Below are 59,972 nucleotides of genomic sequence, written 5' to 3' on the forward strand. Positions count from 1 at the left end.
GGCCAACGTGGTGAAACCCTGTTTCTACTAAAATACAAAAATTAGCCAGGCGTGGTGGCTGGCGCCTGTAATCCCAGCTACTTGGGAGGCTGTGGCAGGAGAATCGCTTGAACCCGGGAAGCGGAGGTTGCAGTGAGCCTAGATGGCGCCACTGCACTCCAGCCTGGGCGACAGAAGGAGACTCCCTCTCAAAAAAAAAAAAAAAAAAAAAAAAAAAAAAAAAAAAAATTGTGAAGGGTAAACTGGAGGGAGGCACAGTGCATGCAATCAGTGCTGTGATCTCAGACAAGAGAATCTGTAAAAAGACAAACAGGAGAGTTTATTTAAGATTCGAGATTTGGGAAGCTGAACACAGGAAGAAAGGAGATGGTGCAACACACTTCTAAGCCTTGCTCGGGACTTGAAATCCAGAGTGCCTTCAGTTAAAAACTCAAAAACACTGACCCTCAAGGTTGGACCCTTTTTGGCTTGAGAAACCACACATTTTTCAGAGATGGGTAACAGGCCCTAGAGAGGAAGGGAAGATTTGTTCAAGGTCACACAGGTAGCTGACAATAGGGCTCGACGCCCGGGTCCGGCTCCGCGTAGGGCATGGCGCTGCCTTGCAAAGCAGCCACACCCGCCAGCGACATTCACAACCCACCCCCCAACCCTAGAGGACAGCGGGGAAATCCCACTTTAAGAACCGAGAAACTTTTTACAGCCTTGGAACACGGTAACTTTGGGAGCAGAGGCCACACCAGGTCTGTTTCCCCGCGCGCCCCTTCTCTCATTCCCTATTGGCTCTCTCTACCAGGGGTACCGTCTGGGGACCCTCTGGTCACCTTGTCCTCCGCGCGCTCTATGGCGAAAGGGACCTGCGCAGGCGCGTGAAAGGCGCCTTCAGGGCCCGCGCTTTACGACACTTGTGCGGCAGCGGCGGCGGCCACCGGGCGCTCCTTCGCGACGGTTCGGCCGGGTGCCGCTGGCGGCCGTTGCCAGGGTAGGGGTCGCTTTGCGGCATGGCGATGGCGGAGGGCGAGCGGACTGACTGTGCTGAGCCCCCCCGGGACGAACCCCCGGCTGACGGCGCTCTGAAGCGGGCAGAGGAGCTCAAGACTCAGGCCAATGACTACTTCAAAGGTGCGCCCGCCTGGCAGGGAGGGTGGACAGTGGCCCAGGCCGAGGGGCGCCGGGCCCGCGCGGAACCATGGCAACGCGGAGCTGCAGCCTGGGCGCGGGGCAGACACTACCAAGTGACCGGGCGTAGGGAGGCCCAGCATGGCGCTGCCAAGGGGCGACATAGGGGGCTTCGGAGAGCGATACCTAGGAGTGGCGTGCGGAGCGGATGCTACTCGGTGGAGAGACTGAGGAGGGCGCCAATTGCGGGGCGAGAGGGGGACTGGAATGAGGGCGCTACCAAACGTGAGGCCTGTAGAGGGCGCTACCAGGCAGTGACATGTGGTGGGGGAGTGAGTGATGGCGCTAACAAATGGGGAGTCCTGGGGTGGGTGCCGCCAAGTGGAGGGTAGAGGAGGGACACTCCCAATAGAGAAGGCAATCGTAGGAGTGGGGAACGGATCATTAGATGGGGGGAACAAGGAAGTAGGAGATTTGGGCTGACCCGAGGAAAAGGAATGTGATGGTGGGGGCCTTGAGAGTAGGGGTGGGGATTCCCAAGAATAGTATCACTTAGAATATTGAGAGTCAAGTGTGGGTCAGCCATTCATTCATTAACTCAACAAATATTTATTGAGTACCTGTTATGTGCCAAGGACTGTGCTTGACTCTGGGGATATAGCAGTGAATGAGACAGATGTGGCCCTGTCCTTAGCTTGTAATTTTGCAGGTGAACCAGACATGGAAAAAAAAAACAACAACATGTAAGTAAGTAAAATACTTAAATTGTGATGCGTGCTTTGAAAGCAAACCAGCAGAGTGATGAAGTAGAGAATAAGGGTTGAAGGCTACTTTAGATAGGGTAGTGGGGGAAGGCCTTACTGAGCAGGAGGCATTTAAGCTGAAACTCACAGAGGGAGAACTAGAGAGGAGTGTTCCAGGGAGGTAAAGCAGCCTGTGCAAAGGCCCTGGGGTGGGGAATGAAAGGACACTGGCATGGCTGGGGCTTTGGCTACTTAGGGGGAGACCAATAACCAGATGAGATTAGGACAGAGGCCAGATCATGCAGGGTCTCCCTGAGTCATTGCAAAGACCAGTTTGGAATTTTTTTTTTTTTTTTTTTTTTTGAGATGGGAGTTTTGCTCTTGTTGCCCAGGCTGGAGTGCAATGGCTCAATCTTGGCTCACTGCAACATCTGCCTCCCTGGTTCAAGCGATTCTCCTGCCTCAGCCTCCCGAGTAGCTGGGATTATAGATGCCCACCACCATGCCCAGCTAATTTTTGTATTCTTAGTAGAGACGGGGTTTCGCCATGTTGGCCAGCCTGGTCTTGAACCTCTGACCACAGGTGATCCGCCCACCTCGGCCTCTCAAAGTGCTAGGATTACAGGCATGAGCCACCATGCCCAGCCCTACAAGAAGACACATTGAGTAAGTAAATGGGCCAGTCTGGACTGGAGAAGAATTTGGGCATGATCAAACTATGGTTGGGAATGGAGGAGATCATCTAGTAAGAGGGTCTAGAGAGGGGACTTAGGACAGAACCCAAGTGGAAGAGGGGGAGACTAAGGAGGAGCGCTTAGTGAGGTGGAAAGGAAGCCAGGAAAGATGTCGGGAAGGCTGAGAGAAAAGGGTGCTTCTAGAACAAGGAGGTGGTGCCTTTAGTCCAATGCTGCCAAGGCGAGCCCTGGCCATTGGCTTTGGCTCCATGGATGCTGGTGGTGATGTTGACAGGAGCAGTTGTTGGGGAGTGATGGGGGTGATGCAGCCAGGAGGTGCTGAAGAGTGAATGGGAGGGGAGGAAGTGGAGACAGCAAATGTTAAGTGTTAGGAGTATTGGTTCTGAAGGGGAGTGGAGAAATGGGGAAGGGTGGTAAGAAGAGAACATGCACAAGAGTTCGAGACCAGCCTGGTCAACATGGTGAAACATCGTCTCTACTAAAAAAATTAGTCGGGTGTGGTGGCACACAGCTACTCGGGAGGCTGAGGCAGGAGAATCGCTTGAACCTGGGAGGCAGAGGCTGCAGTGAGGCAAGATCACACCACTGCATTCCAGCCTGGGCAACAGACGCCATCTCAAAAAAAAAAAAAAAGGAGAGAACATGCAGTGTCAGGGAAAGATGGGTTTTTTGTAAGGATGGAAGAGAGTAGAGTCCAGTAGAGATGCAGAATTGATTCTGCACGAGAGAGGGGAGACTTGCAGCAGCAAAACCCTGGAGAATGTGGAAGTGGGAAGGATCTGGAGCCCTGGAAGAGAGTTGGCCTCCAGCGGGAGCAGAAGCAAAGTGTGGAGAAGTTTGATCCGGTGGGAGCCGTGAGAGGGAGATAGGACCTTGGAAGTCAGATTGGGGAATATGGGTGTCATCCTGAGGGTGGTCGATGCCATGGGAGGTTTCAAGAGCAGGGTGCCGTAGTTCAGTTAGCATTCAGAAAAGATCCCTGGCTTCCATGCAGAGACTGGACTCCAGGGTAAGACAGGAAGGAGTCTAGATTAGTGGACAGGTGAGGGGTTGTGATCGCCAGCCAGGCTGGAGGGACAGAAATAGATTCAAGAAGTGTTTCAGGGAGGAAGTGAGAGCGGCTGCCTGGAGAGAGGGTGGACGGTACTCCACGCAGGGAAAAAAAAAAGAAAAACAGGTGGCAAAGGCCCAAAGGTGAGCAGAGCCTGGCATGGAGGCCGTGAGTGGGGCCACAGTGTAGGAGGCTGGAGGAGGTTGTGATGAGGTTGCAGGGAGCAGATTGCGCAGGGCTGTAGGAAGGAGCCAGGGCATTCTGGGGTGGGGTGGTGGTAGGGGGTGGGGCTCTGGGGAGCCCTGGGAGGTTCTGAGTAGGGAAAGGACAGGGTCAGGTTTGTGCTTTAGGAACACCCCTCTGGAGGGGCAGGACAAGAGGCTGCGAGGCCAGGTGGAGGCTGAGCCAGGAACCTGGGCAGGAGAGGCCAGACCAGGGCTGGGTGGGGCTAGAGGGTGAGAAGGGAGTGGCTGGATCTGAGAGATGTTCAGGAGGCTGACTTGGCAGAAGAAGTGAAGTGACTGCTGGGCTTTGGGGGCTGAGGGGTGGAGAGGAGTCCAGGATGAGGCTGTCTCAGCTGGGTGATGGGGTGGAAGGTGGACTTCCCTGGAATGGGAGCAGCCTGCATGGGGGTTGCTGCTGAGGCCACATCAGAATGCAGGAGCAGCCATTGCGAGGAGCCCGTTGCCCCCCAGGACCTGGGATCCAGGCTCTCAGGAGTCCTGGGGCTGGGCAAGCAGCCAGAGGGGCCTGGCACTGAGCTGGCACGGAGGAGAACAGGAGAACGGCCCTGCTGGCCCAGGCCCCTCGCTGTCTGGCAGGCAGTAGCAGGCACAGAGCCCCAGGCTCCAGGGCTGTGGGAATAACAATAAAAAGAATAATGACAGCTCACCTTAATTGAGCCTTGTGGTGGCGTGGGGTTTAATCCTCCCCAGGGGCTGGGAGATGGCTAGGAGTGGCCCTGTTTGTTTTATAAAGGAAGCAAGGCTCAGAGAAGTGAAACCACTCGCCCAAGGTCAGAGTGTGTGAGCAGCAGGGCCCGGATATCCCCTTCCTCGCCACGTGCTTGGCTCCCACGTTCAGGTCCCTCCCAGAGCTGTACTGGTCCTGTTGAGGAGAAGAGGGGCCCCAGCAGGGAGAAGAGAGGTCCCAGGGCTCAGAGGACTGTCCCCTCAGCTGTGGCTGGTTGTTCTGTAAGTTCAGGCCTATTCCAGAAATCCTGGGGGCAAAGCCTCGTTCCCCATCTCATGTCTGAGTCCAAGGGAAGTGTCTCAACTGTCTTCCCCTCTCTGTGGGCCTCAGTGCCCCGCTTCTGTAAAATGGGGGGTGGGGGCTTATGCTTAACCCCTAAGGAGGCTCCAGGTCTAAGAGCTTGTGGGGAGGAAGCAGGCCATGGTTGAGAGCTCGGGCTGCCTGGGTTCAAACCCTGTGTCTTCCTCTACCTGCTTGATGACGCCTGGACAAATGACTTAACCTCTCTGGGCCTCTATTTCCTCGCATCTAAAATGGGGAATGTCTTGAGGCTTAAATATGGTCCTGTTTGTAAAGCGCATAGAACAGGGCCAGGATATGGCATGTGGGTCGACCCATGGAGTACAGCCTCCTCCCATTTCCTCTTGTTCCCTTCACTTCCTCCCTTCATTTAGTCATTCATGCATTCACTTCTTTTGCCTGCTTCTTTTGCTGCAGCCAGTTTTCTTACACAAGTTCATAAAACCCTCACGGCCACCCAGTGAGGCAGAGCTCAGAAAGAGGAGGCTGTTTGCCTGCAGCCTCGAGTTAGAGATCTGCAGAGCCAGGTGGCAGGCCCTGAGACTCCAGGCTCCCCTCCCTGTGCCACTGGAGTAACAGCTGCCCTATCAGGAGCACGGGCCAGACGGCCTCTGGACCACAGCCAGGAGGCCTGAAGGAGTCCTCGAAGGTGCTGGCATTCCAGGGAGGGTCGGTCAGATCTGGGCTGCCTGGTTCTGCCCTTGCTTGTTTTTGGGAAGTCCCGGGCCCTGCCCTCCTGGGGCTTACAGCTCTGGAGGGACACACTCATTACCTAACAGTGACAATGAGAGTGGACAGGGCTGGCACAGGAGAGCCCAGGGGCTGGGGCAGCCCAGTCGGGGGCCTGACCCAGCCTGGGAGTAAAGGAGGGCTTCCCGGAGGAGGGGACGTGAGCATTTGAAAGATTGCCAGGAGTTAGCCTGGCAAAGAGGATTGTTGTTAGATTGTTGCTGGCCACATCCCCAGGACCCGGCTTCTCCCTTCTGTAATGTCAGTCCCCATTTCTCGGCATCCCTCCTTCCTTTCCCTCTGGAGCCACTCTTGGAGCCTGGGACTCTCTTCTTCCATCTCTTCACCCAACTGACTCCCATCCTCCAGGTCTCAGCCCCAGTGTCCCCTCTGAGCTGCCCCAACCCTAAACACTGGGCACCACTGTCTAGGGATGGATCTGTCTCCTCCACTGGATGGTAAGCCCTGGGAGGGCTGGGCTGTGGGTAGAAGGACTCTCAGAGTGCTCTTGAGAACATTAAAATGGGAGTGAGGGTGGGGACTCTGTTCAGGGCTGCTGGTAGAAGGACTCTAGGAAACCCTAGTCCACAGGGGGTTCCTCAGTAGCCCAGGGATACCCAGGTAGTAAGAGGCAGAGTTAGGGACTGGGCCCAGGCCACCTACTCCTGCCTCTGTGCTTACCCCTGTGCCACGCTCCTGCCCAGAGGTCACCATGGCATGGGGCGTGAGAATGGGAGCCTTTTGGTCTTGGTCTGGCTCAGAAGGCCCGCTTGTCAGCCGGGCACGGTGGCTCATGCCTGTAATCCCAGCACTTTGGGAGGTCGAGGCGGGCGGATCACGAGGTCAGGAGATTGAGACCATCCTGGCTAACACGGTGAAACCCCATCTCTACCAAAAATACAAAAAATTAGCCGGGCGTGGTGGCGGGTGCCTATAGTCCCAGCTACTCGGGAGGCTGAGGCCAGAGAATGGCATGAACCTGGGAGGCGAAGCTTGCAGTGAGCGGAGATCGCGCCACTGCACTCCAGTCTGGGTGACAGAGCAAGACTCCAGCTCAAAAAAAAAAAAAAAAAAAAAAAAAAGGCCCGCTTGTCACCTGCTGTGTGACCTTGAGCAGCAGCCTTTCTTCCCTGAGCTTCAGTCCCCAGATTTGGAGACCGGGGTTAATGCAGTGTCCCTGGGCTTGTGAGAGTTCAGTGAAGGGGGACCTGTGTACTAAAGCCCTGCATGGCTCCGGTACATCACAGCCCCCAGTGGGGACAAGCCTCTAAGGCTGTTTAAGCCTTGGCTCTCCTGCCTGTCAAATGGGCACGAGGGAGGGATCAAGCCTGGCTCTGCAGGTGCAGACAGGGCATTTGACCTTGAGCAAGACCTCCATGGCTTGTCTGTAAAGTGAGCACCAGATGGTCCTTACTCCCGTGGAGACATGAGGATTCCACAGGTCACGAGGTGAAGTGCAGGGCACAGCTGTAGCTCATCTCAAATAAAATCCGACCTCTCCTCCTTGGCCAGTGTCACTCCACACTTAGAACATCAGTGTCCAGACCTCGCTGTGCCTACCCGGGGCCCAGGGATCTGTCCCACCAGCCTCCCTGCCTCATCTGTCCTCCCCCTGCCCACTCCACCCAGCCGCCTCAGATTTCAGTGGCCCTCAGACAAGGCTCAACCGCCTCTGGGCCTCTGCACCTGCTCTTCTTGCTATCGGAGTGCTCTTCCCTCAGTCTGCTGCTGGTGCCCAGCTTGGGGCTGGAGGGGTGGGCGGGCGGGTGTGTGGAGTCCTGGAGATTGTGGCCGAGAGGATGAGCCCTGAGCTAGGTTGGTTGGGACAGGCAGGCGGGGCAGGCTGAAGAGATGTCTCTGGGCTCAGGGTGGCTCTCAGCTTCCCCATCTGTGAACAGGGAGAGTGGGCGTCACCCAGCCCAGGGCCTGTCCTCACGGGGTTGGAGCGCTGCCTCATGCCTCTTCCTCCGTCTCCGCAGCCAAGGACTACGAGAACGCCATCAAGTTCTACAGCCAGGCCATCGAGCTGAACCCCAGCAATGCCATCTACTATGGCAACCGCAGCCTGGCCTACCTGCGCACCGAGTGCTATGGCTACGCGCTGGGAGACGCCACGCGGGCCATCGAGCTGGACAAGAAGTACATCAAAGGTTATTACCGCCGGGCTGCCAGCAACATGGCACTGGGCAAGTTCCGGGCCGCGCTGCGAGACTACGAGACGGTGAGCTGGGGAGTGGGCCAGGCCTGGCACCTGAGCCAGGCAGATACTGAGGGCTGGGCTGGCGGGGATGGGTGTGAGGAGCCATTCACTCCTCTACTTACCACTGACCCAGCCAGCAAGTGCCTGTGGGGCCTTGGGCCCAGGCCAGAGTGCCCAGGCCACAGCTCCGTTCAGCCATCTCACATTTTGTGACCCTGAGCCAGTTACCCCGCCTCTCTGCACCTTCCTTTCCATATCTGTGAAATGAGGAGAACAAGAGGATCAGCCTCAAGGGTAGCTGTGAGGAAAAGTGAGCTTTTGCTTTTCACACGAGTAGACCAGTACTCGGCCCGGGGTCAGTGTCCTGTGATGGTTCACCTGATGGTTACTGTCATTGTTAGTGCTGGGGCTGGACAGGAGCCACACAGCCTCTCTTCTTCTGGTGGAGCTTGTCTTTCAGGGGCAGGCAGAAAACCCACCACTGAATAGGTTAGCAGAATAACTGCAGGTGAGGATCTGCACTTTGAAGAAAAGAGGAAGGGCAGTCGGGCACGGTGGCTCACAACAGTAATCCCAGCACTTTGGGAGGCCAGGGTGAGAGGATTGCTTGAGCCCAGGAGTTTAAGACAAGCCTCGGCCACATAGGGAGGAGACCTCATCTCTACAAAAAACACCAAAATTAGCCAAGCGTGGTGGCACGCACCTTTAGTCCCAGCTACTCAGGAGGCTGAGGCAAGAGGATTACTTGAGCCCAGGAGCTCAAGGCTGCAGTGAGCTATGCTCTCACCACTGCACTCCAGCCTGGGCGACACAGTGAGACCCTGTCTCAAAAAAAAAAAGAGAAAACAGGAAGGGTGATACGCTGCCAGGGACAGCAGACGGATGTGTGATATGCTGATGAGGGAGGGGACCTAGGGCACAGTGAGAATTCACTAGTGCCCTCACCCACCTAATGAAAATCCTGATGGTGTGAGGCTCTGCAGAGCGAGCACACACCTTCACACCAGGTATGCTTTGCATCTTCCTTCAGGGAAGCTGGCTGAATCATTGCAGCACCCTGGGATGTGGGAACTGGGATTACTCCCCTTGGACAGATGAGGAAACTGAGTCCCCAAGGGGTGAAGTCACCTGCCCAGTGACCCCCACCTGGTTAGTGGCAGAGCTGGGATTTGAACCCAGGAGGCCTGACCCTCGGCCTTATCTCTCCCGCCTCAGAGTTCGCTCCCTGAGACGGGGATGTGCGCTTGTCCTGCGCGTGGGGACGGTGCAGCAGGGGCTTGGTCAGTGTGTGTCGAGAGGATTGTTATCCTGCCCCCACACACAGACACACTTCACTCCCTCATTCCGTTGCAACCATCACACTCGGAGCTGCTTCTGTCATGTAGGGAGGGGCAACCAGGGAGCTGGGAGCTGCGAGTCTGCAGTTGGTCTGGGGCTGAGAAGCACGAGTCTACAGTCGGTGGAGCCAGCTCAGATGACTGGACTGGCTGTTGGCCGCTGGCCTGGGGTGGAGGGTGGACTTCAGGCCAGGTGAATGCTTGAGCTAAGCATGAGTCCAGGGGACACATGTTAGGATGGGGGCAGAGATGTGGCGGGGGGTTAGGGTGACACCTAGAAGGGTGGGGGCAGGGGCAGCAGAGCAGAGGCCTTCCCAGTTTGGGCTCTCAAGCCATTCTTGGCCAAGCCCCTCCCTCATTGTCTCTTGGTGTCCTAGTCTAGAAAATGGTGACAAGAGGAGTGGCCGCCTCTGGATGGCTGTGGCTGTGGCTGTGATGACGTGGTTGAGTAAAGGTCAGGAGCTGCAGGGCTCAGTAATGAGTAACCAAGAAGGACAGTCGGTGTTGGGTTGGGGCAGGGCTCCAGGTGGGAAGGGGGCCTGGGGAGACAGTGAGGCAGAAGAAAGGAGCCCCAAGGACAGGTTTAGGGCAGGGTCTTCGTCACATGTGGGGCTGCAGGAGCATCTTTCCCCAGGGTAAGGAGCAGGGGCTACAGGCAGGGTCTTCATCAAGTGCGGAGCTGCAAGAGCATCTTTCCCCAGGGTAAGGAGCAGGCTTTTCAAGGCTCTGGCCCAGTCTAGGGCCCAACCCCGCATACTCCCTGAGGCTGGGCTGGTTGGCTTCAGCCATCTTGTGGGTGTGCCCCGTCTGAGCTGTGTCCCAGGCCTGGCAGATGGCAGGGAGTGTTGAGGGGGTGGGGAATTCAGAGCCTTTTACAGAATACCCAGCACCTAAATTGTCATGGCCCATTTCCCCATGGGGGCTCTCGCAGCAGCATTGGGGACCCCCACATGAACATTAGGGCTTACCTGTCATCAGGCCATCCATATGCCTGCAGGCCTTCAGCCTTGCTCCTTTCTGCGCAGTTCTTCAGGCTCCATGTGCCCTGGGGCATGTCATCTTCCCAAGACTCTACCTCCTGCTTGCTGGATGCTAGAGTTTCCTCCTAGACCAGGAGCTCACCAGGGAAGCAGAGCTAAGACGTGACCTTGGCCTTGGGCGGGGGAGCCCCCCTTAGCCTCGGTTTCCTCAGCTGTCTGCTCACTCTGGGCCCAGCACTGCTGGGAGCCCTTTGTGCACCTGAATTCAGACTGAGGCCTAGAGAGGAGATGTCCCTCTTCCAAGGTCACCAGGCAGGGAAGTGGCAGAGCTGAGACTTGAACCCCTGGTCCATGCTTGTAACTCTTTCTGGGCCACAATCAGTTGAATAGCTTCAGCACTTTTGTCCTCATCAAATAGAGAAGAAAAAACGGTTCATTGTTTGGAGGAAGTGTGTATAAATATTGTTTTGTGGAAAGTACTTTTCATTTACACAAGTACAGATGAGTGTTGGGTGTGATATAAAAATCCCTATTTTACATGTGGGCTGCAGGCAGACTCTGAGGTCACCAGTGCAGGGGCTAGAGGGGCAGGCTCTTGGCTCAGTTCGCCTAGGGTCACAGCCAGCTCAGATTGGGCAGCAGCTGCATGGCTGCTAGTGCCTTTTTTCTCAGCCTCAGTGTCCTCATCTGTTAAAGGAAGTGAGAATATAGGAATAACAACCAAAGTGTTTTTTCTTTCTTTGTTTTTTGTTTTTTGTTTGAGAGAGAGTCTTGCTCTGTCACCCAGGCCGGAGTGCAGTGGCACAAATCTTGGCTCACTGCAACCTCTGCCTCTTGGGTTCAAGCGATCCTCCTACCTCAGCCTCCCAGGTAGCTGGGGCTACAGGCGTGTGCCATCAAGCCCAGGTAATTTTTGTAATTTTTGTGGAGATGGGGTTTCACCATGTTGCCCAGGCTGGTCTCAAACTCCTAGGCTTAAGGAATTTGCCCACCTTAGCCTCCCAAAGGGCTGGGATTACAAGCATGAGCCACAGCACCCGGCCCCAAAGTGTTTTTTCTATTCTCTCAGTCAACAATTACACAGAAAGTTTCTGTGACCACTGGTCACGAAAGGGAGTGGAGGTTTCTCCCTACCGGCAACCAAGCAGTCGATTCTGCAGTGGACACCAGCTGGCTGTTCTCTAATTGAATTAATTCTGACACTATCTGTCTAGAGATAGCATTAGATTCCACAGGTTGAGGACTTAGTCCCCACTTGTCCCCCATTTCTGATGCTGATCACAAGACCTAGGTTATTTTGCCGGTGATTCTGACTGGCTATTAATTAGGGTTCCTGTGACCCACTCCTTGGGTTCAATTAATTTGCTAGAGAACTCCCTCATGGAATTCAGGGAAACATGTTGACCAGCTTATTACAAAGGCTGCTGCAAAGGATACAGATGAGGAGATGTGCAGAGCGGCATGGGGGATGGAGTGCAGAGCTTCCGCGCCCTCTCCTGGAGCACCGCTCTTCAGGAACCTCCGTGTGTTCAGCTATTCAGAAGTTCCCTGGACCCAGTCCTTTTGGGTTTTTATGGAAGCTTCATTATGTAGGCATGATTAATTATACCATTGGCCATTGGTGATCAACTTAACCTTCAGCCCTTCTCTCCTCCCGGAGGTTGGAGGGTAGGGCTGAAACATTCCAACCTTACAGGCCCACTTTGGTCATTCCAGTGACCAGCCCCCATCCTGAAGCTACATAGGGGTGGCTAGCCATTAGTCAACACATGAGCATGCAAAAAGACACATCACTTTGGAGATTCCAAAGATTTAAGAGTTGTGTGCCAGGAAACAGTGCATGATGAATATCAAACCTGTATTTCACAGTACCACTGGCCACCCGTGTTCTTCAAACACAGTTCCCTCATATCCAAAGAATATACAACTCAAAAGGTACTACTGGCCAGTTTGTCACTAGAACTCCATTAGGTCATTAATAATTAGTCCATCATATTATATGATTATGTCTCCCAGGGTGAGACCAGTCAGGTTTGCAGGTTTCTATTCAGTCTTGCCAATTTCTAAAAGCAGGCGTGATCTCAGCAAATATATAGCTTCCCCCTTTCACGCATTAGGTATAATTGAGATAAGAGACAATGTCACCTCTTGCTCTGAGCCTCTTTCAAAGTGTTAATGTAATAACTGGAGTTTTCTTAATTCATAGCTCATTTATTCATTCGTTTACCCTCATAAATGTTCCTCCGCTGCTTCATTTATACCTGTTGTCCTAAAGGAAGAAACTGAGGCAAAATTAATATAAGTAGAGATTTTATTTGGGCCAAGGTTGAGGATCAGCCTGGGAGCCTCAAGTCACCTCGGGAAGTGCTCCAGAGAACAGATAAGCTCAACCGTTTAAAGATAAAAGGATAAATCAGGGGAGGAGTGATTACAAAGGGTGTTTTTCAGGAATTCTCATTGGTTTAAAAAATAACATTGACCAGTAATTGGCTCTGCGTTATTAAATTACAGGGTGTAAGTGATGGCGTCCCTGTATGGCATTGTGAGGTTGATGTGTAGCTGTCTCTGGACTCTTACTCTTGAGTCCACAGGGTCAGTGGCTTCGGGGGATGAGTTTTTCTCAAGGTGGGGAGTGGGACATGACTGCTCCCTCATTCCAGTTCCTCTCTAGGCTCAATCATTTAAAGGGGGTTTGCATTACTCAAGGAAAAGTTGCTTTTCTTTCTCATTTTTCCCTTTTGGTCAAAATCTTTTTAAAAGCATTGATCAGAGTCTGAGTGTCAGGGTGTCCCTCGTCGCTAGGAAGGCTCACTTGAGGACAGGCCTGTTCTATGTGGGGGAGGGGGGAAGGAAATGGCTCAGTGAGGAATTTTCAGTGTGTCCAAAAGCTGAAGTAGGATGGCCTCACAGAGTGGCAAAAAGAAGACCTGAATTAAGTCACTGATTTGTACAGCTGCGTCTGCGTGTCCAGTCATCTCTACTCTTCAGAATACCATGATTTTCATTTTCTCGGAAGTAAAACAAGAAGATTAGTAATTTAAATAGTAGAAATATAATGCACGTAAGGATTATAATGAAAACAAGAATGTATACGCCAGAATGAAAAAAAGAGCCTTTTCCAATTAGGGAGCCAACTAAAAACATCATGAGGAAAATGAAACCCAGCTTCTGCTTTGGGGACTTACTGTAGCCAAGATAGAATTCAAGATTCAGTACAAACTGTAGGCAAGTAATAAAAACCCAAAAACAATGGTCAGGGCTAGAATCTAAACACAGATGTGCCACTGAAGCATCATTTTTCCTCTCCAGTCCCCCAGTTTTACCAAAGACACTAATAATAGCAAGACCCATTTATTCTCAAAATAAGTTTTAGTGTTATACTTTATTTGCATAAAGTATAGCAAGATTAGTGACTGACCATATAGACTCCTTTTAAGTTGGCCTTCCGGGAAAATGAGGAATTTCAGATTAGACTTTTTTTTTTTTTGAGACGGAGTTTTCCTCTTGTTGCCCAGGCAGGAGTGCAATGGCGCAATCTCAGCTCACTGCAAATTCCGCCTCCCAGGTTCAAGTGATTCTCCTGCTTCAGCCTCCTGAGTAGCTGGGATTACAGGCGCCTGCCATACGCCTGGCTGATTTTTGTATTTTTACTAGAGACGGGGTTTCACCACGTTGGTCATGCTGGTCTTGAACTCCTGACCTCAGGTGATCCACCTGCCTCGGCCTCACAGAGTGCTGGGATTGCAGGCCTGAGCCACTGCACCCGGCCTGTCAGATACTTTTTGAGAAGAATTAAAGTAAAACAATAATTGCCTGTGTATGACAGAGGACTTAGAACAGCCATGGTTAAAGACTCAATTGACCAGGAAATGTGGCTATTTCTACAACATACAATTTAACATAATAATCATAATTAATAACTGATAACATATACGAGGACATAGTTTCTTCTTTAGAAATCTATACAATTTTGGGACGTATATTAATGAGACCCATACAAATATAACAAAAAAGAGCAGCACCATTTCCTACGTGACAATACTTCCCATATGGTTTTTAACATCCCAGATAAGCCTAATATGTCTCTCTTGGTCTCTGGGGTCCCTGACATCCAGAAGTTAGTTCGAGGTCAAAAAGACTTAATTTTAGAATTTGAAGTTAGATTTTTTGTTTGTTTGTTTTTTGGAGACAAAGTCTCACTGTGTTGCCCAGGCTGGAGTGCATTGGCACAATCTTGGCTCACTGCAACCGCCACCTCCCCGGCTCAAGTGATTCTTGTGCCTCAGCCTCCCAAGTAGCTGGGATTACAGGCATGTGCCACCACACCCCACTCATTTTTTTGTATTTTTTGTAGAGACGGGGTTTTGCTATGTTGGCCAAGGTGGTCTTGAACTAGCCTCAAGTGATCCGCTTCAGCCTCCCAAGGTGCCAGGATTACACGTGTGAGCCACCACGCCCAGCCCTGAAATTTGGTTTTGTAAACCCTACAAATGCGTCAAAGGTTTAAAACACTTAATCAAAATAGGATCACACATCACTGTGAAATAATATAGTCATTCATTTAGCCAAAGTGATAATTAGAAGATTTTAAAAAGCAAAAACCTTTACTCTTTGGTAGAGAGGAGACTCAGTTTCCCAAATAATCAAAAGACCTAATAAAGACAGCATAAAAGCAACAGAATCTTTCTCTCCCCCTCCCCTTTTTTGTTTTTTCTGTGTTGTTTGTTTTTTGGGATTTTTGTTTTGTGTTTTGCAATTTACCCAAAAGGTAAATGAAATTTTTTTTTTTTTTTTTTTTTGATACAGTCTCGCTCTGTCGCCCAGGCTGGAGTGCAGTGGCGCGATCTCAGCTCACTGCAAACTCCGCCTCCCAGATTCACCCCTTTCTCCTGCCTCAGCCTCCCGAGTAGCTGTGACTACAGGTGCCTGCTACCACGCCCAATGTATTTTTTGTATTTTTAGGAGAGATGGCGTTTCACTGTGTTAGCCAGAATGGTCTCAATCTCCTGACCTCGTGATCCGCCCGCCTCGGCCTCCCAAAGTGCTGGGATTACAGGCGTGAGCCACTGCGCCCGGCCGGAAAATCTTCTGTTATCTCTTATTAATACTACACCAGCCAGGCATGGTGGCTCACACCTGTAATCCCAGCACTTTGGGAGACTGAGGCAGGCGGATCATGAGGTCAAGAGATCGAGACCATCCTGGCCAACACAGTGAAACCCTGTCTCTACTAAAAATTAAAAAAAAAAAAAAAAAAAAAAGCCGGGTGTGGTGACATGCGCCTGTAGTCCCAGCTACTCGGGAGGCTGAGACAGGAGAATCACTTGAATCCGGGAGGCGGAGGTTGCAGTGAGGCAAGATCGTGCCATTGCACTCCAGCCTGGCGACAGTGAGACTCCATCTCAAAAAAAAAAAAAAAAAAATACTATACCAAAATCTTGTTCAAAAGAGAAAAACAAATTCTTCCTTTGCATCAATGTATTATTGATGGTAAAGCTAATTTTAATAAAACCTTATAAACAAATCTATCTAATCTCAATCAGCTTTGACCATACAAGATAAGATTTCCATGAATCTTTTATAACTTACAAATTTTTCCATTCCTTTTTTCTCCCTACTTTCCATATCTATTCAGTTTATCTCATTTTTTCTTTCTTTTATTCCTTTAATTTAATACAATCTTTACCTCTAAACTAAGTAAAATTGCTTTTCCTTTAACAAAACCACATCCTCTGTCTTGTGTATAACCTTCCTTACCAAAACCACATCTTAGACATTCTGTATATAGAATCGTTTCTCTTATCACATATTAGAATTTTAACTCTTAGTAACTGTAATTCATAGCAAAAACCTAAGAAGTAAGCAATTTTTAACTGTCAGTCATGTAGCAGTAATTTTTGAATGCAGTCTTTATAATTTTTAGAAATATAGGGTTTCTAGTGGAACAATTTTTCAATGGAACAAGACATTTTTCCTAACAGATCTCAGTATCTTGCTTCTCTAAAATAAGAAGCCAGAAGCCATATTTAGTAGTTACTGTCTTAGCATCATCTCTTATTTGGAAATGATCTAGATGTTCAGTGAATATTTTTCATTAATTTAGCTTAGTAAAACCCTAAGGGCATAATTACCAAAAGATTTGAGAAACCTTTTTAAGTAGGCATATTATAAAACATAATTATTATTAAAAGTTCATTTATAAACTTGATTCTATTTATATGTATTTAATTTATTCATTTTTAGCGATTGTTGGGAAAATTTTATGAGACAGACAAATCCAGCCATCATCTCAAGTTAAATTTTCTATTAACCATTTTTTATTACTGTATGTTAGGCAAGTATCATGGAAGTAAGAACCTTAAAGTTAGATACATACATATTTTGCTGGTAACTCAGAAGACAGATTTTATTATTTATTTATTTATTTTATTTATTTATTTATTTTTTTTTTTTTTGAGACAGAGTCTCGCTCTGTCGCCCAGGCTGGAGTGCAGTGGCGTGATTTCGGGTCACTGCAAGCTCCGCCTCCCAGGTTCACAGCATTCTCCTGCCTCAGCCTCCCGAGTACCTGGGACTACAGGCGCCCGCCACCACGCCCGGCTAATTTTTTGTAATTTTAGTAGAGACGGGGTTTCACCGTGTTAGCCAGGATGGTCTCGATCTCCTGACCTCATGATCCACCTGCCTTGGCCTCCCAGAGTGCTGGGATTACAGGCGTGAGCCACTGCACCCGGCCGCCGACATAGTTTTTATTAAACCAACAATTTTAAACTAGTTTTATTTGCCAAAAGATTTACTCTGGTCACGTGAACTTGGAAAACATTTGGGCTTACTTTTTTTTTTTTTGAGACGGAGTCTCACTCTGTCGCCAGGCTGGAGTGCAGTGGCGCGATCTCAGCTCACTGCAATCTCTGCCTCCCGGGTTCAAGTGATTCTCCTGCCTCAGTCTCCGAGTAGCTGGGATTGCAGGCGCACACCACCACACCCACCTAATTTTTTCATGCTTTTAGTAGAGGCGGGGTTTTACCATGTTGGCCAGATGGTCTCGATCTCCTGACCTTGTGATCTGCCCCCCTCGGCCTCCCAAAGTGCTGGGATAACAGGCATGAGCCACTGCGCCTGGCCTTGGCTTACCTTCTAATTTGTGAGCGCTCCTTTATCTTTAATTTTGTATCATGTAGATAATATACAAAAACATGTATAGACATAACATATATGTAGACACAACGTATAGCACACATGTTGTACACATGTATGTATCGACAAGTTACAGAGATCAAGGAGTTCTATGTAAAAGAAAATAGAGCTTTAGACCTGAGAGGAGCCTGTTTACCCACAATGTGTGGGGCTTCATGCGGATAAACAGAGGTTCCCTCATGTGATACCAAAGTTGGCAAGAGGAAGGACGGACAGACAGAGGTACATCAAAGAACAGGACTTAGAGGAGCCGGTCAAGGAGATCTTGTTTTCCATAAAGCAATTAAGTTTTACATTATCCTTAGCAAAAATCATGTCAACAAGAAGAAAGAGGGATTGGGTATAGTTAGGAGCAGTTTAAGAAGAGAGGAAATCAGAGAGAACAGAGGTGTCAAAAAATATATATATGTGTGTGTGTGTATGTGTGTGCATACATATATAGCCAAATATCAGCTTTTAATTAAGTCAGCTTTTGACTGTAGAGCTCTTTAAAAACTTTTAATCAGGTTTTAGCCAGGCAGATAGTAAACATTCAGCCAGATGCCATGGCTCACACCTGTAATCCCAGTATTTGGGGAGACCGAGGCAGGAAGATCACTTGAGGCCAGAATCCTGGGCAACATTGCAAGACCTCTTCTCTAGTCTCAAAAAAATTTTTTTAAAGAGATAGCAAACTTACCTGTTTCTTGGCTTTCCCTTTCTAAAATTGACATCAAGGAGTTTACTTTGGGAGGTGGGGCATATTCGTTTATTAGAGGTCTAGGGTAATCATTATTTAAAGCTGTTTGTCTTTTGTAAATCTTGCAGCAAAGTTCAGCAGACGGTTTGAGCATTTAAAGAGTTTTCTGGGGGAGTTTCCTAAAAAAAAAAAATTGTACCTTTCAAATCTCTTATGAGATTGCAGCCAGGACAAACAGGAAGTAGGTCTCCATTTGATTTGTCTGGTTCTAAATCCTGCCTTTTCCAATCGTGTGCACAAATACATTAATTTAGGAATTTCAAGACCCTCATTTGGGCTTATCTCACGCCTCTGGGTCCATTTACCTAGGTATTTGCAGGATGGAGCTCCGTAGGTATCAGACATAAATCCAGCTGGTGTTGCGGGACCGGGGCGGGGGGGGGGCTGTCCCTTAAGGCAAAGCTCAGTTTCAATGAGCAGTTTCCTATAATTTTATTTATTTATTTATTTGAGATGGAGTCTCGCTCTGTCACCCAGCCTAGGGTGCAGTGGCGCAATCTCAGCTCCCTGCAACCTCCACCTCCTGGGTTCAAGCAACTCTCCTGCCTCAGTCTCCCAAGTAGCTGGGATTACAGGCATGAGCCACCACGCCCAGCAACTTTTTGTATTTTTAGTGAAAACAGGGTTTCACAATGTTGGCCAGGCAGGTTTTGAACTTCTGACCTCAAGTAATCCGCCCACCTCAGCCTTCCAAAGTGCTGGGATTACAAGCGTGAGCCACCATGCCCAGCTAATGTTTGTGTTTTTAGTAGAGGCAGGGTTTCATGATGTTGGCCACGCTGGTTTCAAACGCCTGACCTCAAGTGATCCACCTGTGTCGGCCTCCCAAAGTGCTGGGATTACAGGCATGAGCCACACACCCAGCCTCCTATAATTTTAGAATTTTCTTCTCAAAAGTGACCAAGGCCTGGACAGTATATTGGGTCGAGGTGTGCCACTTTGTGGGTGTCACTTTTCCAGGTGTCACCAGTGAATCGTGAGGTGTATTCTTATGTGTCTTGGAATCTCTTATCACCTTGTGGCAGCAGAGTGCTTCAGGTATCAGAGTGACCAGTCCCTTATTCATACCTTTCCAGCTGAGCAAGAGTCCTTACTGATCTTCGTCCTAATGGGAGGCCCTTTAAGACTCCAACACGTCATGCATGGAAAAACGTCCCCATACCTCTGCAAAGTCTCTGGTTGCCTAAAGAATCCAGTGGTCAAAGGGGGCAATTTTCTCTTCTCTTTGAGGCAAAAGGACTTACCCCCATGCAGCTTAGTTGGAAGCAGCTGCAATTTAAAAAGCATGCTGTCTAATTTCAGCCCAGAAGTGCCGCCACCAGTGCCAGAATGCCAGTACTGTGACCCAGGCCTCCTGCTGTGAAGCAGCGGTGGAGAAGGCAGTTTTCTTTTTTTCCCCCTGAAACTCGAATCCCTTGCTCATAGACAAAGATGGAAACCTTCATTCTAGAAAAAGAGAGATAGAAAGAACCACTCAAACAAAGTCTAGACCTCACCTGACAAGAGAGGGGTTCCAGATTCAGGAGCACTCACCCTTTTGCCCCCAGTGAACCTGTGGAGTTGGAGGAACACAGTGGGTTTGTTCTGATACTGAGCATCGAGTCCAGGGGCACCCAGTGTCTGAGTGGGTAGCTCTGAACCCTGCTCACAGGGCCAGAAAACATTGACATAACTGAAGAAACTGAGACAAAATTAACATAGGCAGAGTTTATTTGGGCCAAGGTTGAGAGAATTGCAGCCCTGGAAACACTTCAGGTTACCTTGGGAAGAGCACTGGAGAACAAGGGAGAGGCTTGTGGTTTTTTTTTTTTTTTTCTTTTAGAGATAGAATCTTACTCTGTCACCCAGGCTAGAGTGCAGTGGCACCATCATTGCTCACTGCAGCCTCAAACTCCTGGGCTCAAGTGATCCTCCCACCTCAGCCTCCCAAGTAGCTGGGACTGCAGGTGCATGCCACCATGCCTGGCTAATTTTTTTCTTTATTGTAGAGATGGGGTCTTGCTGTGTTCCCCAGGCTGATCTCGAACTCCTGGACTTCTGCCTCAGCCTCCCGAAGTGCTAGGATTACAGGTGTGAGGCACCATGCCTGGCCTGCTTGAGCTTTTAAAGAAAAAAAGGACAAATGAGAAGAGCGGTGATTATAAAAGGGGTTTTTCAGGAAATATCATTGGTTTACAGAAATAACATTGATTAATAATTGCCCATCCATTGTGGAACTAGAGGGTGTGAGTTACGGTGTCTGTGGTTGGTGGCAGTCTAGAGTCCACGTAGCACGTGGCTTCAGGCGATGAATACTTCCCTGAAGTGAGGAGTGGGATATGACTGCTATCCTATTCCAGTGCCTCTGTGGGCCTGATCATTTAAAGGGGCTCACCAGTTAACTTTTCTTACCCACCCTTTTCGAAGCGACATTGGAATTGGCCACTGTGCTGGGTCTAGGTCGTAGGCAGCAAACTAATCTAGCACATGCCTCCCCTTAGATCACTTCCATTCAGATAGGGTACGGTTACATAGGTGCGGGACTAGTGGGCTATTTTTACCACCAGGCTATATAACTGCGTTCACTGTTAGCCCCAGTTTCGCCAGATGGTGTGAAAGCACAACCCACTCCCATCCGGCCCTTGGGAATTCTGACAGAAGGTTTAAAAACATAGTTATGGTTTCTTAGGAATTATCCCTGCTTCCAGCACTGTAGATAGAGCCTTTGTGCTAGGACCACTACATCAGGTAGGGGAAAGAAAGAGAGAAATAAAATTTATAATCACTGTACCAGCGTATTTTTCCCTTGGCTAGAACTGCAGAGTCACACCAACATCTTCCCCAACCCCTCTTCCCCAGATTCTGCATGTAATGTTGCTGCTCGGGGAGTTTGAGAAGATGCTGACAGTTTGACTGAAACAGGGATCAGAAGGCGGCCCACCAGGAGTGAGCTAGAGATGCCCGGTCTCTCTTGGTTTAACATAGAGGACAGGGATTCAAAGGCTTAGGGAAATTGGAATGCTTGAGTGGATTTGTCACTTAAAACCCACTCACCCACACTGGAGGGTCCAGAGAACACACCTTTCACCAATACTTTGAGAAGCAGATTTACGAGGGGGCCCCGGCATCCCTGGTTGCACCTCTCTGCAAGCTGGACCTTACGGTGGGAACTGCAGTCACTCAGTTGGAAAACTTACATGCAGTGGGAACAATTAGATCCTGGAGAGGCAGGGACCAAGTGTCAGCACTCAGCTGCTGAAGGCAATATGTCTGTCATGGACACAGAAGCAAATCCACAATTAGAATAATCTGACTGTTGCGCCCCAGTCAGAATAGGGGCTTATGGGGACCTGGTGATGAATGGAGTTTTAGGTCAGGTCCGACTCTCAGTGGGTTGAGTGGGTCCCTGGACCCCTCCTGTGGTTATTTCCCCCATTCCAGCTGCACAATTGGAATAAATGTACTCAGCAGCTGGCGGAAAATCCCCACGTTGGTTCCCTAAGCTGTGGAGTAAGGGCCATTATGGTGGGAAAGGCTAAATGGAAGCCATAGAGCTGCCTCTACCTAGGAAAATTGTAAATCAAAACAGCAGCACATCCCTGGAGAGATTGTAGAGATTAGTGCCACCATCAGAGACTTGAAAGCCGCATGGGCGGAGAGCGTTACCACATCCCCACTTCACTCTCCTGTTTGGCCTGCGCAGAAGACGGCTGCATCCTGGAGAATGGCAGGAGATTATCGTAAGCTTCACCAGGTGGTGACCCCAGTTGCAGCTGCTGTACCATGCGGTTTCATTGCTTGAGCAGGTGAACGCATCTCCTGGACCTGCCATGCAGCTACTCATGTGGCAAGTGTCCTTTCTCCATCCCTGTCTGTAAGACCCACCAGAAGCAGTTTGCTTTCAGTTGGCAAGGCCAGCGCCACACCCTCGCTGCCTGCCTCAGGGATATAACAGTCCTTCAGCCCTGGGTTACAGTTTCCCTCACAGGGATCTTTTCTTTTTAAAAAATTGTTAATGAAATTTTTATTAATTTGTTACCTTTTTATTTTAATAGCTTTTGGGGTACCCGTGGTTTTAGTGGCATGGGTGAACTGTATAACAGGGATGAACTGTATAGTGGCAGAGTCTGAGATCTTAGTGCACCCGTCACCCGAGTACTGTACACTGCACCCAGTACATAGATTTTACCCCTCACCCCTCCCATGCTCCCCCTTCTAAGTCTCCAGTTTCCATTATACCACTGTGTATTCCTTGCGTACCCATAGCTTAGCTTCCACTTACAAGTGAGAACATAGAGTGTTTGATTTTCCATTAGTGAGTTATTTCACTTAGAATAATGGCCTTCAACTCCATCCAAGTCTACAAAAGACATTATTTTGCCCTTGTTTACAGTAAAGTAGTATTCCTTCACGGGGATCTTGACCACCCTTCCCTTCTGCAAGCTATCACACTGGTCCACGACACTGATGGCATTTTGCTAATTGGACCTAGTGAGCATGAAGCAGCTACTCTGTACTTATTGGTAAGACGGTGTGGAGTGAGGCAATTCTCCTAATAAACACCCTCTCATATATACCCACATGCATAGGTACAGTCATGCATTGCTTCACAACGGGTAGTTCTTGAGAAATGTGTTGTTAGGTGATTTCATTGTGTGAGCATCATAGAGTGTGCCTACACAAACCTAGATGTTACAGCTTACTGCATACACACCTAGGTTATGTGGCATGGCCGAGTGCTCCTAGGCTACACGCCTGTACAGCATGGTACTTTACTGAATGCTGTGGCAACTGTAGCACCACAGTAAGTATTCGTGCATCGGAACGTAGAAAAGGGATGGTAAAGTCATGGCTCACACCTGTAATCCCAGCACTTTGGGAGGCCAAGGTGGGTGGATCACGAGGTCAGGAGATCAAGACCATCCTGGACAACATGGTGAAACACCGTCTCTACTAAAAATACAAAAAATTAGCTGGGCGTGGTGGCGGGCGCCTGTAGTCCTAGCCACTCAGGAGGCTGAGGCAGGAGAATGGCATGAACCTGGGAGGCAGAGCTTGCAGTGAGCCGAGATTGCGCCACTGCACTCCAGCCTGGGCGACAGAGCGAGACTCTGTCTCAAAAAAAAAAAAAAAAAAAGGCCAGGCACGGTGGCTCACGCCTGTAATCCCAGCACTTTGGGAGTCTGAGGCGGGCAGATCACGAGGTCAGGAGTTCAGGACCAGCCTGGCCAAGATGGTGAAACCCCATCTCTACTAAAAATACAAAAATTAGCCAGGCATGGTGGCACGCACCTGTAATCCCAGCTGCTCGGGAGGCTGAGGCAGGAGAATCGCTTGAACCGGGGAGGCGGTGGTTGCAGTGAGCCGAGATCAAGCCATTGCACTCCAGCCTGGGCTATAGAGTGAAACTCCATCTCAAAAAGAAAAAAAAAAGATAAAATCTAGTACACCTGTTTAGGGCATTTACCATGAATAGAGCTTGCAGGACTGGAAGTTTCACTGGGTGAGTCAGTGCGTGAATGGTGAGTGGATGTAAGGCTAGGACGGGAGTGTGTATGTCTGTAGGCTTCATAAACACTGTACACTAGATTAGACTAAATTTATTTTTAAAAATTTTTGGTTCTTCAATAATAAATTAACCTTAGCTTACTGTAACTTACTTTATAAACTTTTTAATTTTTTAAAACTTTCTCACTTTGTTGTAATAACACTTAGCTTAAAACACACATATACACCTGTACAAAAATATTTTCTTTATATCCTTATTCTGTAAGCTTTTTTCTGTTGAAAAAAATATTTCTTTTGCTTTTTAAACTTTTTTGTTAAAAATGAAGACACGAACGCAGACATTAGCCTAGGCCTACGCAGGGTCAGGAGATCAGTATCACTGTCTCCCGCCTCCACACCCCATCCCACTGGAAGGTCCTCTGGGGCTGTCACACGCATGGAGCTGTCATCTAGGGTGACAGTGCCTTCTGGATACCCCTGAAGGACCTGCCTGAGGCCCTTGAGGAGGTGTGGCTCTTTTCAGAAAAATGACCATGGTGGTTCACTTGGCTTCTTTTTTCATCATGGATTTGTTGAGTAATGGCGTTGTGCTAAGACATTTCTATGGCTATGCTGTCACTCGGCAATAGGACTATTTCAGTGTGTTTATCTTCTGGGACCACACTCGTATATGTGGGCCACTGTTGACTGAACATCATTATACAGCTCATGACTGTGTGTATGTCTCTCTCTCTTTTTTTTTTGAGACGGGGTCTCGCCGTGTTGCCCAGGCTGGAGTGCAGTGGCACGATCTCAGCTCACTGCAAGCTCTGCCTCCAGGGATCACTCCATTCTCCTGCCTCAGCCTCTCGAGTAGCTGGGACTACAGGCGCCCGCCACCGCGCCTGGCTAATTTTTTGTATTTTTAGTAGAGATGGGGTTTCACTATGTTAGCCAGGATGGTCTCGATCTCCTGACCTCATGATCCGCCCGCCTTGGCCTCCCAAAGTGCTGGGATTACAGGCGTGAGCCACCACGTCCAGCCTGTGTGTGTGTCTCTCTCTCATTGGTTCTGTCTCTCTGGAGAACCCTGACTCTCATGATGGATCTGCTCCTCACGGGGTCTTTTTCCAGAAGACACCACCTATGTTCTTCTTTCCTGTCTATGTTTGGAACTTGGGTGCAGACCTAGGCCGGATCTGGGGGACTCCCTCTGCGCTCCCTAGCCCTTCCTGGGATCTCCTGGTTTTTGTTCTGTGGCTTTGGGTTCCTTACAGCAGAGTCCAGCACAGTCAGTTAGAAATACATGTTGCCTTTCAAGAGGATACTAGTGCCTGTACACCTACAGCATGGATCTGTGAAAGTAACAGGAATAGTCACAACCGCTGTTTCATCCAGCACTCGCCATGGCCCAGGTTGTGACTTTCATGCAGTAATAATTCATTCCATCTTCACAGCTACCCTGCACAGTGGAGACTTTCTTTATCCCTGGTTTATAGGTGAGAAAACCAAGGTCCAGAGGGTAGTTCACTCCACTGAGGTTGCACAGCCAGGAGGTGGCAGCTCTGTCCCAGAGTCAGGCCATAAGCAGGGCAGGTGCAGTGGGTCCGAGTTTCTCGGCACAGCACTCACCCTTAGCCCGGGCAGTGCACCCTGGTGGTCTCTCCTGTGACTTACTGTACAGAAAATGCTGGGTATGACTTGCCAAACTCATTCACCAGAAACTAACCCACTAAGGTGAAAACCCTCATGTCAGGCTTCAGGCTGTCACTGGGCAGCGGCATTTCCTGCCCTGGAAACCTGACTTCCCCCAGCTGCCTGCATGCCTCAGGCGGGCACGGCTCCCATCTGGGCTGCAGCTCATTGCATGTTGGAGATATTCAGAATGCCCTGTTACACCTTGTACTGTGGGTCCACCCCACGTGGGATCTTGGTGCTGCTCTATAATCCCTCACCCTCAGTTTTAAAACCCAAGCAGTTCTGAAGAACAGTTGTTCAGGTAAGTTTGGGCAACTTGTTCAGTGGCAAAACCTGACCTGAACTACTAAGAGGCTGCTGATGGTCTTGATTACTCTCCAGTGGCGTGTCTGGAGGTTTTGCTGCAGAAATGGCCATGTGTGTGTGCTTGTGATTACTAGGTACTGCCCTGGACCTGCTGGGGGTGTCCTGTGATAGAGGATGTACACCAAATCATGTGGGTGTTTTTGTTTTGTTTTCTTTTGGGTTTTTTTGAGACAGAATCTCACTGTGTTACCCAGGCTGGAGTGTGATGGCATAATCATGACTCACTGCGGCCTTCCCTGGGTTCAAGCAATCCTCCCACCTCAGCTCCCCAAAGTAGCTGGGACTACAGGCAGGCACCACCACACTTGGCTAATTTTTTTTTTTTTTTTTTGTATTTTTTTCTAGAGATAGGAACTCACTATGTTGTCCAGGCTGGTCTTGAACTCCTGAGCTCAAGTGATCCTTTCACCTCAGCCTCCCACAGTGGTGGGATTATAGGCGTGAGCCACTGCACCTGGCCATCCACCAAATCACCTTACTAAAATCCAAAAAATTCCCAATCCCCAAATACACGCAGCCCCCAGGGTTTCTTCGGGGGTTGTGAACCTGTGTTACCATTTCACCAGCTCCAGACATCATTACCCATGAGTACTCGCCACTGAAGATAATGCTTTTAGAAACAACTTATTTACTTAGCACTGTGGATTCACCTGCAGTTGTAAGAAGTAATGCAGAAATCCCAGTTTTCCCTAAACGTATATCTGGCATAACTACATAAATACCACAGTCAGAATACTGACCTTGATACAATCCAAATGCCACTTTAAAAAAAAAAAGTTCAGTGTGAAGTTCTGACCCAGTGGGCCTTCAGGAGCTGAGTCCCCTGTGGTCTGGGCTGAATGACCTTCCTCAGGAGCAGGAGCCCAGCAGGGCATCTTCACTGCCCCAGCTAGACCTTGCGCAGCGCAGCAGCTACAGTAACAGCAGGCCTTGGGATGAGCACTTGCCTGCTGCTGCCTGGCCTTAAGTTCTCACAACAGTCCTCCAGGGGGTGCTGGCACCACCCCCACTTTCTAGAAACTGAGGGAGGCTTGAGACGTGAGGCCGCCTGCCCTGACAGGCCTGGATTCAGACCCAGGAGGCCTAGTCCCAGAGCCCAGGCTCATAACCACTGCCCCACGCTGCCTCCCTGGAGGGCATGCAGTGTGCCCCGGGGATGAGAGACCCAGGCAGGGAGGGGAGGTGGCAGAAGGGGAGCCCCTCCCAGCGTGCATGGCGGAAATCAGGAGCCTGGGCTTTGGCGCAGGTTGGCCTGGGAGAGAAGGGAATCCTGGCTTCCTGGGTGGGTGACTTCACCTCCCCAGGCCTTGGTTTTCTCGTCTGTCGGAGGGTTGTGAAAACACTGCCATGTAGAGGTGCATGGAGGATAAATGAGCAAGTGAATTGCTCACACGATATTAGGCACATAGTAAGTGCTCCAGAAGTGAGCTGTGTATCATTACTGTTGCCGCTGCCACTGTTGGTATTCCCACTCCCTTTCTCCTCCCTGCACTGTCATTGTTTGCCTTCATTTGCCTTCCCAGCCCGCCCGCCCCCGGAGAACAGGAGACTGGCGGGGAGGAAATGCTCAGTCACTCATTCATTTCTTTGGAGAAAGGGGGGAGGGGAAATTCATTGACTGCTGCAGGCACAGCTATGGCTGAGCCTCAGCCCTGCCCTCACAGGGCCACCTTCCAGTGGGGTGGACAGACCGGTTCCCAGCAGGGCTCTTGGCTGGAACAAGGGAGCCCAGGGGCCTTTGGGAGCCCAGAGAGGGTGCCTGACCCAGCCTCTGGGGCTTCCTGGAGGAGGGATCAGTGGGGCTGAGACCTGGAGGAGGAAGTGGAGGTGTGAATGAGGTGCTCTGGGCAGAGGCAGCCTGCACAAAGGCCGGGAGCCAGCACGCTGGGGACATGAGTGGTCTGGCTGGGAGGTATAGAGGGGTGGGAGGAGCCGCATGGGCCAGGCCACATGCTGGTTTGGATGCCAGCCGGGTGTGGGCACATAACCAATCCCCATTGGGAAGGATGCCAGGGGCTGCTTGGCGCTGTCTTCCTCCCCTGCCTTACACCCACCCACAGCCCAGGCGGAGCTGCCTGGCAGGGTGCCCTGGGCCTGCCCAGACAGGGAGGAGGCCGTGGCCTGCTGGGCCTGGGCTCTTCTCACCCCGCTTGGTGCACACACCTGTTCCCAGCGTGGATGAGCCTCACCCCCCGCTTCTATCACACCAACCTGCAGGGGTCAGTGGGTGTCTCTGTGGAGGTTTCTGAGTCATGCTGCCAGGCTTTCCACCAGAGGCCACCCCTGCTCCTTGAGGGCCGGCCCAGGGACCTCTGGCACAGGGGGTCCGCTCCTGGGGAGGCTAAGGATAGTGGGCAGGTCAGACAAGGTCTACGTGACTAAACTGAGACACAGAGGTGAAGTCACTTGCCCAAAGTCACATGGCAAGTAAGTAGCAGAGCCAGGATCTGAATCCAGCCCCCAAATCCAGTCTGCTTTTCAGGTTAGAAGATCAGAGTTTGCAGGAATCAGGGTAAATAAGGTGGGGAGAGGGGAGGGGATAGGGCTCCTTTCACTGGGAACTTGCTGTGTCCCAAAGCTGAACGCCCCATGCCTATCATGTATGATCTGGTCATCAGCGCAGCAGCCCCAGAAGGGGGACCATGAAGAGCAGTGGGCGCCCACGTGGAGTTTCCTTTCACCTGGCACCTCTGTGCAGGGTTCACAAGCATTCACCCATGCAGCCCTCACACAGTGGCCCTCTGAGGGAGATACGGTTCTCAGTGCCACCTCAGAGGGAAACTGAGCCACAGAGAGGCAGACTCACCTGCCTGAGGTCACCCAGCTCATGACTTGCAGAGCTGGGATTTGAACCCGGTGTCCGGGATCTGTGACCCTCAGTTCCTCTCTTCAGTGGACAAAACAGGGAAATCTTTTGTCCCGGGCCTCCCCAGAGGGTGAGGGAGGGAAGTGACAGCACTCGGTGCTGCTGCCCGCCTGCCCCTGCTGCATGCCAGGCCCCTTGTGTTACTTATTCCTTCCCACAGCCCTGGCAGGGGAGCCGTGTGTCACCTCCCTGTTAGAGATGAGGTAACCTGGGCTCAGGGAGCCCATGTCGTCCAGCAAGTCATTGGCCCTTTGCGTGAGTCTGGGCTGTTCCTGTGACTGTAGACCCGTCCGGGCCCTTCCTCTCATGCTCCCGCCACCTTGGTAGTCACGATAGTAGCATCAGGACGTGCTTGGGACGCTGCTCACCCCACAGGGATTCTCACAGGGCACCCGAAGCTGAGCCCACAGTCCTCAGACAGGCAGTTGTTTGATTTTAGCGCACTCATAGCTAAGATTGATGAAGTGCACGCGTGCGGGCAGCTTTGCTGTGCCCAGTTTTGGGGTGCAGAAACCAAGGCTCAGCAGTTAAACATGCCTAGGGTTGCACCATCAGCACCTGGTGCCCAGGCGGTCTGACTTCCACGTTCATGAAACCCAGGGCTGGGCAGCCTGGGGGCAACCGCTGTGCCCCCACCTCGGCCTCAGTGTGCACGCCCCTTCCCTCCCACCCAGGTGGTCAAGGTGAAGCCCCACGACAAGGATGCCAAAATGAAATACCAGGAGTGCAACAAGATCGTGAAGCAGAAGGCCTTTGAGCGGGCCATCGCGGGTGACGAGCACAAGCGCTCCGTGGTGGACTCGCTGGACATCGAGAGCATGAGTGAGTCCGGCCTGGATGTTCCACACTGCAGCCCAGCACATTCCACACGGGCCTTCTCCATTCCCTGGGGGTGGGGGTGGGCTCAGGGGTAGCCCCTTGTTCTGCCCCCAGGCTGCTGTCTCGCTCCTCTGCCTGCGTTCCAGGGCGCTCCATCCGCAGCCCAAAACTGGGCCTCACGCTTCCCAGTGAGCGAGATTGGAGAGCCATGGACCGCCTGCCAGTTCACAGGCCCTCCCTCCGGGTAGTAGCACAGGCCCCACAGGCTGTGTCTGATTCACCTCTAGGTGCTGAGAAGATCCAAGGGATTGTTCTGGATCATCCCACAGATGATTATTGATCATCTCCTATGTGCCAGGCACTGTCCTAGGCACTGGGGGTACAGCTGTGAACAAAACCCTTCCTGTCCACATGGAGCTGATATTCTAGGAGGGAGATAAGATAATGAACAAATCATGAAATGAATAGTGCTAAGTGCCATAAAACTGAATAGGGTAAAGGGGGGTGGGTGAAGGAAGACAGGGAGGTCAGGAAGAGGCCTCTGGGCCAGACCTGACCCAGGAGGGGACTCTTCACTCGCTCGGTCCGTCTCTCGACCTGTGTGTCCAGAGCCAAGTTTGCCCCATCCCTGGGAGCGAGACTCCCTTCCCCCTCACAGTGGCTGTGGTCACTGACTCTCGTTTCCCCTCATTCACACCCTAGCCATTGAGGATGAGTACAGTGGACCCAAGCTTGAGGACGGCAAAGTGACAATCACTTTCATGAAGGAGCTCATGCAGTGGTATAAGGACCAGAAGAAACTGCACCGGAAATGCGCCTACCAGGTAATGCACCTGTCAGGTACCGGGCGCCCAGGAACCCTGTGATGGCATCACAGCACTGCCAGCCGCAGGCACTGAGCAAAACGACAGGAGAAGGGCAGCCATGACAGCCAACACCGAGCAGGAGTCTTATGCCGGACACTGTGCCGAGGGCTTACCACGTGATCTCATCTCATCCCACAGCAGTTTGGGGAGGTGGCAGGCAGTGCCATTTGACAGATGCAGGGACAAAGGGCCAGAGAGGCCAGGTGACTGGCCCAGGGTGAAAGGTGAAGAAGCAGTAGAGTCCGTTGCTTTGAGTTCTCATCCTAGGCTCTTGGGCGTCTGTGGCTGTTGGTTGTTGCAGGTTGTTTGGGACCTGATGGTTGCTCGTAGTCCTGAGACCACCCCCTCCCTGACCCAGGAGGGCAGCTGGCCACAGGGTGTTAACTGGTTGAGTGAGACTCGGGCTCTGGTATCCCATCTGGACAAGGCCCCCTGCCCTGACCTCTTACGGATACAGGGACCTTACCATAGTTTTGGGGAACTGCTGAGATCCACTACCTCCTGGGTTGGTTATGAGGATGCGGGACTTCTTGTGAGTCAGGTTGACAGGCAGATGACTCTTACAGGAGTGTGCAGGCAATGTGGGAAGCCGCCATTTGATAGGTCCTAGAGAGCCAAGCGGCCTGGGTTCAAATCTCTGCCTTCCCACATACTAGCTGTGTGCCTGTGGGCAGATGGCTTCACCTCTCTGTGCCTTGATTTCCTCCTCTGTACAGTGGAGATAATCATAACTGTCTCCACCAAGGGCGGTTGTAAGGCGCAACTGCGTGTAATCCACATCAGTGCTTCAAATAGTGCCTAGCACATGGTTAGCGCTCTGTATGGGTTAGCTGTTGATGATCATGTTGTTAAAGGTGAGACAGGAGGAGGAATGTCCACATTCCTGGTTGTTTTTAATTGAAGTATAATTAATGCACAATAAAATATACAAATCTGAAGTGTCCTGTTAGATGAGTTTTTAGAGTTTTATGTGCCCACTGCCCAAGCAAGTTACAGAACATTTCTGTCAACCAGAAAGCTCCCTTTGACCCCTTTCTAGTCAGCCCTCACTCTCATCCCAGGGGCAACCACTGATCTGATTTTTCACCACTGTAAATTAATTCTGCCTGGTTTTGAATTTCATGTCAATGTCGTATGGGCTTACAGCGTTTAGTGTCTCTTTCATGTGGCATAGTGTGTGTGGGATTCGTACATGGATGTTGTGTGTATCAGTAGCTCAAGTCCTGCATTGTCTGAACAGCCCATGATTTGTTCATGCAGTCTTTTGAGAGACATTTGGGTTATTTCTACTTTGTAGCTTTTATAAGTATAAGCTGCTATGAACTTTCTTGGACAAGTCTTTTTGTGAACATGTTTTCATGGTTCAGGTTGAATTTCTCTATCGATTGTCTTTTTTGTTTCATTGATTTTTCATTCATTATTCTCTATGCATGCTTGAGGCTTAATTTGCTCTCTTCTGGCTTCTGAAGATGGACATTAATGCTGTTAATTTTACATCTTTTCCTCTACACAAAGCATTTAAAACTAAATTTCCTTCCAGGCAGTAAGTTAGCTGCATCCCGTGAATTTTGATATGTCGTATTTTCATTGTCATTGAGTTAGAATTGTTTTCTAATTTTCTTTATTGTTTCTGATTCTATCCATAGGTTATTGAGAAGGGTATTGTTTAACTCCCAAATATTTGGGGACTTCTAGATGTTACTGTTACTGATTTCTAATTTGGTCAGACAACACGCTCTGGATGATTCCATTGGGGCTATTTTTAGATCTGTCTTGGCAAACCTGCAGTACGTACTAGAAAATAGTGTGTATTTTGCAGTCATTAGTCATAGGGCTCTATAAATGTCAATTAGTTCAAGATGGTTGAGACTGCTGTTAAAAATCTTTTATAGCCTATTTTTTCTAATTGCTCAATCATTTATTGAGAGGGGGCTGTTAAAAGCTCCAACTATACTTGTAGATTTGCCTATTTCTCCCTATAATTCTCAGTTTTTTGCTTCCTGTATTTTGAAATTTTTATTAGGCACACATTTAGGATTGTTATGCTTTCTTGATGAATTGACTCATTATAATGAAGTGACTTCAGTACTTTTTGGCTTGAAATCCATGTTTTCTATTAATATAGTTAAACCAGATTTTTACACTTAATATTTGCATGCTATAACTTTTCTACCCTTTTGTATTTAACCCATTGGTATCTTTATATTTAAAATGTTTTTCTTATAAACAGCATATACTTGGTCTTGCCTTTTTATCCAGTTGGACAATCTTTACCTTTTTTTTTTTTTTTTTTTTTTTTTTGAGATGGAATTTCACTCGTTGCCCAGGTTGAAGTGCAGTGGTGTGATCTCGGCTCACTGCAACCTCTGCCTCCTGGATTCAAGCAATTCTCCTGCCTCAGCCTCCAGAGTAGCTGGGATTACAGGCACACGCCACTATACCCAACTAATTTTTGTTTTGTTTTGTTTTTTGAGACGCAGTCTCATTCTGTCACCAGGCTAGAGTGCAGTGGCACGATCTTAGCTCACTGCACCCTCTGTCTCCCAGGTTCAAGTGATTCTTCTGCCTCAGGCTCCCGAATAGCTGGGACTACAGGTGTGCGCCACCATGCCCTGCTAACTTCTGTATTTTTAGTAGAGATGGGATTGTACCATGTTGGCCAGGATGGTCTCGATCTCTTGACCTCGTGATCCACCTGCCTCAGCCTCCCAAAGTGCTGGAATTACAGGCATGAGCCACCATGCCTGGCCTAATTTTTGTATTTTTAATGGAGACAGGGTTTCACCATGTTGGTCAGGTTGGTCTCAAACTCCTGACCTCAGATAATCCACCCGCCTTGGCCTCCTAAAGTGCTGGGATTACAGGTGTTAGCCACCATTCCCGGCCAATCTTTACCTTTTAATTGGAGTGTTTAGTTCATTTATATTTAACTATCAGCAATCACATGATTGCATTTCAATCTACTGTCTAGATATCTCTTTTCTATATGTCCCATTTGTTTTTTTTTCCCCGTTTCTCCTTCTTTGACTTTCTTTTGTGTGAATCAGGAATCTTTTAGCATTTCATCTGTTTTATTGAATTTTTTGTTATACTTTTGAATGTGTGTGGCGAGGGGTGGAGTGTTACGTGGTTGCTCTAGAGCAGCCCTTCTCAGCCGAGGCTCTATAGAGAGAATTAAGCCCTAACTCCCTTAGGCATCCGTTATATACGCAGTGAATTAACTTCTGTCCTGTGAATCTGTGTGCTCTCCTTAGGAGAACTGTGCAGATATCATTGAAAATATTTTTTGTGGGGCTTAATCATTTCCCGGAACCCTGGATGAAAAAGGCTGCTCCAAAGATTACAATGTGTAACTTTAACTTGTCCTATTTTACTTTCAAATAATAATATGATACTTAATGGACAATATAAGAATCTTACGGCCTGGGGCAGTGGCTCATGCCTGTAATCCCAGTAGTTTCAGAGGCCAAGGCAGGTGAATCACTTGGGGTCAGGAGTTCCAGACTAGCCTGGTCAACATGGCAAAAACCCCATCTCTACAACCCTGTCTCTACTAAAAATACAAAAATTAGCCAGGCGTGGTGGCACGCACTTTTAATCCCAGCTGCTTGGGAGGCTGAGGCAGAAGAATCACTTGAACCCAGGAGGCGGAGGTTGCAGTTAGCCAAGGTCGTGCCACTGCACTCCAGCCTGGGCAACAGAGCAAGACTCCATCTCAAAAGAAAAAAAAAAAGAATCTTACAATATTGTAATTGCTTTTATTTTCTCCCAGCCTTTGTGCTCTTGTCATGCTTCTGCATCTGCTATAAATATATTGTTATCATTTCCTTAAATAGACACTAGTCTTCTAAAGAAATATATGTATGAATACACGGAAAATGTCTTTTATATTTACCCTTTCTCTTACTCCTTGTTTCTTCTCCCATATGTGGGTTTCTATCTGGTGTCATGCCCCTTCTGCCTGAGTACTTTGAGCATTTCTTACAGTGCACGTCTGCTGTAGACTAATTCTCTCAGCTTTGGTCTGCCTGAAAATGTTTTTATTTTGTCTTCATTTTTAGGGGTGTCTTTGCTGGATGTAGAATTCTAGGTTGACATTGTTTCTTTCAGTGCTTTAAATGTGTTTTTTTTTTCCATTGCCTTTTGACCTCCATTGTTTCTGTGAGAACTCAGCAATCATTCGTATCTTTGTTCCATATAGTCTGTTTTTTTCTTCACTGGTTTAAAGATTTTATCTTTGTTTTTTAGTAGTTTGACTATGATGGGCTTTGATGTGCTTTTTTTTGAGTCTATCCTGTATTCACTGAGCCTTTTTGATCTGTGGGTTAATATCTTTCATTAGTTTTGGAAAGTTCTTAGCCATTATTTCTTCTTAGATTTCTTCCCATTTCTGCTCTCCTCTCCGTCTGGAAAGCTAATAACATGCTCTTTGATACTATTTGATACTATTCCTTAGATCTTAATGACTTGAATTTTTTAAATTCTTTTCACGATTTTTCCTCTGTGTATTTCAGTTCAGATAATTTCAGTTGTCCTTATGTTCACTGATTCCTTGTAACTGCTGTTAAGCCCAACAAATGAATTATTTATTTCTTATATTGTATTTTTTATTGGTAGCATTTTCATTTAGTTGTGTTTTTTTAATAGACTTTTCATCTCTGTGTCTCATGTGTTCATGCATATTGTCCACCTTCTCCACCAAGTCCTTTCACACATTTACCATGGTTATCTTAAAGTCTCTGTCTGATAGTTCCATCATCTGGTTCATCTCTGAGTCTGCTCTGGTACCAGTTCTTCATGTGTCTTATAATTTTATTGTATGCCAGGCATTTTGTATAAAAGAACATTAGAGACTGAGGTAAATAAAGTTTTTCCTCAGAAAACGGCACACTTAGGCTGGGCACCATGGCTCAGGCCTGTAATCCTAGCACTTTGGGAGGCCAGGGTGGGCAGATCGCTTGAGCCCAGGAGTTCAAGACCAGCCTGGGCAACTTGGAGAAACCCCATCTCTACAAAAAAATACAAAAATTAGCCAGACATGGTGGTTGGCACCTGTAGTCCTAGCTACTTGGGAGGCTGAGTGGGGAGGATCACCTGAACCTGGGAGGTTGAGGCCGCAGTGAACTGTGGTCGAGCCACTGCACTCCAGCCTGGGTGACAGAGTGAGACCCTGTCTTAAAACAAATAAACAGATAAGAAAATGGCTCACATTTCTCCTGTTGAGCCACAAGAGGGAGGGGCTGTGTGAACCTCATCTGTAGGTTAGGGGCAGCTTTTGTTGGAGTTTCTTTACCACCGGCTTTAAATGTGTTCAGAGTAGAATTAGGACTTTCCCTTCAGCAGAGCTTGGGATCTTAGCCCTGGCAGAATTCCAGGGATGTCTTTATGTTTTAAAGTCGCCAGCTTTTGGAACTGTGGGAGGCCTCTGGTATTCAGCCCTGCTGCCAGACTGTGGGGCCGCTGGGGTGCTCTCCGCTCTCCAGTCTCGCCCCCACTTCTGTACCTCAGGAGGTTTCTCTGCACCGCACTCCCTCACGCCCAACCGTCCACGAAGCCCGTGTGAGGGAGTTGGCAGGGGGCAGAGGCGGGCTGTGCTGGGGCTCCCTGGAGTCCTCATCTGTCACGCCAATCCCCACACAGTCATGAACTTCCACTCATTTCCCCTCACGGGGGGCATCCCGCCCTCCTGCCACGCACCAGGATGAAAGCTGTGGGCTCCTTCCCCAAGGAAGGGCTCGTCCCGTCTGCATTTTGATTAATTTAGGTCCCTTTGCATTGCCAGCTCTCAGCTGGCTTTAAATTTGATTTTGTTGCTTGTTTGACTTGTTTTCATCTTTAGGGCGAGACAGTCTTTTGTAACTTTTCTACCTTCTGACTAGAAGTGGATGCCTCCTGCATTTTCTTAACACCTCTTCCCCCAGCTTATTTTGGAAATTGTCAAACCTACAGAGAGCTGAAAGAACAGTACAGTTAACATCGGTTCACCCTTCACCCAGATTCACCACTTGTGAACATTTGAATGCGTTAACTTTATGTGTCTGTCTACTTATATATGCATTTGTATGTGTACACTTTTTTCTTTTTTTTTCCCCTAACCCATTTGAGAGTAAGTTGCAGCCATCATAACCTGGATCTCCCAAAAACAAAGACGTCCTCTTGTATGACCACAGCTGAATTGTCCTACCTTAGAAATTCATCATTGATATGATAATACTGACTAAGGTAGACAGTCCACAGGCCATCCAGAAAATCTGGAAACACTGACAAATATGCATGTCATTGTCAAGGTCATCTCCAATCTGTGAAAAATAAATCATCTGCATTTCTAGACATCTGTTAATATTTTAATTCTCCCCAGCTTTCCCCAAAACATCCTTTTTAGCTGCTTTTAAAAAATTCAGGGTCCATTGAAAGTACCAGTGTTGCCTGTGACCTGCCTTTTTACCTCTTTTTACCTAGAAAGTCTCATTTCTTTTTTTTGGGAGACTCTTTTATGACAGTGACATTGTGCTGTGTCCAGGCCAGTTCTTTTATAAAATGTTCTACGATCTGGATTCATGCATGTATTTCCACATGATGCTGAGTATTTTAAGATAATTCAAGAATCAGGTTTTCACATGAAACAATCGCAATGCTTCGGCACTGCACAGGCCACAGAAGCCTGCGGCTGCCTCCGGCCCCGCCTGCCCCTGCTCCCCCAGGCCTGCCCTGCCCTTTTTCTTCTCTCCCTGCTTCTCCCTCGCCCTCAGCCCAGCAGCATCTCCTGGGCAGTGCAGGCTTTCGGGTCCGGGTTGGGCAGCAGCCCCTGCAGCCGGTCCCACTGAGTCTGCCCTGCCTTCCAGATTCTGGTACAGGTCAAAGAGGTCCTCTCCAAGCTGAGCACGCTCGTGGAAACCACACTCAAAGAGGTGCGCGTTGTGGGGCAGTGCGGGGAGGGCCAGCAGGGGTGGGCTCTCTGGCTGGGGAGGGGCCACAGAGCTCAGGAACTCACGGATCCACCTCCCTCTCTCCCTCACACCCCCACCCCTGTGCCTTTCCTCCTGAATATCCCATTTCTGTCCTGGCCTCTTGGTCTCTGTCCCACCCTCTTCGTTTGTGTTCCCTGCTTGTGTCTGTTGCATGATTCTTCTCGGTCTACTGTGAACTCTTACCCTTCCCCTCACCTCTGCCCCCTCCCCACGTCTCTCTCTGGGCCCCTCCCTCTCCGGTGGCCTCTTTTCTTTCAGACAGAGAAGATTACAGTATGCGGGGACACCCATGGCCAGTTCTATGACCTCCTCAACATATTCGAGCTCAACGGTTTACCCTCGGAGACCAACCCCTATGTATCCTTCTCAGCAGAGCCACCCTCTCCCCACCTCCACCCCCAGCCCCAGCCTCAGATCTGCACAGAGTAGGAGGAGCCCCTGCCAGGGAAAAGACGTGACCTTGGAAAGGAGAGGCCTGGCCATGCTGGGGCACAAAGGTGTGGGTGGACCTGCAGGCTGGCCATGCACCCCAGGCTCCAGGCTCAGACAGGCCTGGGCCAGCACCCACCTGCTGTGTGACCTGAGCTGGTATCTCAGTCTCTCTGGGTCCTGGCTTGTCTTTGTCTGCCTCAGGATCGCATTTGAATGGCACCTGGCACTGGCCACACTTGGGTTCCATCCTGGCTTTGCCACTTCCCAGCTGTGTGACCAAAGCAGGTTACTTCACTGCTTGGTGTCACAGTTTCCCCACTTGCAAAGGGGGATAATATATGTGCAACCCTGTTACTCCACAGTTACTGAGAGGATGGGTTAAGAACAGGGCCTGGCCCACACTTGATGCTATATAAGTATTTCCCCATATTATGGTATTTGCTTGGTGAATGGCCACTTGTAGGGCCACTAGGCCTATGCATTGTTGAGTGGGAGGGCCAGTGTCCCATCTCCCCCATGGCTCCAGGCCTCTCTGAGGAGAGCTGAAGCAGGTGGGCTGACTAGTCCCCGCACCTCCCCGCCATTGGCTTTCCGGGAGACAGGAGGCAGGGTCCACAGTGCCATACTACTGAGGCTTAGCAGCCAAGCTCTGGCTGGAGCCACAGTGAGGAAAGGATTAGAAACCCAGACCCCTTGAGCCCTGCCAAGTCCTCGCTCCTTGGGAGGTGCTGACAGGAGCCTTGAGGCCAGGCAGGGGCAGCCCATATCTGGCCCATTTTCTGCCACCACCCCCCACCCCACCCCACCCCTTCCTCTCCACGCTTGCCGTGTTTTCCTCAGCAGGACAGATATTTAATGGTGACTTTGTGGACCGAGGCTCCTTCTCTGTAGAAGTGATCCTCACCCTTTTCGGCTTCAAGCTCCTGTACCCAGATCACTTTCACCTACTTCGAGGTGAGCTGGGAAGTGACAAGGTTTGGGTTCATTGTGGGGTCCTGGGTGGGGCACTCACTCTGCAAGGATAATAGTTGCAGGTGTATTTATTTTGTGGACTCGGAGATCATGCACAGGGCGGCCTTTTAAGATTGAGTATGTTGTGCACTGCACAATAGCATCACACCAAAGGACGCATTTACATCATAGATAGTGTAGAAATGGATGTTTACTCTGACCGTTTTTCAGCAGATGGCAAACAAGGGTCTGAGGATGGGCCCCTTTTTCTAATTTGCACAAGGGCATGAAACAGGCTCCTGGGTGGCCCTAAATATGGCACTAAAGTCAAGCTGAGTGACTGAGTGAACAGACCAGGGCCCGAGGGTGGGAGTAAGGAGACTGTTGATGAGGCAGCTGTGCCCCCTCAGATTCAGGCTTGGTGTCAGATTTGGGTTCTTTTGATTGAAGTAGAGCCTGGAGCTGAGTGTGCTGGTTCACACCTGTAATCCCAGCACTTTGGAAGGCCGAGGTAGGAGGATCACTTCAGCCCAGGAGTTTGAGACCAGCCTGGGCAACACAGTGAGACCTTGTCTCCAGTAAACATTTTTTAAAAAGGCCGGGTGCAGTGGCTCATGCCTGTAATCCCAGCATTTTGGGAGGCCAAAGCAGGTGGATCACCTGAGGTCAAGAGTTCGAGACCAGCCTGTCCAATGTGGTGAACCCCCCGTCTCTATTAAAAATATAAAAATTAGCCGGGCATGGTGGTGCACGCCTGTAATCCCAGCTACCTGGGAGGCTGAGGCAGGAGAATCACTTGAACCCAGGAGGCACATGTTGTAATGAGCCAAGGCTGCGCCACTGCACTCCAGCCTGGGCGATAGAGTGAGACTCAGTCTAAAAAAAAAAAGCCAGGCATGGTGGCACCGTGCACCTGTAGTCCCAGCTTCTTGGGTGACCAAAGTGGAAGGACTGCTTGAGCCCAGGAGTGTGAGGCTGCAGTGAGCCATGATCACACCACTGCACTCCAGCGTGGGCAACAGAGCGAGACCCTGTCTCTTTGAAAAAAAAAAAAAAAAAGTAAGAAACTTGAAGTAGAGCCCAGAGTATTTGCTGGAGGAACAGACACAGGTGTGAGAGAAAGAGGGAACAAAAGGGGCCCTCTAGGGTTTTGGCCGGAGCATCTGGAGGGCTATGGCTGCCGGTGACAAAGACGGGGAGATGTAGAGCAGGGTGTGGCCAGGAGCTGAGGAGCTCCCCTTTGGATATGGCTGAGATTCAGGAGACATGGGATGTGGGTGGGGTTCCGAGGGGTGTTGAAAATGTAGGTTTCTTGGTGTCCAGATGAGATTAGACAAGAGGAGCTCACCGGGATGTGAGGGCCACACAGGGGAGGCCCTGCCTATGGCGGGGTCAGGGTGAGTTGGGAGGTGAGTGATAGGCTGGGGCGAAGCCTGCATGCCCATGTCCCTGGTCTCACAGGGTTCACGCAGCAGTGTCCAGCACAGGGTCAAAGCTCAGGAAGCCCCTGCTGTGGGCCTCGTTGCACGAGGCAACAAGCGCTCAGGCCAAGGAGTCGCACAAGCAGAGTCTGAGCAGATTCAAGACTGGGCAGCCTTCTCCTTGCCCCCAAGCTCTGGAAGGGAAGAAGGAGGCCGGGCGCTTGTGTCTGAGACAGAAGGATGGAGCTCAGGGTGGGGTGGGCTGGGGCACATGTTCTGTAGATGGGCCTACTTTTTGTTTTTGAGACAGGGTCTTGCTCTGTTGCCCAGGCTGGAGTGCAGTAGCATGAGCATAGCTCACTGTAGCCTCTGCTTCACAGGCTCAAGTGATCCCCTGGCCTCAGCCTCCCAAGTAGCTGGCACTACAGGCACGCACCACCATGCCCAGCTAATTTTTAAAATTGTTTTATAGAGAGGTCTCAGTATATTGCCCAGGCTGGTCTCAAATTGCTGGGCTCAAGCAGTTCTGCCTTGGCCTCCCAAAGTGCTGGAATTATAGGCATGAGCCACGGTGCCTAGCTGTGGACCTACTTTTTGTCAAGATTCCCCCCTTGGTACCTCTAGTCTGGAAGGCACCGCAGTGGGAAGTGCAAGGCCCATGGGAGAAGGGACACATGCACAGTTCTGGGCCTTGAGGGTGCCGGGCTGGAGGACACTGATGTACCTGGAGGCTGGGCTTTCTCTTCTGTCCCCGTGTTGGCCAGGCAACCACGAGACAGACAACATGAACCAGATCTACGGTTTCGAGGGTGAGGTGAAGGCCAAGTACACAGCCCAGATGTACGAGCTCTTTAGCGAGGTGTTCGAGTGGCTCCCGTTGGCCCAGTGCATCAACGGCAAAGTGCTGGTGAGGACAGCGTGAGCTCCGAGTGTGGGTTCCCCACCCAGCCACACCTGGGCAGATGTGCTGGTGAAGGAAGTTGGGGCCTGTGGGTGGGTGGCACCTTCCCTCACAGCGGCATCCCCCAACTCCCCAGATCATGCACGGAGGCCTGTTCAGTGAAGACGGCATCACCCTGGATGACATCCGGAAAATTGAGCGAAATCGACAACCCCCAGATTCAGGTGAGCAGGGTGGGGCCAGGTGTCTCCAGCAGAAAGGGGCAGCCTGGGCTGAGCTCTCCCTGCAACCCGGCCCTGCCTCAGAGGATGGGCTTTGTGTCATTGGCAAGAAACAGCGGGTCTGAGCCTCAGTTTCGTCACCTGCGACTTGGGCCAGTGCACCTCCTTCATGGGGCTGTGATGGCGAGCACGGTCGTGACCATGGTGCAGGTTGAAGGCATGGTCAGCGCCGAGCACACCTGTCCTTATTTATTTGTGAGTTCAGCTGTGGACCCCTGGAGGGAGGGGAGGTCTTGGGGCTCCTGTCCTAGTGTCGGGCACACTTCAGAGAGTTCACTCATAGGTGCACACGCACATGCACACTGAGTGCTGCAGAGGACATGGCTTGGGTGGGCTGGTGCCAGGTGGTCGGGAAGGCCTCTCCAGGGAGGTGAGGTTTGAGCTGACACTGCAGGAAGCAGAGGCACCTGCCGTGCACAGAGCCTGGCGAGCATATTCCAGGCTCGAGGAGGGGTCCCAAGGCAGGGAGAAGTTGGCGAGTGGGCAGGGCTGTGCTTTGAGGGCTGACGTTGGACATGGGGTTCACTGGGCCCAAATCCTATGGTGCTTTACAGGCCTCAGTGAGGAACTTTGTTCCTAGGGCAGCGTGGAGCCACCAAAGGCTTTGAGCGGGAGAGGGGCCTGATCTGAATAGTGTCATTGAAAGCTCTATCTGGCTTCGGGGCCACAGGGGATTGAATGGGGTCTGGAGGGCAGATCAGCCGAGAGGGTGGGGGTGGCTCAGAATCGCAGTCACCTGTCCTGAATGTCCATGTCCATGCTGGATGTCCCCTGCCCAGCACCCACCCAGGCTGGGCTGTGGGGTCAGCACCTGGCCGGGCCAGGAGGTGGCATGTGAGTGACCACCCCTGGGGAGGTGGACGGGTCCCTAATGTTTCCCTCACTCCCCACCAGGTCCCATGTGTGACCTGCTCTGGTCAGATCCACAGCCGCAGGTGAGTCTAGGGTGGGGTGCAGGGCCGGCGGGTGTGGGCTGTGGGCAGCAGGTGGAGGCAGAGAGTCACCCTGAACCCGTCTCTCCCATCTGCCCACCCTCAGAATGGGCGCTCGGTCAGCAAGCGGGGCGTGAGCTGTCAGTTTGGGCCTGACGTCACCAAGGCCTTCTTGGAAGAGAACAACCTGGACTACATCATCCGCAGCCACGAGGTCAAGGCCGAGGGCTACGAGGTGGCTCACGGAGGCCGCTGTGTCACCGTCTTCTCTGCCCCCAACTACTGGTATGTTTTTGCCTTTCCCACCCAGGGCCTCTACCAAGCCATGGGTTTTTGTCTTGGTTTTTGTTTTGCCTTTTTATGATGGAGCATTTCAAAGACAGGCAAGAGCAGATAAAAGAGCATGACAAACACCCCTGTGCGCATTGCCCACCCGTGCAGCACCAGTGGGGCCAGCCTGCTGGTGCTGACCAGCTGCCCCGTGTTACTGCAAGCCCCGGGCACTTCACCTTTCTCCCATTGATTGCCCAGCACGTTTCAGAAGGAAAGGGATCTTTTTCTTAACCACAATATCGTGTTTACACTTTTGAGTGCTGGCTGGGCATGGTGGCTCACACCTATAATCCCAGCACTTTGGGAGGCCGAGGCCGAGGCGGGCGGATCACCTCAGGTCAGGAGTTTGAGACCAGCCTGGCCAACATGGTGAAACCCCGTCTTTACTAAAAATACAAAAATTAGCCGGGCATGGTGGTGCACACTTGTAATCCCAGCTACTTGGGAGGCTCCCAGGAGAATTGCTCGAACCCGGGAGGTAGAGGTTGCAGTGAGCCAAGATTGTGCCACTGCACTCCAGCCTGGGCAAGAGTAAGACTCCATCTCAAAACACACACACACAAGTGCTGATCCCTTGCCCCCACCCAAATCCTGCCAAGTTCTCTTTCTCCTGGTCTCTCCTAAGTGTCTTTTCCAGCTGACTTCTTCCAGACAGGACCTAAACAAGGACCACATTTTTAGTCTCTTTGCCTGTGAGTTCCCTGTCTTTCTCTACCCGCATCATTTATTTGTTGAAGAATAGGCTGCTGCCTGCTGTACGAGTCACTGTGTCCTGGACTAGACTGACTGCATCCCCGTGGTGCCGTGTGACATGTTCCTCTGTTCCCTGCATCTCCGGGTGGGCAAAGCTGGAAGCATGGTCAGATTGCTAGCGGGGTCTGGCGAGCGTCCACCTCCATGAGCTACACTCTGCCCCTTCCTGCTCCCCTCACTCCCACCCTCTTTTCCCCATCCCCATCCTCCTGCCCCTCCCATTCTTTCCCCTGGATTCCTGTCTTTCCTGTCCCTGTCTGTCCATCTGTGTCTGTCATGGCTCTGTCCCTTCTTGCCCAGCCCTTCTCTTAACCCTCCAGCCCCGCCCAGCCCTGACCACACTGTTCACTCTGCTCCTGTCCCTGCAGTGACCAGATGGGGAACAAAGCCTCCTACATCCACCTCCAGGGCTCTGACCTACGGCCTCAGTTCCACCAGTTCACAGCAGTGGTGAGTCACCCCTCAGGGCCCCCCCGCCCCTCCCATCCCAGCCTGGGGACAAGGAGGCTAAGACCCTGGTAAGGGGCGAGGGTAGGTTCCGCTGGTGGGTGCTCAGGGGCTCTGTTCTGACTTCTATCCCCCCACTACCCTGGTCCCACAGCCTCATCCCAATGTCAAGCCCATGGCCTATGCCAACACGCTGCTGCAGCTAGGAATGATGTGAGGCGACGGGCGGGGCGGCCTGCACCCCAGGGCCCCTCTACTCCCACCGGACCCGGGCCCCGGGCCAGGGGCAGAGCAGGCCCCGCCCCAGGGCAACGTTGGACCCCCTTTTACTTTGTAAAGTTTGTATTTATTCCCCTTTAGGTTTGCAGAGGGGGTAGGGGCAGAGTCAGGGGCTGGCCAGAGGGTCTGCTCCCTGGACAGAGTGGAAGGAGGTGGAGCAGCTGGGGCTGGGGGCACAGCCTGGGCATTCTGTGGGGAGGCCGTCCTCGGGTCGGGGTGGGGCCGAGTGGCTGCCCTGCCCCCCTCGTTTGCATGGCTCCTCCCGCACTCAAGCAATAGGGCCCTGCCATAGGAAGACCCCCAGAGAGAGGGTCAGCAGGGGGGCCTCGCCTGCACCTCCCCTCCTGTAGCCCCATGGTGGGGCTAGGCTGGGGCTCACCCCCCTCCCCAGCTATTTTATGTCTGTAATTAAATATGTTAAAATAAAGTCATTATCGGAAGTCAGCTTGTCTCTGGATGGTGGAGCCGCAGGAGCTGCCCGGGTTGGATTACTGCCTGCTCAGGGGATCCGGAGGGTGGGGAGGCCGCAAAGTCCCACTGGCCCGGCCCACCCAGCTCTGGGCTGACCGCCCAAGTGGCCCCTGCCTCTGCCCAGCACCGTCGGCTTCCGGGGAGAGTTCTGCCCCCCGGGTGGGGCGATGAGGCCAGCACTGAGTGGAGCGGAGCGGAAGCGGAAGCAGCTCCTCATCTTTTGCCGGCTCCAGCAACAAGCATGACAGTGCCGCTCCCTGCTCCCTGCTCAGGGTAGGCCCAGCAGTGGTTCTTAACATCACACGATGAGGCAGGCATCTCCAGTCATCCAGGGAGACCAGAGGACCCTTGTCTCACTCCCAGTTGGCGCTTAGTCACGGGTAACATTGGATTCCATTCAGGCTGCCCTGCCAGGCCTTGGCCCTCCAGAGAGATTGCGTTTTCAAGTTTGAGCTCCTCTGGACTCAGCTTTCTCCGGTGGTATGTGGCACTGGGGGATGGTCTACAGCAAATGACTCCTGCAGGGCCGAGTCCGGGAGTGTTTGGCCCTTTGGAGGCCTCCCAGGCAGACACGAGGTGTCCGCAGTCCTGATTGCGCGTAGGCGCTGGGGAGGTGCTCTCTAAGGCCCATCAGCCTTACAGTAAGTGCACTGCCTTCTGGGGTCAGGTGCGCTGGGGTCCAGAAGCCAAGTACACATGGCTTCAGGAAAACAGGCACGAGGCCCAGGCTGCCAGTGCCATTCATTTCCCCTGGGAAAGACAAAAACAGCCACCATGGCTGTCGGGAGGGTGCTTCAGACCTGATGGGAGTCAGCCAGGCGGGCAGCTGTGAGGCTCTCAGACTCACGGGGTGTCGGGGTTCCCTGCCGCTGCAGTTCAGGAGGTCTCCCAGGACCCAGTATGGCCATTATCCTCACAGTTAGGGCCTATTATAGTGAGAACATGGGGATGAGAATGAGTGGAGGGAAGAGGCGGGCACGAGCGTCCCACTGCCCTCTCCCGTGGAGCTGTGCGGACAGCGCTTATTTTCCCTGCATGGATGCGACAGCGTACTGGAGTGTGGCCACCTAGGGAAGCTCACCCGGGCCTCTGCATCCAAGGTTTTCTTCAGGGATTGGTCATGGGGACTGCTCACCCCGCGTGGCTGACCGTAGCCTCCAGAGAGACCCACAGTCCCCACCCTAAATCACATCCTTAGCATAGACTGTCCACTGTGGCCCAGGGCCCCAGATAAAGAGACGTTCCTATCAGGGAGGACACGCCAAGGGCTCCCAGGTGACCTCCCAGGAGCCAGCCTTTTCCTTAGTCAAGGCCACAGCCGTGCTGCACAGCTGCATAACAAACACCGTGACCCTCACCGGCTTAAACACTGAATGCCTTGCTGTCTCCTCAGTTCTGTGATCGGCTGGGCTTGGCTCTGCGGCGCACCTGAGGGCTGAGGCATTTGTGGTCAGGGGGCATTTGGGGCTGGAGGCATCTGAAGACTCGCCTGGCTGGACTCCATGGGGGCTCACTCCTGTGACTGCAGTTGCTGTGGGCTGTTAGCTGGGCCGGCACCGGAACGCCTGCGTGTGGCTTCCACGTGGCCTGAGCTTCTCTCAACGTGGCAGCTGGGTCCCTCGAGGGAGCATTAAATGTTTACATTTAAATCAACCAACTGTATTCCAGCTGTAGCACGTGCCTCAGCAGTGTCCTGCCACACATTCAATTGTCTCTTTCATTTCCTGCAATCTGGAACATTGCCTCAGCCCCTCTTTGTCTTTGACATGGACGTTTGCGATGATCACGCTCCTCTCCCTCCCTGTGTCTGAAGAGTGCTCCCTGACTGGCTGCCGTCTCCTGCCTGTCGGGTCTGGCTGGGCTCTCCAGTGGGAGTGCCGTGGAGGGGACACAGCAGAGGCCCCATGCTTGTGATGTATGTTGCAGATCATTTTCCCCCATTCTGTCCTTTTTTGTTAAATTGTGGTAAAAAGCACATAACATAAACTGTGCCACCTTAACCATTTGAAAATATGTATCCCAGACTGTCTTTTATCTTTAGACTTCACTTGTGGTTTGTTGCCACGGTACAAGTTTATTTTTATGAAGCCAAATGTATCAGTATTTCTTTAATTGTGCTGGTGTGGGAGTCAGTACTTCTCCCTACACCCGGGTTTCAGGGAAGTTCCCTCAGGTTTCTTCTGGATTTTGTATGGTTTTCGTCTTTATGTCAAGATCTCCAGTCTATTTGGAGTTCCTTCTTGTATGTGATGTGAGGAATGGGTCTAAGTTTATCTTTTTCCAAGTGGCTATTGGAGGAAGTTTTTAAACGAGAAGAGAAACTCAGAAGATGCTGCAAGAGATCTTTACGGCGATCAATGTCTCAGTAAAGTCAGAACAAAGACACTCAGGCACACCCACCACGAGTACCAAAACTTAGAGCAGATCAACGCCACAGAGCTGGGCTCGGGGAAACGGAAGGGCCATGGGAGGGAGGGAAAGCATTTAATGGGGGAAGGTCTGGGTAAGCCGATAAGTTTTGGGGAATCAAGGGGGATAAATACACATGAGTAGGGCTCTGAAGTTAGAGGCAATGAATTGAACCAAAAAGAAACAGTAACTTCCAAAAGGGAGTGTGACGGAGAGACGCCCATAGAAGCAGGTGATGGACATCCAGGGCTGGCCGGGCACGGGGCTCACGCCTGCGATCCCAGCACTTGGGGAGGCCGAGGCATGTGTATCGCTTGAGCACGGGAGTCTGCTAAAGTAGGGGACACCACTCTAGTTACAGTTTGGATCAGGGTCATCACGCTGGGGACGTGCCAGGCACACGGAGGTGGGGGAGATGCTGGGGGCAGGTGTGGACACTAAGCAATGGTGTCGGAGGCTGCTGGGGAGTCTCAGGGTCTGGCAGGAGCAGATGTGGACTCCCAGGAGTCGTGGACATGAATTAGGGGTCCTAAGAAGCCTCGCCACCGACAAAGGAAGCTGTGAAGGAAAGACCAGACAACCAGGGGGAGGTGGGGTCTTAGGTGCTTCCCACCCCATGGACCAGGATGGACCCAGGCATCTGCCCGGCTGGATGGAACAGAGACTCCAAGGCAGGAAGGACCCGAGTTCTGTCTCCCTGTCGTTCTCTTGGACCCTTTCACGCTGTGTTCCCCCACCGCCATCTGTCAATGGCCATGATTAGGTCACAGACCCAAGCTCTGGCCACCAGGGCAGGCAGAAAGATGACCTAACCTCCATAGCACCAGGTGGGGCCCCTGCCTCCCACCTGTGGGGGGTGTCAGTTGCTTGGCAGCCAGAGGGACAGAGGACACCACCCCTCCCCTCCCGGCCAGCACCACCGATGGAGAAACTGGGCCCGTGGTTCCCTCTGCCCACACCCTCCCGTGGCTCTCATCTCCGTGGTCCAGCGGATGGGGGGAAACAGGTTGAGGAATTTGGACACTGGAAAATGGGTGGAAGCAGTTAAAACCTGAGGGGACCAGGAGGGGTGGGGTGGGCACCCATCTCAGGATGAGTCGAGGAGTAGCAGGGTGATTTTCCATGCCCAGCCCCTTGGCTCTGTTCTAAGAGTTTACATGCATTAACATTTCATTCTAACTCAGTGAGTCAGACACTTTTCAGATGCCCATTTTACAGATAAGCAAGTTGAAGCACAGAGAGGTTAAGTTACATGCTCAGAGTCACACAGCCAGCAAATAGCAGAACAGGACTTGAGCACCAGCTGACTGGCTGCAGAGTCTGTGCCCTGAGCCAGTTTGCAGTAGCACTGAGCACTTGATGTGTCAGGCGGTTTACAGGCACTTTGGGTCCTCGCAACAGCCCCATTTTACAGATGAGGAAACAGGCACAGAAGCAGCAATATGCCTGAGGACACACAACTAGGAAGGAGGATAGAGCATATTCGGTGGGAGATAATAAAACCTTTGATGCCAAATGCTAAAATAATATTTGGGGAAAAGCTTTTGACCCCTTTTAGCAAACAAAAATTTTATGATGGCAAGAATTTATCCTGCCTGGTTAATCTGATTTTTCCCTTTTTAGTACATGGGTGTTCCCTAACCTTACCCCTGAAGAGAAAACTCACAACTTCCCCCAGAGCTGTGCATTCTCAAAGCTTTTTTTTTTTTTTCCCCCTGAGATGGAGTCTTGCTCTGTCACCCAGGCTGGAATGCAGTGGCGCGATCTCGGCTCACTGAAGCCTCCGCCTCCTGGGTTCAAGCCTCCTAAGTAGCTGGGTTTACAGACGTGTGCCACCAGGCCCAACTAATTTTTGTATTTTTAGTAGAGACGGGGTTTCACCATGTTGGTCAGGCTGGTCTCGAACTCCTGACCTCACGTGATCTGCCTGCCTCGGCTGCCCAAAGTGCTGGGATTACAGGTGTGAGCCACTGCACCCGGCCTCAAAGCATTTTTGTTAGCGGTCTTTTTAAGATTTCTCCACCGGGCGCGGTGGCTCACGCCTGTAATCTCAGCATTTTGGGAGGCCGAGGCGGGCAGATCACGAGGTCAGGAGTGTAACACCAGCCTGGCCAACATGGTGAAACCCCGTCTCTACTAAACATACAAAAAAATTAGCTGGGCATGGTGGCACGTGCCTGTAATCCCAGATAGGCGGCTGAGGCAGGAGAATTGCTTGAACCGGGACCCAGGAAGCGGAGGTTGCAGTGAGCCGAGATGGCGCCACTGTATTCCAGCCTGGGCTACAGAGCGGGACTCCGTCTCAAAAAAAAAAAATTTATCTTGGAATTGTTCTGTGACTGTCAACTGTATGAACTGTATGGCGCTAGGGGGCGCTGCAACACCACGGTGTTTTATAGTTATCACAACACTCTTCCAGCAGATGGCGGCAAAGTGTTGGGGAAAGAGGGTGCCTTTTTTGCCAATCCCCATATATTTTTCTAATTTTCTTTGTATGGTATGCAAACATTTCCGATTCTCAAAATTTGGTCTCAGCTACCATTCTAACTATTTGAGGCTTATGCTTCTCTGTTTCCCCTCCACTCTGGGCCGAAGTCTTCCTGTCAGTGAAACAGGGATGTTTAAAGGAGTTTTTTTGGGGCCCCTTTCCCAGAGCTGTCCTGATGGCCCATTTGGGGCAGTTTCTCTCTTTTTGGAGCGTGGAGCTGCTCTTAAGGCCGTGCCTGCTGGATTCTCAAATAGCATGGTGGACAATCCCCTCCAGACCTCCTCTGTGGGCCCAGCCTCCCCTCTCTTAGCCCCTTGGAGTTCCCGCCTCTTCTGGGCCCCCGAAGTCCTGTCTCTAATTCAAAGACAGTTAGTTATCTGTGTTAAAATAAAACAACATGGGCCGGGCGTGGTGGCTCACGCCTGTAATCCCAGCACTTTGGGAGGCCGAGGTGGGTGGATCACCTGAGGTCAGGAGTTCGAGACCAGCCTGGCCAACATGGTGAGACCCGATCTCTACTAAAATTATCAAAAAAAATAAAAAAATTAGCCAGGTGTGGTGGCGGGTGCCTGTAATCTCAGTTACTCGGGAGGCTAAGGCAGGAGAATCGCTTGAACCCGGGAGGTGGAGGTTGCAGTGAACGGAGATCGTGCCAGCCTGGGTGACAGAGCAAGACTCTATCTCAAAAAATAAATAATTTTTAAAAAATGGAGACCAGGACTGAGAATTCCCCCAAGCAGACAAAAGCAGTTAGGCCATGTAAACAAAACTTAAATTTCACTCTGAATGTGAGTGAAACTTAGCTTATTCTCTGTAAATAAATGCTGCTGAGAATCATAAAGCTGAAATCGCCTTCCAAAAGGATGTAATACAATCACTTTTAACCCATCCCTTGTCATATGGAAGCCCCCACCATCATAGTCGGTCATCGTGAAGGTGAAGCCACCTCCTGGTTTTTGCTTTTTTTTTTTTTTTTTTTGAGATGGAGTCTCACTCTGTCGCCCAGGCTGGAGTGCAGTGGTGCAATCTCGGCTCACTGCAAGCTCCGCCTCCCAGGTTCACGCCGTTCTCCTGCCTCAGCCTCCTGAGTAGCTGGGACTACAGGCGCCTGCCACCACGCCCAGCTAATTTTTTGTATTTTTAGTAGAGACGGGGTTTCACCGTGATAGCCAAGATGGTCTCGATCTCCTGACCTCATGATCTGCCCGCCTTGGCCTCCCAAAGTGCTGGGATTACAGGCGTGAGCCACCGGAATGGCCTTTTTTTTTTTGGAGATGGAGTCTCACTCTTGTCACCCAGGCTGGAGTGCAGTGGCGCAGATCTCCATTCACGGCAACCTCTGCCTCCCGGGTTCAAGCGATTCTCCTGCCTCAGCCTCCTGAGTAGATGGGACTACAGGCACCCGCCACCATGCCTGGCTAATTTTGTGTATTTTTAGTAGAGATGGGGTTTCACCGTGTTAGCCAGGATGGTCTCTATCTCCTGACCTCGTGATCTGCCCGACTTGGCCTCCCAAAGTGCTGGGATTACAGGTGTGAGCCACCGCGCCCGGCTGGTTTTTGCTTTCTAAGCCGTCCTACACCAGCCTGCCTCTGAGTTGCTTACGGCTCAGATTGAAGTCTCCTGGATCACGATTCGTGCTTTTTGCATGACAATAAACTTTTTTTCCCCTAATTGGAGCCTATTTTATTCTGGACGTTTTGGGGGAATTAGAAGTGAGATTCAAAGAAGATCCCGAGGAGCCCTGACTGCAGTGAGTAACCAGGCATGGGCACCCACAGAGCCAGCTGTGTTCACTGCTTTCTTGCTAACCAAGGGGTTTGGGGTAAGTCTTTTTCAGATCTGAGCTTCCTTCTCTTCGCCTTTGAGCTCTCCGTTTGTCACACAAAAGGGGGAGATTCTGTTTGTTTCTGTTTGTCTGTCTGAATTTGATCTCGGGTAAGTCATTCTTTCCTGTTCAATAATGGAGAAGGATCTGTGTTTCCCTGCATCCCAGAATGGTAACCCCTGGCTAGACACCCCATAGCTTATTTGGCAGAGTCTCAGAGGAAACAAAGGCCAGGATGCATTCAGAACATCCCAGTATTCTCTACCTAGAACTCTACCTGCTTATATGTTTAAGAACTATGGCTGGGCGCGGTGGCTCACACCTGTAATCCCAGCACTTTGGGAGGCCGAGGCAGATGCATCACTTGAGGTCAGGAGTTCAAGACCAGCCTGGCCAATATGGCGAAACCCCATCTCTACTAAAAATACAAAAATTAGCCGGGCATGGTGATGGGAGCCTGTAATCCCAGCTACTCCGGAGGCTGAGGCAGGAGAATCTCTTGAACCTAGGAGGCGGAGGTTGTAGTGAGCTGAGATCGCATCACTGCACTCCAGCCTGGGCAACAGCCAAAATGCTGTCTCAAAAAAAAAAAAAAATAGACAGATAGATGATAGATAGATAGATAGATTTTTATGGATCTCTGTGAGATCCCTGACACTCTATGGGCCTCTTCCACAGATGTGGGCAAAATCAAAAGTGCTGAACCTATGAAAATTCAGATTGATCTTTCAAAACTGCTGTCGAAGTTGTCTCAGTACCCGCTTTACAAAAAGCCATACATGTGCAAACTCCTACAACAGAAGATTTAATGAAACAGGGGCTAATTATTTCTTGTAATGTTCCTGTCCTATTTTTTAAAATGTACAGATGAGGATGGATATTTGTACAAGATCTCCATCTTCATGGGATCTTTACTACATCCATAAATAAAACATTTTAAAATGTCCCATATACATATGTAACAAACCTGCACGTTGTGCACATGTACCCTAAAACTTAAAGTATAATAAAAAAAAAAATGTCCCATAGTGTCCAACTCCAACACCCTATTGACGAAGGTGCCAAATGATTCCAAATCGAATGGTTCACAGGAGTGGACATATGCTGTCTGTGCTTTCTTCTTTTTTTTTTTTTTTTAGACAGAGTCTCACTCTGTCGCCCAGGCTGGAGTGCAGTGGCGGGATCTCACTGCAACCTCCGCCTCCCGGGTTCAAGCAATTCTCCTGCCTCACCCTCCCGAGCAGCTGGGATTACAGGCGTGCGCCACCTTGCCTGGCCCCAACCTGCATTTTCATTGGTTGCAGAGATAAAAGGCAAGTCCCACTAGAAAATCAGTGCCAACCAGGAACTGAGGGTGGCGGTGTTCAGTCAGTTCCCAGGGTTTTGAGAACTGGTGCAGTGCCTAACGAGCACACACGTTCCCCTTAGTAAGGAAATATGGTTAAGAATGAAGTAAAAAAAGTTGTTTTCTTTCAATTTATGTGTCTATACATTTTCATTTTTTATATTAATAAAGACAAGGTCTCGCTATGTTGCCCAGGCTGATCTCAAACTCCTTAGCTCTACATATTTTCAAATGGCTACTAACTTCTTAGGACATAAGAGCTTAGGTTGTTTAGACCTCACCAGATGAGAGTGGAACAGTTAGGTATTTCTTCGGGGGCGCTATGGAAAAAATGGCTGAATTACTAAGGTCTGGTGCACCAAGCAAGTCCAGGGCCACCTGCACCAGGGCACAGGGGTTGAAAGCCTGGGCTCTGGGGTCAGAAGACCTAGGTTTGCCACCTTGCTTTGCCATTCTTGGGCATTGTGCGACCTCTGCGCCTGTAAAATGGGAACAGTTAACAGTTGTGGGATTAGTGACGAAGCCCTTAGAAAACATTCAGACAGGCCGGGCGTGGTGGCGGGCGCCTGTAGTCCCAGCTACTCGGGAGGCTGAGGCAGGAGAATGGCGTGAACCCAGGAGGTGAAGCTTGCAATGAGCCGAGATCGCGCCACTGCACTCCAGCCTGGGCGACAGAGCAAGACTCTGTCTCAAAAAAAAAAAAAAAACAAAAACAAAACAAAACAAAAAAACATTCAGACAATCCCTGGCACGTCTTAGCAGGCAATAAATGTTAGTTTTATAAATTTATTTATTTAACCAAAATGGACTAATTCTACATACATATTTCTACCATTTTCTTCCTTTACTTATTATCTGAAGTTTTTTTTCTAGGCAGGCCTATAAGGATTCTTTCTTTTCTACTTTTTTTTTTTTTTTGAGACAGGGTTTTGCTCTGTCACCCGGGTTGGAGTGCAGTGGCACGATCTCAGCTAACTGCAGCCTCCATCTCCTGGGCTCAAGCTATTCCCTCCTACCTCAGCCTCCTGAATAGCTGGAACACAGGCACATGCCACCACGCCCGACTAATTTTTTGTAGAGACGGTTTCACCATGTTGCCTAGGCTTTTCTCACTCCTGAGCTCAAGCCATCCTTCTGCCTCAGCCTCCCAAAGTGCTGGAATTATAGGCATGAGCCACTGCGCCTGGGCAACTGTTCCTTCTAATAGCCCCCTAGTCTGCATCCTTCAGGGTCTTAAAATAAGAACTTCCGGCCAGGCACGGTGGCTCACGCCTATAATCCCAGCACTTTGGGAGGCTGAGGTGGGCGGATCACGAGGTCAGGATCAGGAGATCAAGACCACCCTGGCCAATGTGGTGAAACCCCATCCCTACTAAGAATACAAAAATTAGCTGGGCATGGTGACACGTGCCTGTAATCCCAGCTACTCAGAGGCTGAGGCAGGAGAATTGCTTGAACCAGGGAGCTGGAGGTTGCAGTGAGCCAAGATTGCGCCACTGCACTCCAACCTGGCAACAGAGCAAGACTCCATCTCAAAAAGAAAAAAAAAATGAATTTCCAAGAATTCAAGGTTCCCCCGAAGCTTAGATGCAAACATAAAGCCTGACCTATCCTCATTGAAAAAAAAAAAGAAATAGGCCCTTATTCTCCCTTCCCTTTCATTACTTCCCTCCTTCTCATAGGAAGGCGTTCCATTTCTTCATCCTGGCATTCAAGGCGTCTGCCTCTGTGTCCTGCCCTGGCTAAGGCCCCTGCCTCTGTCTCCACCATGCCTCGTGACCCTAGAGAGTTCCCTCAATTCCCTGAGCCGCAGTTTCCTCATCTATATAATGGGGATAATAAGAGAAGCCGCATCCCTGGACTGCTGTGAGAATTGCAGAGTTCAACCCCCAAGGCTATGACGAATCTGCCCGTAGTAAAGACTGACGCCGGGGGCGGTGGCTTACCCCTGTAATCCCAGCACTTTGGGAGGCCAAGGCAGGTGGATCACTTGAGATCAGGAGTTCAAGATCAGCCAGGCCAACATGGTGAAACCCCGTCTCTACTAAAAATACAAAAATTAACCAGGCCTGGTGGCAGGAGCCTGTAATCTCAGCCATTAGGGAGGCCGAGGGCAGGAGACTCGCTTGAACCCGGGAGGCAGAGGTTGCAGTGAACCGAGATCGCTTCACTACCCTCCAGCCTGGGTGACAGAGCGAGACTCCGTCTCAAAAACAAACAAACAAAAAACCAAATCATTCCCCTGAACTTGTTTTCTTTGTGGCAGCGGGTGGCAGCTGGGCCTGTCAGATAGAGGCTGATTTGGAATCAAGACATCGCTCTTTTGGGGCAACCGTTCAGATTCTGTGACTTTGAAACCACAAATGCCAAAGTTTAAATTGGGAGACTGGGCCCTGCAGGCACTATTTAAATCCCTTTTTGTGTTACAAATAGTGAACCCCCCCTGCTGCCATCTGCAGGCCACTAAAGTGTCCATTCCACATCTGAGTCCTCGGCGATTCTGATGTGGGATCCAGAGGACAGAGATACTAATAAGTTGGCTCACGCCTGTAATCCCAGCACTTTGGGAGGCCGAGGCAGGCGGATCATGAGGTCAGGAGTTCGAGACCAGCCTGGCCAACATGGTGAAACCTCGTCTCTACTAAAAATACAAAAAATTAGCCGGGTGTAGTGGCAGGAGCCTGTAATCCCAGCTACTCGGGAGGCTGAGGTAGGCGAATCACTTGTAATCAGAAGGCAGGGGTTGCAGTGAGCTGAGATTGCGCCACTGCACTCCAGCCTGGGCGACAGAGCGAGACTCTGTCAAGGGAGGGAGGGAGGGAGAGAAGGAAGGAAGGAAGGAAGGGGGAGAGAGAGAGAAAAGAAAGAAAAGAAAAGAAAAGAAAAGAAAAGAAAAGAAAAGAAAAGAGAAAAGAAAAGAAAGAAAAAGTGCGTCCATTCCCGAGTCAAAGTTAGACTCCGGGCCTCTTTTCCCAGCTGCCGCCAGGGGGCGCAAATTGGCGCATTCTCTCCAAAAAACAGCCGCTGTCAATTCTTCCCTTCCCCTATGCCCCTGGTACCTCCCCCCATCTAGAGGTGAAGTCTATTTCCCTTCCGCTTGAATCCAGACTAGCCTTATGACTTGGTTTGACCAAGAAGTTGAGTCCCATCGAATGACTCCTCTTCTCCTCAAATCCTCTAATGGCTTCCTATGTCACTAAAGGTCAAAGCCCGAGTCCTTATAACAGGGTCTGGACCCGTTCAGTGCAGCAGCCACTACTGACATGGGGCTATTTTAATTTCAATGTAACTAAATACAATTAAACATCCACATCCTGAAGTCACAGTAGCTACATCCCAAGTGCTCAAGAGCCACACGTAACCAGTGGCTACCACATCACGCAGTGCTGGTGCAGGACACTGCCACCACTGCACGCAGTTCTCTTGCACAGCTCAGGTCTACACGCTCTGCCTCCATCTCACCCTCTGCCTTGTTTCCCACTGCCCTCTCTATGTCTTCCGTGGCTTCAGCCACCCAGGTCTCTGGGTCATACCAGGCATATTCCTGCCTCAGGGCCTTTGCACTGCTGTTCTCTTTCTTCAAATGTCATATTCCCAGGGAGGGCTTCCCTGACCACCTATAAAAATGTAACCCAGGCTGGGCGCAGTGGCTCACACCTGTAATCCCAGCACTTTGGGAGGCTGAGGCGGGCAGATCACCTGAGGTTGGGAGTTCAAGACCAGCCTGACCAACATGGAGAAACCCTGTCTCTATTAAAATATACAAAAATTAGCCACGTGTGGTGGCACGTGCCTGTAATCCCAGCTACTCGGGAGGCTGAGGCATGAGAATCGCTTGAACCCGGGAGGCAGAGGGGCAGTGAGCCGAGATCGTGCCACCGCACTCCAGCCTGGGTGACAGAGCAAGACCCCATCTCAAAAAGAAAAAAAAAATGTAACCGTCAGGCCCCTGAGCCCAAGCCAAGCCATCGCATCCCCTGTGACTTGCACGTGTACATCCAGATGGCCTGAAGTAACTGAAGATCCACAAAAGAAGTAAAAATAGCCTTAACTGATGACATTCCACCATTGTGATTTGTTTCTGCCCCACCCTAACTGATCAATGTACTTTGTAATCTCCCCCACCCTTAAGAAGCTTCTTTGTAATTCTCCCTACCCTTGAGAATGTACTTTGCGAGATCCACCCCCTACCCCCAATACACTGCTCCTAACTCCACCGCCTATCCCAAAACCTATAAGAACTAATGATAATCCACCACCCTTTGCTGACTCTCTTTTCAGACTCAGCCCGCCTGCACCCAGGTGAAATAAACAGCCTTGTTGCTCACACAAAGCCTGTTTGGTGGTCTCTTCACACGGACGTGCATGAAATTTGGTGCCGTGACTCGGATCGGGGGACCTCCCTTGGGAGATCAATCCCCTGTCCTCCTGCTCTTTGCTCCGTGAGAAAGATCCACCTACGACCTCAGGTCCTCAGACCGACCAGCCCAAGAAACATCTCACCAATTTCAAATCCGGTAAGCGGCCTCTTTTACTCTCTTCTCCAACTTCCCTCACTATCCCTCAACCTCTTTCTTTCAATCTTGGCGCCACACTTCAATCTCTCCCTTCTCTTAATTTCAATTCCTTTCATTTTCTGGTACAGACAAAGGAGACACGTTTTATCTGTGCACCCAAAACTCCGGCGCCAGTCACGGACTGGGAAGGCAGCCTTCCCTTGGTGTTTAATCATTGCAGGGACGCCGCTCTGATTATTCACCCACGTTTCAGAGGTGTCAGACCATGCAGGGACACCTGCCTTGATTGATCACCCTTAGCGGCAAGTCCCGCTTTTCTGGGGGAGGGGAAATTACCCCAACCCCTTCTGTGTCTCTACCCCTTCTCTGCTTTTCTGGGGGAGGGGCAAGTACCCCTCAACCCCTTCTCCTTCACCCTTAGCGGCAAGTCCCACTATTCTAGGGGGCACGAACCCCCAATCGCTTATTTCCACACCCCAACTTCTTATCTCTGCACGCCGACCCCTTATTTCCGTGCCCCAACCTCTTATATCTCTGTGCCCCAATCCCTTATTTCCATGCTGTGACCTCATATCTCTGTGCCCCAACCCCTTCTGCTTTTCTGGAGGGCAAGAACCCCCCACCCCTTCTCCGTGTCTCTACTCTTCTCTGGGCTTGCCTCCTTCACTATGGGCAAGCTTCCACCTTCCATTTCTCCTTCTTCTCCCTTAGCCTGTGTTCTTAAGAACTTAAAACCTCTTCAACTCTCACCTGACCTAAAATCTAAGCGTCTTATTTTCTTCTGCAATGCCGCTTGACCCCAATACAAACTTGACAGTAGTTCCAAATAGCAGGAAAATGGCACTTTCAATTTTTCCATCCTACAAGATGTAAATAATTCTTGTCGTAAAATGGGCAAATGGTCTGAGGTGCCTGACATCCAGGCATTCTTTTACACATCAGTCCCTTCCTAGTCTCTGTGCCCAGTGCAACTCATCCCAAATCTTCCTTCTTTCCCTCCCACCTGTCCCCTCAATCCCAACCCCAAGCATCTGAGTCTTTCTAATCTTCCTTTTCTACAGACCCATCTGACCTCTCCCCTCCTCGCCAGGCCGAGCTAGGTCCCAATTCTTCCTCAGCCTCCACTCCTCCACCCTATAATCCTTTTATCACCTCCCCTCCTCACACCCAGTCCGGCTTACAGTTTCGTTCCATGACTAGCTCTCCCCCACCTGCCCAGCAATTTATTCTTAAAAAGGTGGCTGGAGCTAAAGGCATAGTCAAGGCTAATGCTCCTTTTTCTTTATCCCAAATCAGATAGCGTTTAGGCTGTTTTTCATCAAATATAAAAATCCAGCCCAGTTCATGGCTCGTTTGGCAACAACCCTGAGACGCTTTACAGCCGTAGACCCTAAAAAGTCAAAAGGCCATCTTATTCTCAATATACATTTTATTATCCAATCTGCTCCGGACATTAAATAAAACTCCAAAAATTAGAATCTGGCCCTCAAATCCCACAACAGGACTTAATTAACCTCGCCTTCAAGGTGTACAAAAATAGAAAAAAGTTGCAATTCCTTGCCTCCACTGTGAGACAAACCCCAGCCGTATCTCCAGCACACAAGAACTTCCAAACGCCTGAACCGCAGCAGCCAGGCGTTCCTCCAGAACCTCCTCCCCCAGGAGCTTGATACATGGGCCGGAAATCTGGCCACTGGGCCAAGGAATGCCCGCAGCCCAGGATTCCTCCTAAGCTGTGTCCCATCTGTGTGGGACCCCAATGAAAATTGGACTGTTCAACTCACCTGGCAGCCACTTCCAGATCCCCTGGAACTCTGGCCCAAGGCTCTCTGACTCCTTCCCAGATCTTCTCGGCTTAGCGGCTGAAGACTGACACTGCCCGATCACCTCGGAAGCCTCGTCAACCATCATGGACGCCGAGCTTTGGGTAACTCTCACAGTGGGGGGTAAGTCCGTCCCCTTCTTAGTCAATACGGAGGCTACCCACTCCGCATTACCTTCTTTTCAAGGGCCTGTTTCCCTTGCCTCCATAACTGTTGTGGGTATTGACGGCCAGGCTTCTAAACCTCTTAAAACTCCCCAACTCTGGTGCCAACTTAGACGATACTCTTTTAAGCACTCCTTTTTAGTTATCCCCACCTGCCCAGTCCCCTTATTAGGCTGAGACACTTTAAATTATCTGCTTCCCTGACTATTCCTGGACTATAGCCACATCTCACTGCCGCCCTTCTCCCCAACCCAAAACCTCCTTCGCATCTTCCTCTCGTATCCTCCCACCTTAACCCACAAGTATGGGACATCTCTACTCCTTCCCTGGCAACCGATCACATGCCCATTACCATCCCATTAAAACCTAATCATCCTTACCCCGCTCAACACCAATATCCCATCCCACAGCACGCTTTAAAAGGATTAAAGCCTGTTATCACTTGCCTGCTACAGCATGGCCTTTTAAAGCCTATAAACTCTCCTTACCATTCCCCCATTTTACCTGTCCAAAACCAGACAAGGCTTACACGTTAGTTCAGAATCTGCACTGTATCAACCAAATTGTTTTGCCTACCCACCCCGTGGTGCCAAACGCATATACTCTCCTATCCTCAGTACCTCCCTCTACTACCCATTATTCTGTTCTGGATCTCAAACATGCTTTCTTTACTATTCCTTTGCACCCTTCCTCCCAGCCTCTCTTTGCTTTCACTTTGACCCTGACACTCATCAGGCTCAGCAAATTACCTGGGCTGTACTGCCGCAAGGCTTCACAGACAGCTCCCATTACTTCAGTCAAGCCTAAATTTCATCCTCATCTGTTACCTATCTCGGCATAATTCTCGTAAAAACACACGTGCTCTCCCTGCTGATCGTGTCCGATTAATCTCCCAAACCTCAATCCCTTACAAAACAACAACTCCTTTCCTTCCTAGGCATGGTTAGTGCGGTCAGAATTCTTACACAAGAGCCAGGACTGCACCCTGTAGCCTTTCTGTCCAAACACCTTGACCTTACTGTTTTAGCCTAGCCCTCGTGTCTGCGTGCAGCGGCTGCCGCTGCTTTAATACTTTTAGAGGCCCCC

The 59,972-nt window shown here is 50.6% G+C and overlaps 1 protein-coding gene across 3 annotated transcripts; it reads left to right on the plus strand.

The window, feature by feature from the left end:
* The first annotated feature begins 898 nt into the window (after positions 1–898).
* PPP5C (protein phosphatase 5 catalytic subunit) lies at positions 899–44,285 on the plus strand. Of its 3 annotated transcripts, XM_003277609.3 has the most exons (13): positions 899–1,122; positions 7,589–7,830; positions 29,133–29,280; positions 29,980–30,101; positions 36,986–37,051; positions 37,370–37,468; positions 38,392–38,497; positions 40,680–40,822; positions 40,953–41,040; positions 41,992–42,032; positions 42,136–42,314; positions 43,484–43,565; positions 43,717–44,285. In XM_003277609.3, exons 1-13 carry the CDS (start codon positions 1,002–1,004, stop codon positions 43,777–43,779), a joined length of 1,500 nt encoding a protein of 499 aa, XP_003277657.2. In that variant the 5' UTR covers positions 899–1,001; the 3' UTR covers positions 43,780–44,285. The 3 variants fall into 3 exon arrangements, with proteins under 3 accessions (XP_003277657.2, XP_030651412.1, XP_003277658.2); XM_030795552.1 differs by having other exon boundaries at positions 36,986–37,468; XM_003277610.3 differs by lacking the exon at positions 36,986–37,051.
* Positions 44,286–59,972: the final 15,687 nt, after the last annotated feature.

The sequence above is a fragment of the Nomascus leucogenys genome, chromosome 17 (genome assembly GCF_006542625.1).
Source record: "Nomascus leucogenys isolate Asia chromosome 17, Asia_NLE_v1, whole genome shotgun sequence".
Classification (NCBI taxonomy): Eukaryota; Metazoa; Chordata; class Mammalia; order Primates; family Hylobatidae; genus Nomascus; species Nomascus leucogenys.

Coding starts and splice junctions, on each gene's coding strand:
- PPP5C (XM_030795552.1), top strand. CDS start 1,002: ATGGCGATGGCGGAGGGCGAGCGGACTGACTGTGCTGAGCCCCCCCGG. Junction 30,102..36,985: donor ACCGGAAATGCGCCTACCAG/GTAATGCACCTG, acceptor CCTGCCTTCCAG/ATTCTGGTACAGGTCAAAGA. Junction 41,041..41,991: donor TCGACAACCCCCAGATTCAG/GTGAGCAGGGTG, acceptor ACTCCCCACCAG/GTCCCATGTGTGACCTGCTC.